We start from the raw sequence: 70,850 nt of genomic DNA on the forward strand, positions 1-70,850 counted from the left end.
TTTTCTTTTTCATCGTTTCTCCCTTCTTTATTTTTAGATTTTGTCATAATTTTTATCATATTTTTGTTTTGTATATTTGATTTCTGTTGTTTTGTTTAATCAGTCCTTTCTTTATTGTATGAACATTATGGATACTTTTATATGCATTTGTAGCGCATTCTTTATTTACTCTTTAGCACGTCTTATTTTTTAGGATTAAATTTAATTTTATCTCTCCAATCAGTGTTTATTTAATTATCTTATCGATCTATCCCTTCTTTTTGGACCTGACTTATTCTTTTTTTATTGATAAGTGCTCTCAATCACCAAAGATAGGTCGCAATTGAGATGTGATAAAATCATTTTGTCCATGTGCAATCATTATTATTTGTCTTGTAATTTTTTAACGACTGATGATCAAAATAAAAATAATATAACATTCGTATGACTTTATCAAAAAACTCATTTAGGGTCCAAAATAGAAAAAATTATGTTAGTGACTAATGATTTAGTTTATCCTTTAGTGAAATATACTTATAAGAAATCATATATTTCGTCAATCAAACACCAAAGAATTATATTCTAGTTAAATGAATCAAATAAATAATGTAACATATCTTGTAATATGAAAAAATAATCGAATATTTCATAATCTCATTTTGAAAAATAATCTTCGACCACGACATCAATTTTAATATTGGTTGTCGGTCGCTAGTGATTATTATTATTTTTTGTTCCTTTTAATATTTTTTTTTTGAGTTTTCTCAATTTTAAATAAGAAATTTTGTTCTTGTGACACACTTTCTCTATTATTATGGCACGTTCCTTATGACTTTCGATATATTTTTTACATACTTCTACGGTCGTGTTGGTACTCGTACAAAAATTCTCATTATTTTTATTCTCTGATTGGTTTGTCAGTGGTCACGTATTGTCAGATCCTCTCTTTGCTAAAAGGTTTTTTGCCAATATAATTAGAATTGTGTAGCGAAGCAACCTGCCAAATTATTTGTTTCGCGCACCACTCCTTTATCGCTTCTTAAAGCGTCTTGTTCGAAAGAGACAAAGAGTTTTATGAATGTTACTGTGTTATTTTGATGTTTGATGTCATTCTCAATAGAAGGCTTCGTTTTTCTTCGTAACTTTGAATTTAATACTTTGGTTTTATATATGAATTTTTTGGTAACTATTGTCTCCATTTTTCTCTCTATGTTTGGGTGCGTTGTAATTTTGATTCTTTCCATTATTTTTCTTAATGAAATCCAGTTGTCATTGCTTAAAAAAAATCTCACTTTCGATATCCAAACACACCCTTAACTATTCAACAAGTGATTTTAAAGCATAATAAGAGAAAATTCAAAAAAAAAAAAACACAAAAAAAAAAAGATACTTAAATTCTGTAAATTATCCAAGTCTCCAACCATATATTGAAGTTGATTTATAAAATTCAGTATTTTGAAACAAGCTTTGTTTACTACTTTCCATTACCATCATTTTGGTTGAAAATTTTGAGTGATTTCATGAAATTAGAAATATGAGCACATGATAAAGTCAGAGAATTCATTGAGTGACCTTAGTGATTAAATTTTTTTTTTCTTTTTTAATATTCCAAGTTTGAGAAGTTTTTATAGGGTGTATGTACGTTGTCAATAGTTAAGAAAAATTATGAACATGTATTACTTTATAATCAACTCAAATTATTGAAAGAAAAAAATAGAGATTGAGAAAGAGACAGAAGTGTGAAGGGCAGCAGCAGCAAAGGTGCATGGGGCTGACTGACACAACACTCAACCTTATCAGGTGGGGATGATGAGGGGACAAATCTTCAGCATCGCAATCGATACACATGTTTTTAGCCTCACCCATCAATCACCCATCACGTTTTCAGATCTCTACATTCATCTGGATCTTTCTTATACCTATCATTCTTCTTATCCATTTTATACACGGGGGAATAATTTGAGTCTTCAAGTTAATGAAGGTTCCCCCTAAGATGCAACATAAACTAGTTTAGAGATAGCATTTGTACACAACCCAGAAAACCAAATTTCCTTGGGAATTTATTAGTCATAAATTAATTGGGCAGCTAGACTTGATAAATGCATTGGACAATGATGAAGTGAGAAAGGGTGGTTGCTCGTAAAAAATTTTAAATTCTCGTATATTTTAAATAATTTTTTTATTAATAATTTGTTTTCGTTTTCTAAAATTTTATTAGTTCATCCTAACATAAAATTCTGTGTTGGTTCGTGGCATTGGATGTGTAACAATTTTCTTGACCTTTCATGTAGCTTTCTCAGGCTTCATGTTACATTATCTTTCATGTGGGTTTTGGGATGTTTCCATTTTGATTAAAAAAAGAGTAAAGAATTGAAGCCCTGGGAATCAAGAATTGTGTTGTCTGTGGCTCATTTCCTCAGAATTATCCTCTTGACTTGTCTTAAAGCTATGAAAGGATTTGATATGGCCCTTTTATAGGCAACATACAAGAAATCCTCTTATCTGCATTCTGCCATCATCATGAAATTGTATCAATGGTGCCTCTGGTTGGAACTTCCATGGTCCCCTATTTCATTTGAATAATAACAATAACAAAGATAATTGTTTTTGCTTTCAACGTATGGATATGTAGTTTTCTCAGTATTGTTTTTGCTTCCATGGCACCCTCATTTTGCACGATTTTATGACTGGTGCCTATTTTTTCCCCCATTATTTGTTGTAGGTCAAGATCTTGATGTAAATTTATGAGCACGCACTTCAAACATGTGGAATAGGAGTGGGCAACAAGACAGGCTTTCAGCTGATTGGTACAATTTGATTCAATCAATGCTTTTAGCATTTAGGGTTCAAAGGAGTTACTAAAATGTTTTCTTCGAAAATACCTTAAACATGGATAGATGCAAAATTTTATATAATTGGGTAAACTCGAGCTTATAAAATTACAGGGAACGAAACATATTTTCAATAAAAAAATTCATAAAAAAATCTAAAATATATGATAAATTTAAGGTGACAACAACCCCCACCCGCCCCTTGATATATCCCTGTCCTTACATTTACCGGTTTGTGCTGCTCATTGGAGCTTAGTAATTGCAACATTAAAAAATCATTCTATCCTAACTAAGATTTTAAAGTTCTTCAATGAATTACCACCCATATATGCACCTACTCCTAGCTTATCTCACCATCAACTCTAACCACCACAACGACCCTAACTAGAAATACCGAAAATAGTTTGCCAAAGGTTTAACGTTGTGGTTGGGAACATAAATTTAAAATTTGTTACATAAATTATAAGAATAAAATTCATCCTCAATATATTAATTAGGTTAATATAATTTATATTTGAAAAGTATGATTTTATCATGAATTTGTTTAAAATTTCAAATTCACACCACTAAATATGTATATACCAACTCTATAGTTTTTTTTTTCTTTTTTAAAATGATCAATAAATTTTTAAAAAAATCATTGCATTTGTACGTGTATTTCCATTTAAATTACACTTTTTGAAATTTATATCTAAGGTTTAATTTTAAAATTTAAATTCTAAAGGGTTAACTGTATAGAGTATATTTTAAGTTTAGTTTTCAATTATTATTTTGTTAAAAGTACTATAACATAATCAACGAATATTTTTTCGAGTGGTAAATAGTTTAATATCACTTTAACATATCTCGAGTTTGAGTCATCGTGTATGTAAAAAATCTCACTGGGAGACAACCAACAAAACTAGGTGTGCAACGCAGATCAGTTCGGATTAATCAAGGCAAAGCCTTGGGATTAAAAGGGCTAAAAATAAAGAGTACAACTTGGAGTATATCTAAAGTTTGCTGTTTTAGTTAAAAAATATTTTTAAAAATGTTGCTAAACAAAAAATGTTTTTGAAAAGTGTTTTTATAATTTTATATCCTAATTTATTTTATCAAAATGTATATATTTTTTAATTAATTGTATCCGATTTAAAAACATTTTTCCTTCATAAGTATCAACAGTGATTTTGGATTAAAAATACTTTTGACAAATAAATACAACATTTTTTTTATTAAGTTGAGTTGGAAAGGCAATGGCTAAAACATCAACAACCACCAGCCTTGAAGCATGTTTATTGATGAAAGTAAAGCCCCTAAAATAAGTCACCGTTGGATGTAGATATTAATACCAAAACCAAACCCCTTATACGTTAAATAGCCAGAAAAGTAATGATCAGTTCAGAAATGCTTATTGTTCTACAAACAGCTTGCATATCTAATTAACATAAACTTGTACGACATGTATATCTTTTATTATGAGTTTCTTCGAACATATCAAGCACTTTCATCTCTAATTACCTCCTCGAGGAGAACAAAATCTTCACGAGAACTCGCAGATTCAACTAGAACTTCTACTTCATCTCCTACATGACATCCAATAGACACCCATGCAGATCCTTGAAATCCCACCTGCAACATTGAATGTTCGCTCACAATGTCAATCTTAATGCAATCCAAATCTGTTGTATTAGTTAGTTTCATATATGCAATGATCGCAGAAATGACCACTAAATATCCTTGCCTCAATAAGGAACAAGGATGCAATCCTGTCTTTAATAAATCGAAGGATCAATGCACGATATTTTCTCTCCTTCGGTTGCCTTTTCAGATACTCTATTATCCAATACCGAAGGCTGCTGGCCGAGATCTTCCTTATTGCTCTAACCTGCATGTTTACCATTGATGCCATCCCTTCTAGCTGACCAGATGAAAATGGTGGAGATTCACCTCTAAGAAATGCCTTCACCTACATGGAAATATGAAAATGTTACAGGCATTTTCAAACAAGATATAATGTTCTTCTTTGCAGTATGACAATGTCAAAATTGTTATCAAAACATCTACACTTGTAATAAAATGATGATAACAATAACAATGATGGCAAACACACCCATAATGTAAAAGTCAAGTATGATGAACAAATATTAGCAACAAACATCCTTAATAGTTAATAGAAGCCACCACATTGATTTATATCAGGAATAGTAGAGAAAAGACCTGATAATGAGCAAGGAGATCCAAGTATCTGCGGATGGGCGATGTAAACTGAACGTAACCAGGAAGCCCAAGAACCCCATGACGAATAGGCTTCCTGAAATCAGTTTCAGCTGCACGCATTATTTTAATAACGGCAGAGCTTCGAACTGGCCCTTCAGGAAGATGTGAATATGCAGATACATCAATATTAGATTGTGGCTGTCCTCGATAGGGTAAAGGAATGTTATTGCAAGATCCAAATGTGGCTAGAACTTCTCCACAGAGTATCATCATCTCAGAAACAAGCCGCATTGCAGGGTCAGCCTGGTTTTCAACGTAAAGGTTAATTAATGGATTAGGATACTCTGGGTTAATTACTTTGATGCGAGTTTCTAGGGTGGATGTATCAATTGCACCCTGCAAAATAAGAATGCCAAAGAAGTGTTAGGGATGTAAATCAGAACAAGCCTGTCTTACACAGAACAAAAATAAACCAATGGCAATTAAAATGATAATGAAGTACAGCCCAACCTGCTGGCGACGCCATTTTAACCTTAGAGAAGCTGCTTCAGATAGAATCTTCAGTTCAGCCTCCTCTTCTAGGTTCAAATGAAGTAGCTCAGTTGCACTCTCATAGGTCAGCATGTAAGTTGGTTTAATGATTGAGTTTTGAACTGAATACTCTGCAATGCTTTACTACCACAGACATGTCAGATAGCCTTAATTAATAAAATTATAAACTAACATCTAAAGAAGCCAAATATAAAAACTGGAACAGTTTATTGTGTCCAAAATGCAAGCAATCAAAGAGCATACACACAGGTAGACGCACAAATAAAGAGACCGGAAAAGAAAATAAAAGTATTATTATTTTCAGTTCCATAAAGATGCAGTTATGGGCTTATGGCAACAATAATCACAAATAGTGGAACAAGTTTACTCGAAACAAATAAATATACAACTCAACTCAAAGACCTATGGAAGCACAAAAAACATATTGCAATTTATACCCCCATCACAGTACCGAGTCAGTCATATGGCTCATAGAGCCAAACATAAACATATTACTCCAGACTCCTTGAAAAGATTAAAATACATACCCCCATCACATTTCTGAGTCAGTCTTATGGCTTATAGAGCCTAACATGCTGTCCCACCACCCTAAAATTTAATGTAAGCATAAACATAGAGATTGCAAAATCTTTCTACTCTGAAATTAAGCAAAATAATAAATTAAAACTTTACCTGCCATCAAAGTGCAAGACAACAGAAACACTGACAGCTTTGCAAAATTCTCCTTGTTTCAAACTCATCCCCTCCATGGCAAGGTTCTCAGGAAACATAGGAAAAGTTACAGTTGGCAAGAAAACAGAGGTTCCTCTTCTCAGTGCTTCCCTGAACATAATTGAGTATAAAAAATGATCAAAGAAAATTGTTCTAGTCTATACAATTTCAAAAAAAAAAATACCTGTCTACTATGCTCCCAGGTTCAACAAATCTAGTTGGGTCCGCAACATGTATCCATATTTTCATGCGGCCATCTTGCAACTTTGTTGCACTTAAGGCATCATCAAGCTACAAAAATAAGCAAATTCAGAATAAAATTTGATACAAAAAGGAAATAGAACTTGTGTCAAGAAAGTGGTGGCAACTACCTCATCAGCCTCATCAACATCAATAGCATAAACCTTCAAGTGAGTAAGATCCTCTCTGTTCATCTAAAAACAAAGAAAACTATGCGAACACATGATAAAAAGATAAACAATATAAAATCCTTCATTGGTTCACATTTAACACTGTAGAGACTCATTCAGACATTAGTGGAAGAAATATTTCTGTAGACCAAAAGCTGATTTTTGACTCGTAGATATCATAAGCTTAATAATTTTCTAGTAAAATACAATGGAATCTTTCAATAGAGATGGAAGCCAGGTTACCTCATCTGAGTCAGGTGATTCAGACAAAATACTTTCAGCAGCAGCTATAACCTCATCAGAATGGTTTGTACGAATGTTTAACTTTAACAGATCAAGATTGACATGCGCAGGAAAATAACCAATATTTATGAGGACGTTTACTGCAGAGGATGACGTTTTTGTAAGTCCCATCGCCTTCAGGATCTGACAAGAATAAGAGAATGGGAAATTAACCAAGTTATTTTATATAAATGCAAATAAAATAAAGAAGTGAAAAAAATCATAAAATTTCCCCTTCAAACCAAAATCTATGATCTTATGGTAACAAGATTGTCTTGATTTGCCTGCTATTATTACAATACAGATTATGTGTTAAGGTCACAGGTCTGGATTGAGTTCCCGGACGATACACAAAAAGTCGGCTCCGATTAAGGAAGCCTTTCCCTTGTTGCGATTTCTACCATGAGAAGAATCTATGACAAATTTTTGAAGAGAGCTCATAAGATTTCGTCGAGGTGAGCTCCTAACAAAGAAAGACTTCAAAATTCGGCTTGTCTTATTACCCAGATTCATCCCCCTTAAATAGACGTTACATAGGGTCTATTCTTCATAAAAGGAAACTAAAATTGAAGGCTTTTATTTTTTTGATAAAGAAATGAGGCCTCGTTAAAAACCCCCTTCATAACCACTGTTGTACAAAAATACATCAGCGGACATTGGAAGGAGGAAAAAGAGTGCCTCAAATGTTATTAAGGTAATTCTAAAATAAACTATTCTAATTAATAATATTAATTAAATATACTTATTTGGCTTCTTCTATTTTTTGCGCCTTTGATTTCTTTTCTTGTCTGCAAAGGCAACACCACAACGGTAACATTATGATACCAACTTCGGAATAACTCAATAAAGTCAGACAAACTACCATTCCAGCAGTTTTCCTTTGCTCATCACTGTTGCAAGCATCAATCGCATATGCTTCGAGAGACTCAATTTTGTATCGGATTTTCTCATCCATCATCCAGGAAGATTTGGCAGGTTTAGAACGTGCAGGCTTTGCTTTTGCAGACACAAGTAATTGCACGAAGTCCTGAAGTTCTTTCTCAGCAGCCTCCTTGGCAAGCTTCTTGTGTAAAAGTTCTTCCACCTAGATACGAAAATCAATAAAAGGAATGGGTTAGCGCAAAACATCACTCGTCTGACTAGTCCAACTTATATACAGAAGCTCTTTGACCACACTTTTTATCTATGTCAAAAGAGCAGTCTACCAATACTTAATCAACCATTAAACCAACATATATTGTGCATGTACTTGTCCTGTCGCTCGAGGCCCATAAATGGAGCGAGAACCTTTTGTTGCCAGTACAGTGAAGTATACTTCATCATTTGATAGCAAAAGATGAGCACAGTAGCTCTCAAGAGGCTCTGAACTGCCAAAAATGATCTGCACAGTAGCATAAAGTTACCAAATGGACAAGCAGACAGGTCCACATTCAAATGAAAATTTGGTACCTCGGCTAATTCTTCTGCTGTCACTGACGCATTCTTTTCAAGAAGCTCAACCCAAGCAATCTCCAGTAATGTTGGGTCCTGCACCAAAATATTTTGTGACAATGTACACCAAAAAAGAACCTCAACAAATTTTCTGTTTGTCATCAAAAGAGCAAGTTGAACGAACCAAGTTTTCATGAGCTTTTTGGAGAAATTTTGAGATCTCAGTCTGATCAAAATTTTCTACACCTGGAACAATATATGTAATTTGTTGAGGCTTGATGGATGTTGTGACACCATTCTGTATAACAAGAAAAATAAAATGTAACATTAGTTCAAACAATCTGAAAGCTCTGAACATCTGGCATAACAAACACGAAATCTAACACCTAGCAACCTATTCAACATGCCGCATGAGTTGTTTCTACAAGAACCTGATCGTACACCATCCAATTCTTCTTTCCATCAGGTCTCTGAGCAACTCCGAGCAATACCCTGTCCGCATCCTTCTTAAACTCCAGCAGGAATCCCTTTTCTAATTCTGGATTGACAAGCTTATCTTCAAGAAGCTCACCGCTACTCGTTAGTCTGAGTTCGACAAGAAAATCAATTGCCACACTCAAGTTTAAACATTTACTCTAAATCAAATACGCAAGTAAAGTTTAAAATCCATCTTGATTAAGTAGCAGAAACTATGTTAAATATATCACAAGTCATGGAAGTAACAAAAACCAAAGTAACTTGCAGCCAAAAATCTGCATTTCTTAGATTATGTTTCAGATTCAGTATAATCACGATAAAGTTAGACTCTATATCATTTCACTTCTTTGTTTTTTTTTTGTTATGAAACGGTTAAACATAAATATGCTCATCACGTTCTAATTACTAATTCAATTTTAGTTAAATACAAATTTCACCAAGAAAAAGAAAATAAGAAACCAAAACTCAAACTTTACTTGACACTGGCGCGAATTCTTCTGCGACTGCGCCAAGTTGTTAGCTCTTCCATGACGCAATCAACGAGACTATGAGCCGAATGCGAAAGACTGCCTCCATATCCTAAAAACTGATTACCGCTACACAAAACAGGAAACCAAAGCCCTAACTCGGAGTTCCGGCGAAACGGTAAGGAGGTGAATTGGCGGAAACGGCGGGAAAACGTCAATAGAGGAGGTGATGCGACAGAACAAAACAAACCACCGTTGACGGAGCGAACCGCCATCATTTTTAACCTTAGTGAAGGAGGAATATATGGTTCATGTGGTGGTGAGGGAAGAAAGAGGAAGCTTGGAGTTGCAGTAGCTGTTGGCGATAAAGCCGTATGGAGGGTCCGGATGATATTTTTGTCGCCAAAATCACCCGCTAAATTATAAGGGCCGGGTCGCCTTCTAGGTTCTTACAAAAAAGCCTGAGCCCATAAAGTACGTTTGAAGGTTTGGGGCTTGCCGACTGAACCGTAATAAATGCTCTGGGCATTCGCTTCATTTTTAGAAGAAATGTACAAATACAACTTACACCAAGATTAAGCCCCGTCCCATCTTTACCTGTATAATTTGGATATGTTATTTTCACACGACCAATTCAATTGAAAGTAATTTAATGCATGGTTTCCCATCTTTACCTGTATAATATGGATACATTAAAGATGAAATTATAAAATTTTAGAGAGGTTCGAACTTATAAAATTTTAAGAGATGAAAATATATAAAATCGTGCCGAGTGGATGGTGAACATACTTTTCTAAACACCCAGTTAACCTTGGAAACCATAATGTTAATCACCTCGCCTGAATTTTTGATCAAGGTGCTTAAACACACCTTTGATTCAGAGGTTTGAGGGGGATTATAAGTAATTTAGATATTGTTTCAAAAAGTAGATTTTATATACAAACAAATAATTTAAATTTAAGTAAACCCTAAAGAAACAAAAGCTTATATTTGTATACAAATAAAAAAGGGAGTTGTATTGATTTATTTGCGAAAAATAAAATAAATGAAGACACTTTTCCTTAATAATTTAGCTAAAAATCTAATATAAGAAAATAAAATGTATCACAAGCATATAAAAGGAATGAGTGTGAAGCTTGCTTATACTGAAAAAACATGAAAGTAACACGTGCTATAAGATCCATGTATTTGGCATATATATATATATATATATATATATATATATATATCAGCGGCACTGCCGAGAACATAAGCTCTGGATCATAGAACTGCTTGCGCCTGGCAAAAAGTATGTGGTGGTCTTTCCGCTGGGGGAGCATGTTACATTCACTTGGCTGCCTAGTTGAGTGGACTGAAATAACAATACATTTTCACAATTTAAATTCAAGCATATACATATACATACATACATGTATATGTATGTATACCAATATGTAAAACTAATGGCATGGTTTCCACCACAATAAGACTATCAGTGCTTGCATAACAGCAGCTAAGAAAATGGAAGACCAAGAACCCACCACCCCCTATGCTACCCGGACATGGAGGATCGTACTCATTATGCTCGGGGATGTGCCAAATAAAGTTGTCTAATACTCGAAACCCACAATTGTATACCCGATGAGGATGACATCTTTTCCAATAATTTATGCCTAGTACCATGAACTTGTCTTCATTTACTTTCATCTTTCTAATCTTATGTTTCCTGTTTTGTTGTTCCAGTTAATGTACTTAAGATTAAGAACTAGTTAACATGGTTAAACTATTTGTTATATGGCTATCTGTTCGATCCAATTATGAGAAAATCCATATTTTGGAGCTACAATTTCATACATTTTCACAAAAAGGATTGGTTCCATTGATGAATGTTAAAGCATACAGAGAGGGAGATGTAAAATGAAAAATGAAAAAGAGCTGATTTTTTTACCGTGCAGAATGCAGGCTGGGTATTGCATCTCCATCTTGAAGTAGGTACACAGGACAAGTAGTGACACCAAGAACAATGATCATTTGCATCAACTCCACGTAGGAGCAAAACCAATCCAAGAGTCAAACTGCAAAATAAGCATCATTTTTAAATGAAAATCGAATAAAATGTCACCAAGTCAACTAGTAAACAAAGGATTGTGTGAAAGAAAACTAATTTATGAGTTTGGTTGTAGTAAATAACAAAGCTCCTTGGTCAAAAACTGCTTTAGAGATCATTCGAGAAGCAAAATGGTTTGCTTACCCCACAATTACAAGGATCAAAGAAACAGCCCATAAAATACACTGATACTTCTTGAATTTAGGTCGGGGTGAAGCTGAATATCCAGGAGGAGCATATTGCTGACTAACCCATCCAAACTGGGGTCGGATGAAAAATACAAATCCAAGAAGGAAACCAGTGAGAAATCCTCCAATATGAGCAAAGTTGTCAACATGTGGTAGGATTCCAACTGCTAAATTGACGGCGATGATGATCACGAGAGTAAAAAATGATGCCACCTGCAAAATGCACACAAAATCGAGGGCATCTCGTCCCCATACCAAGAATAATGTACCCCAGTTGTCTGTGACATGATTAATGAATGAGCTATTTATGTACCTTATGAGCATATATTGTCCAATTAGTAATGAGTTCGGAGAGCATGCTTCCAAGTAATCCAAAAAGTGCACCAGAGGCACCAACCGAGATGTTTGACTGGAGGAAAAGTGCAGACATCAAGCTCCCACCAAATCCAGAGATGATATAGAGCAATCCAACCAGTACTGCAAGACATTGCACAAAAATCAAGCAAGATTTCATGCTAACTTAAAATAGATACATTCTCATTTCGTGAGAAGTTATGAGATGCTCAATACTCAGATAGTAATTAAACTAAGTCTTGCTAAAATTTCAATGAACTACAGATAGCATTCGGTAAATTAATGGCCTTAACTCAATTAATAAGTTTTATGCCGCACCAGACATGAATACAAGCAAATTAACGCTTCTTCACTTTGATGACGTTCAGTTTGCTTGAATTTTAAGCCTATAACAGATGCAACAAAAACTATAGAAGAATCTCAAGAAAAGTGATCTAACGAGGGCTTAAAACCCATTGAATGACTATCAAAGAAACTAAATGATAGAGTCAGTACAAACACAGTTTCGGAATGATGGGATTGTTTTCGAAACCGATATAGATGACGAGAAGAAAACATGTGTAGAAACAAGGAATAAAAGGAGTCAAAGACTAAGAAAGGGTGGCTTTTATGCAGTATTTCATAAGGGGTTCAAGTCAATAACACAGAAAAGCATAAGCTGAGCTAAGAAAATAGGTATAGAACATAAACAATTTCATCTACAACTTGCAAAGTCTAAGCATCGATTTGAAGGAAGTATGGATTAAAGCACGTACTGAACCCAAATTCTCTTTCAAGCCGGATTCCAATGACTAAAAGACTCAACATATTAGCCAGCAAATGAAAAACCCCTCCATGTAACCAATTGCAAGTGATGAGACGCCATCCCTGGTCTCCATGAACCACTTTGTTTACATCTAAAGCTCCCATCTTCCGCAACCTAAACCCACAAATAAACACGAACCCATTAACTTAAACATAACAAAAAAAAAACAGTTTAGAAAGAAAAAGAAAAAAAAAGTAGCAAAGCAAATGAAGTACTTACGTGACGGAAGAAGGACCCAGAAGAGGATTCTCCCTAAAAGGCTGAAAGGAGAACCTACCTAAGAAATCAGCGATGCAAGAAACGGAGTTCTTGGGGCAATTATTGACGTACATGGTGACGATAAACACAACAGTGTTGGCAACAACGAAAGCAGGAATCAACCAAGAGATCCATTTCTTGAAATGCTTGATTTCTCTGTAAACGATTGGAGTTGGGGAACTAACAGGTGGGGTTTCCACATCGACAGGGTGTATCGAGCTGCCGGACCTCCTTGAATTGGCCCTGGTTGGGATTTGGGGTGAAGGGAAGGCGGCCATGGAAGCTGAAGCTGAAACTGACAAAAAGATTAACCCAAATCGGGTTTTAACATTCAGATGAAGTTTGATTGAGCAGCTCAAGAAAAAATGGGAAATTTTAGTCAACAACCAACCATCTTGGCTGCTAGGAGAATTGATCAGAATTCAGACACAATGTCCGAACACACGGAAAATATGTCATAAAAATGAAATTATTCAATAAAAAATGTGGCGCCAAGTGTGACTGTTCACCTACTCCAATCACCAAAAAAGTAGGGGGTAAACTACTCTTTTAGTATTCCAACTATCACTTTTGTTTCGTTATGATCACCCCAACTTTTTTTTAAAATGATACCTAACTTCACATTTTGATTTCATTTTAATAACTCATCGTTAAAAAGCTAACATAACTACTGACGTGGTATTTTTAGTTTTTTAATTATGATGTGGAATTATCTTATGATGACACATCAATATCATTGTAAATTTTTCAACGGTAAGTGACCAAAATGAAATTAAAACTAAACATTATATATGATTTTAAAGAAAAATAGTTGAGTGACTATAAATAAATTAAAATAATAGTTAGGGAACTAAACGTTTAGTTTACCTAAAAAGTAATAATCCACCACATGCAGCTTTTTATATAAAGAAATTTGTCGATTTTAAAGCAGAAATTAATTATCTTAAACATGTCGTCAAATATATACGGAGTCAACAAGGAGGGCCGGGCCGGGCCGTAAACTAATTATTGATTTAATTAGGTTAAATACTTCTTTCTGTATCTCTGGTACGATTAAATTATCAATTTGATACATTACATTTATATTTGTTCCCAGAATTTTCATTAAAAAGATTGACGTTTTAAAATTTTCACTACATATCACAGTTTTTTTATTGGAACAAGTCATTTTTAACAGAAAATAACGATACAATCAAATGATTTTATTGCATCATGGAAATAATAGTACAAGAACCAAATCAATAAAAGAAATGTGAAGGTACTGAATGAGTATTTAACTATAGTATAAAGGTCAAGAATGCTATTAAACCATTTAAGGGATTGCTATCTGCCTTAAAACAACCTTAAGAAACTCTCCCCCGTGTCTTTATCTTGACGTATTTACAAATTTCGTTAGTCAATGCTCAAATTACCAAAATCAACTACTAATTATTTTATCTTATTGTCATAAATATTAAATTGGAATAAGGCAAGCCAAATCAAATAATAAAAATATACATAATTCAAGTTTAAATCAATATTTACACTTTAGAATTTAATTCGAGTTTTGTTGAGTTAAAATATTAATTTATTAAAATATGAAAATAACATTTTCAAATTGTTTAGATTAAAAATCAATTACGTAATAAAAATTAAGTTTGATTGTTTTATTTACTAAAAAACTGGGAGGAAGAAAATATTTATGAAAAAGTTAATTTACTAAATAAATAAATAAAAATTCAATTTTCTAGAGTCTTGCTTTATGGTAAAGTTTGTGCCTCCACCAATGGGAGGAGATTAAAATGTTGCAGGATAAAATAAAGCAATCTTCACTTAAATTATTGTTGTTTTAATATATTTTTTAATAATCGAAAATGATTATAAGGTAGTATATATTTAAAATTTTCTTAATTTATTGAAGATGTATATACACTCTGCAGACGTAATTACCCGAACTCAGAACCTCTAAGAAGAATAATATTTCCTTTTACCATTGATGTCATTTGATCAGTTGATTTTAATGTGAATTTTTAGTTTAAAAATAATTTTCTTTGGAGCCAATAGCATCGAAATGGTTTATTGATGTTAAAGTTTATATACTATTTTGAATTTTAAATTTAATTTTTATATTTAATTTTTAAATCAAGTTTTTATAATATTTTTAATTTAAAATTTTGATCATTCTCTTAATTTTTATTCAAATTTAATATTAATTGACAACTTTATAATTATAAAAATTAAAGTAATTTTATTAATCTTTTGGTTTTACATTTTTTTTAATTTGACACTTCAAAAATTATAAATTTGGATTATTAAAAAAATTGAATTGTTCAATTATAGTAACTTTTATGAAAAAATCTATTGTTAAATTTATGATATTTTTAATTATTTTTAAAGATGAATGGTTAAGTTGATAAAAGTTTTAAACGTATTAATTAAGATATTATTTTTTCTATTTTATAATTTTCAATTTAATTATTGACTGATAAAATTGAATAATATTAGGAGATATTAAAATTTATAAATAAAAATAATATAATAACTCAATTTTATAAAAGTATAATATAAAAATTAAAAATTAAAATTATATATATATATACACAACATACATAAATTGTTAAATATAGTTAAATATATTAAGGGAATGAGAAAAATAAAAAAAATTACATACTCATTTTTATTTTTTTATTAAGCTAAGTTGATTAGAAAATAATATTTGTTTTAAATATTCTCAATCATTTAACAATGAACGCTCAACCACCCTTGCAGTCGTTAGTGCTTGAACCATTGAACTCTAAAAATAATAACAATTCTTTTAACCACTTAAATAAGTTAGTTCGTGCTACATACTCATTTTATTAAAAAAATGAATATTAACCAACGATGGTTGATTCAAGTGGAAATCTGCTTAATATCGCTTAAGGAAAATCTCAAATTTGAGTCTTTTTGTATGCAGAAAATTCCTGTTAGGAGATTTATGCACCAAAGGCAGGTGTACGACTCGGTCGATCCAAAGTAATTAAGGCGAAGCCTTAAAACCGAGAGGGGAACAAAAAAAAAAATAATTAAAATTTCTAGATCCATCTTGCCACAATGATGTGTTGTGGGTTTGAGTTTTGGTTTCTATAATGAAGAAAGTAAATTGTAAAAGCAAGCATGTATTGTTAAATTACCGAACTTTAAGCAACCGTTTTGTCCATTCACCCTAGCACAATCAAGAAGACAGGGAAATGCATTTGGCCAACTGTTCTTCAGCCGAGAGATGGAAGTTTTTTAATATTATATTATTTCATTTATCTCGTTAAATTTATTTATTTTAAAATTTAAAATTTAAAATTTAAAATTATCTCATTCAAAATATCATTTTGCTATATTGTTCCATCAAAATAAATTTATCAATTATTTTTAAGGTAAACTTTTTATTTCTCTTTACATGAATTAGTATGTGGTCAAATTAATTTCTTAAAATTATATATTTAGTTAACAATATACAAAAATAATGAGACAGAAAGAATATATGTTATACCTTCGGAGATATCCTCTGAAAATTGTCAGTTCTCTAGTAGTCGATGTTTCAAGAATGATTTTTCTTTTTATTGGAACTTTCAAGGAACTTATACCCTCCGATCATAAAAGTATCATAACATCCTATATAGTCAGAGTGCGAATACAATACCTCTGATAGACCCACGTGATCTATCAAAACAAAAATTAAGAACTGACAATTATATCTATTTATCTTGTTAACTTATAAATAGTCATAATGATTTTGTATTTGATACCATCAGATAATATCACTATAACTATCACAACCTCAACTGAGGGAGAGGATCCCTTTCAACTACTTTCTTCGTATAGATTTTATCTTTTCTTTTACAATTTCATTTTCTTTATAAAAAATATATCTATGAACAAATGTTTTCTCAACTACCACAAAATTTTTATTTAAAGAGTGAACTATTAATGACCAATAAATTAAGTTATCCTCGTCAATTGAAAATAAATTTGCAAAATGGATTGGCCTACAAGGTTACACAGACTATGAACTAATACACACTCAAATCCTCATCACTTGGATAAAAGGGCAGTCCAACATCCACAACCCTATGACTCGGGTTCCTTTGCAATGGCACAAGGTAAGAAAGATAAGAGGATATCACGATCTTTTCAATTTTTGAAAAAAATATTAATAAAATTATAATAAATATTTATAATTTAAAAATTAGGATAAAATACATGTATAGTATCTCAATTATCACTTTTATTTCATTTTAGTCATTCAACTATTTTTTTTCAAAATCATACTTAACGTTTAATTTTGGTCTCTCACCGTTAAAAAATTAACAGAACTGTTAATGTGATATTTTTTTTTATCTATTCAACGATGACGTGACATTAACTTATGGAGATACGTCAGCATCACCGTTAATATTTTTAAAGACATGTGACTAAAATGAAACAAAAACTAACATTATGTATGATTTAAAAAAATAATTAAGTAACCAAAATGGAACAAACTAATATGGTACTAAACGTGTAGTTTACCCTTAGACATCAATAACAATTTAAATTATAATCTAAATTGTGATCACATGAATTCATTCATAAAACATTTGTAAGTGATTCATCTAACTATAGGTAACTTACACTCTAATTATATTTAAGAGTGAGTATTAAGTTGAATTGAGTTATAAAAATTTGAGATAGTCAAGTCGATAAGTTTTATTTTATGACTCAAATTTAATTTAAAACTTTTTGAGTCGAGATGTTTGAATTTCCATTTAAATTTAACTGTAAATATTTATAATATTATGATACTATTTGATTTTAATTTAAACGGTTTTTTGTAATCATATACGGTATACATATATATTTCTCCATATTTTTTCATATGCAATACACATATATTATGTAGAGTTGCGGGACTCGACTCGAACTTGAAAATTAATCCATTAATTATTAAAAAATTAGAGTTATTAGAGTTCTATTTTATGTATCCGTTCAAGTTTAAAATTTTTTAGTCGATTTAAGTTTATAAAATTATGATTCGATTAAATTCGAATTAAATTTTTTTAGCATTAAGTCGAGTTTTATTCACTCATAATTATATTGTCTCATCATATTTTTAGATATTTTTATAATTTTTAACAATAGTTTTAAAATATTATAATAATTCTTTAAATATTTTAATAATTCTATAATATTTAAAATAATTTTGAATATTTTAGGATTTTTTAATTTTTAATAATTTTTTAATAATTTTTTTAGCAAATGTGTGGTTGTTAAGCGTGACATTTGCAAAGAGTGTTTATTATCAGATAATTATGAGTCTTCGAATATATTATCTTATAATGACTATATATCAATAAAAATAAATTTCAGAATTGTCAAAAAAAATTAAATAATTAGATAAATTCAATATATATATATATATATATATAGAAAGTATTTTGGTATTATCTAACGCGGCAAATGAAAGAGCCCCGCAGAAAACGCCACGAACCGGTCTAACCTTGGCGGCTAAGGAACCCAGGTGCATTGCACTCGGTATGCACCTTTCTGTTACAACTCCTTCGAAGGCCGATTCGGTTGGATTTTCACTCACTCTCCAAATCAAACGCGTGGCCAAACATCTCCAATAATATTCGCTTTAAACCAAAGAACCGCCAACTAGCATCATTGCTTCGTTAGTCTTCGCTGTTTCCATCATCATTCTAATAACATTTATTCCCATAATTAACAGATTTAAAATTCCTCTCTTTTTAAAACCTCTCCTCTTCTCCTTGTCTTTCCACTTCCCTTCATAATTAAAAAAAAACATTAGTATAGAGATGGAGCCCAATGATCCCAAACAAAGCGGTGGTTTCTTTGCGTCAATCGCTAGCAGTATATCTAATTTTGGTAGCGCCATGACTAAATCAGTCAACGGGTATTAAGATCCATCTTCTAATTTTTTATTTTTATTTATTTTCTTTTTTGAATTTGAGTTGATTGATTCGATCTCCAACTGGAAATATCTTTTAGTTCAATTTTGAAGTTATTATTGATTGCATGTTGTTTAAAAGGAATTAATTGCATCAGATCTGTGATTTTGATTACAGCTTATTAGGGGATTTAGCTAAAATGATCTATTTGGATGTTTTGAAAAAGAGTTTTTTAGCTCATTTAGGATTCACGATTGTTTTCCTGTTTGAACAGTTTATTGGGATATGAAGGGCTTGAAGTTGTTAATCCAGAAGGGGGGACTGAAGATGCCGAAGAAGAGGCAAGGAGGGGAAGATGGAAACAGGAGGTAATGCTTAATTTTTGGGGTCTTCGTCTGAATTGGAGCAAATAAGGAAGAAAAACACTTAGTTTCGTGCCAGTTTCTATCATATGCTGTTTTTTTGGAAAATCTTTCTGCAAAGTCACTTGTGACTAGTTGCATTATTATCATAACGCTTATCAGGGTTATGTTGTAGTGACAAGTATCTTTACATTGTCAGTCTTTTATATTGTGCTTAGGCTAAAATTCTCCAACTGATTTTTGTTGGAACATAAGAGATATTTGAATGTTGTCCATCAAGCATGTGACATTTATTAAAAGAAAGCTAAGTTTCTCTAGACTAGCATCCTTAATGCTTGCTTCGCTCTCATAAATGATAAAATTATATGTGACTGATTGCTTAAATTGGCTTGATATGATGATGATGCATTTTATGAACTTGTATGGGCATTCACAACTTTGCTTTCTTTGGCTTATCAGGACAGGGACGGTTACTGGAAAATGATGCAAAAGTATATAGGGTCTGATGTTACATCAATGGTGACACTTCCAGTTCTTATTTTTGAGCCAATGTCAATGTTGCAGAAAATGGCTGAGGTTTGTGTTTTCATATCCAACCACTGCTTTAAAGTTATTTGCTGTGTTTCGTTCCTTTTTGTCAGTGGTTTTATCATTTATCAATTTCGTTCTGTGACAGATAATGGAGTATTCATACCTGCTAGATCTGGCTGATGAATGCGAAGATCCTTACATGCGATTAGTGTACACTAGTAAGGTTTCTTCTAACTTCTCTTTCTTACTAAGTTTAAATAGGTGACTGATGGTAGCTAATTGCAGCTTCATGGGCTATATCTGTCTATTATGCCTATCAACGTACCTGGAAACCATTCAATCCCATACTTGGGGAGACTTATGAAATGGTTAATCATGGTGGCATTACTTTTCTAGCTGAACAGGTGGGTCTTTTAGACCTGAGTTTGGGTTCATTTTTTCCCCTTTTAATGTTTTGGGCTCTTCTGGCACTTTTTTCTCCATAATTTCTCTGTTTGGCTTCTATTTAAGGTATTAAACATTTCGCCCTTTTCAGGTTAGTCATCACCCCCCAATGAGTGCTGGTCATGCTGAAAATGAGCATTTCATTTATGATATTTCATCTAAAGTGAAAACCAAGTTTTTGGGAAATTCAATTGATGTATATCCTCTTGGAAGGTAAAACATGTATTCTTTCTTGACTTTTTAAGGCCTATTCGTACTTCTTGTTTTAGTGTTTCAATTTCATAATGTAAAAAAATAAATCATTAACGTGTTTTATAAGCTAATACAAACAACATTAATAGTTTGTGGAAATTACAATAATTTCTCATTTTTTATGTAAAGGTCTCTTCTTGCAGTTCGGTTTATTTTTGCTGGAGAATTTTCAACTTGTATTTGAGTTGAATATAGGTCGAAAAGTTCAACAAATTTTTCAATACATGAGTTGGTGTGCATTTAGCATTGATTTTTTTCTTTCTTTCAAATTACATATGCCCTTCAATGCAAGTACGCTGCAATGGGGAGGGAAGAACTTGTTTATATGCATTCTGATCTGTCTGAGACTGTGTGGCTATCATACATAAACTTGAATTTTTCTGTTTCCCACCAAATCATCTTCTTTGAAATCATCATCTTATAGGATGCCTCTCATCTTATAAAATTGAACTTGTTTGGGTTATCCTTTTGTAGTGTTTGCTATCGATGAAAGTAAACTTCAGCATATTTTTAAGGTTTAGTGTTGGTATCGATGAATAGATTCTAAGATAATTGTGTGCAGGACCCGTGTGACCCTCAAAAGAGATGGTGCAGTTTTTGATTTGGTGCCTCCTCCCACGAAAGTTAACAATTTAATTTTTGGACGAACTTGGGTTGACTCACCAGGGGAGATGATCATGACAAACTTGACAACAGGCGACAAAGCTGTGCTATATTTTCAACCATGTGGTTGGTTTGGGTATGGTTTTATTCTAAGAAATCACTATTCTCCTGCATGCAGGGTTCAACTTCCAAGTGTTTTCCTCTCTGTATTGTTTGGAGACACACACACACAAAGAATGCTCATCAAGATTTTAAAGGGTTTCACTTCGTAAATCGTAATTTAACATCAAGTCTTGGTTGTTCACAGGGCTGGCCGGTATGAAATTGATGGATATGTATATAATTCTGCTGAGGAGCCAAAGATTTTGTTGACTGGGAAATGGAATGAGTCAATGAGTTATCAACCTTGTGATAGTGAAGGGGAACCGCTTCCAGGCACTGAACTAAAGGAGGTTAGTCTTTTACAGCATCTCTGAGTTGTTTTCATATTATTTTTCTTCCATAAACATTCCTAGAGTTTTATTGATGCTTGTAATCTGGAATTTTCGTATTTCCTGCAAAGAAAAAGAAAAAGAAAAAGAAAGAATGGATAATGATGTTTTGAACATGTGATTGCAGAAAGCAGATTATAAGCTGTTTTTCCCCCCTAGTGATTAACTTTGACTTTTGAAACAAGATTTGCTGTCAGAACGGTGAAACCACACTTGTTCTCTAAGTATCATACCTTTCCCAATAGCTTGCCACATGCTATATAAATAGTGCTGCTTCTAACTATGAACAAGAGAACCGTGGTGCCTGGTTCAGTAGCAATTTGTATGTGATTCTTACAGTTTTATTTACACAAACATTTTACCTATATTGCATTATGAGTATTTTGATTTCAAAATCAAAGCAGTCGAGGACTGATACCTGTGGTAATAATTTGTAACGCTTTAAGAAATACAAAAAAAGAGAATATTATGCCTCTGATACTGATCTGCTTGTCATTATTCTGTTGCTGTTATGCAGTCGTGGAGACTTGCTGATGCTCCTAAAAATGATAAATTTCAGTACACACATTTTGCGCATAAGATTAACAGCTTTGATACTGCTCCCAAGAAGCTATTAGCATCTGATTCTCGTCTACGTCCTGATAGGTATGCACTAGAGCAGGGTGACCTCTCTAAGGCAGGTTTTGAAAAGAGCAGGTATTTCTCTCGACCCCACAGATTAGATTTTAGAATTAATGTATACCTGCATGCATATTACATAGATGTTGCTCTGATTGTATGAACTTTGTTTGATGGAGGTGAAACAGGATATGGTGTTGTATTTCATTCAGAAAAACGTTCAATTTATATGTTATGCCACTTTTCACTTTATGCTATTGTCATGTCAATTCATATAATATTATAATGTCTTATAAGCTTTCTTTTTGTTGTGCAGTTTGGAGGAAAGACAGAGAGCTGAAAAGAAAAACAGAGAGGAAAAGGGCCATAAATTTATACCCAAATGGTTCGACTTTACCAACGAAGTTGCTGCTACACCTTGGGGTGAGTTGGAAGTTTATCGATACAATGGCAAGTATGATGAACACCGGGCTGCGGTAGGTAGCTCGAGTAGCAGGGAGGAGATTGACGTTAAGTCCACTGAATTCAACCCATGGCAGTATGAAAATTTGGCTGCTAACTAAAACTATATGATATGTTCTTTCTATGCCTTTTACACTTGGTTTTCGTGCTGTGGTTAGCGTCAATCATAGAACAAATCCATATAGGTATTTACTCGGTTGTGTTTTATTTATAATTCTGTATTAGTTTTTGATCCATGGTTTTCAAGAAAATTCCTTGTATTTTAATCCTTAAATCATATTATATATTATATGATATCATTTTTCAATTTGATAATCTTGATTGTGATAAGATTATATGAATATATGATGAGGAAGTATATATGGATGTATCAAAACAAAATTAATTAAGATATTAAAATTTCAGATAATTATACGTTTAGTACCTAAACTATTAGTTTTGTTTCGTTTAGTACCTAAATTTTAAATTATGTCTTTCTGTTTTGTGTTTAAAATATTTATTTTTGTTGAAATAGGTATTTAATTCATTTTATAATTATTTTAAAGTCGAGTTTATTAATGTATAATAGATAAGGTGGTAATTTAGACGGAAAGAAAGGAAGTGATCAAATTGATATGTGACTTATCCTTTATGGATTGGGCAAAAAATCACGTTGGTGAATTATTTAGTAGAAGCATGGGGTAGAACCCGTTTTTCTTTTTGTTTTCGTTAGGTATTCTATTACATATCTTGAATATTTGATAATCATGTGTTTACCTTGTGGTTAGGCTGACTATAGAATGATATAGGGTGGACTGAAATCATTTGCTAAATTAATATTTGATAATCATGGATATGTTGAGTCATGAATTATTCATTACTAGGCTTTGTGAATAGCTTTGAAATAGAACTCTTCCTAAATGGAGTGTAGTCAGCTGAGTATTATACAATGACTCAGTCCATAATGTGTGACACATCTTAAGGTTTTATTTACGAGGTACTCTTTTCCCTAGAAATATTAGTAGATATTTTGGGTCATAATTTTTTTTTGCTCTGTTAATTATCACGAACTATTCTATAAAGGTTGAGCAGAAGAGAGGAAGGTTGTTCAATTTTGTTTTATATGATTTTTTTCATTTCCTCTTATGGTTTACTAGAGATCTTTAAGTGGTTTGCGTCATGATTTTGAGGATCTGTTGCTTACGTGGTAGGGGTTTCAATGGATGTTTGTATTTTTTCCGAGAGTACGAGAGGAACTATGTAGTTTGCTGAGTTCCCACTTACATGATTTGTTGGGGGGGGGGGTGGAACAATGTATGCTCGGATGCTTATGTAGTAATAGTTGTAATTTATTTTCCAACATCGTTTTATTGTACTGGCTAAAGGAGGATACACACTAGAGTTCAGATATTCCTGAAATATCGAGTTCCATACCAACGTCGTTCGTTTCAGCTAAGTTCTGCAAACGGCACCTTACTAATAGTTGCTTGTTTGTGGTCCTTTCTGCAGGTCATGGTTTGGTTTTAATTAGAAACGAGTAGTGATCTGGGAAAAAAGAGCCTTGAAGTCCTTTGTCGGGGTGCCCGTTCCCTCCGGTTTCGAGGCTAGATCAAACGCCTTAAACTTGGCCTCCTCGAATTTCAGAGCCTGTTTGAAAAGAAAACAAGTAAGATGCATGAAAAAAAGCAATCCAATGCCCAATGGTAAGGATGAAAATGTTTAGAATGAATGCGAATACAACGAAAGGTGATACCTGAATGCAAACTTCAGCTACATCAGGCCTGGCAATTGATTTTGTTTCAGTCTGAAGAAGCTCATCGTCCTTCCCAACAAGTAGTTCTCTGATGCCACCATCTCTATCCTGCATCCCTCCAGCCCTAACTTGACAGAAAAGACTCAATCTAAGTTGTTCAAGGTCAATGGCATTGCCTTCACTATAAAACTACCTAAATTCATCTACCTGATAATTGTGTACGGAACACCAGAATCGACCAAATACTGCTCGGCCTTTCTCTTCCAGACCTGCAAAACAGAAAAATCAAAACCGAATAATACAGAGCTGAGATTTATTAGTAGTACTGAGAAGGATGCTAACCAAAATGTTCCCATTGGCGAAGCTGTTCAAGGGATGATCACGGTTTGTTCCACCCATCGACCCGACCAACACGATCTGCTTCACGCCAGCCTCCTTAGCTGCCCATTCAGAATGTGTTCTTTCCATTACATGGTTTGCCTAAGTGAAAACTAGACATGTAGAGTGAAGAACTCACCAACATCTATTTGATTTTTCTGACCAATCCAATCAACCTAAGGAACAAGACAAGATGGATAACCTTACATCAGTGCAGTGAAGAACAAAAGAAAACAAGAGTAAAATCCTAGGATTATAGGAAGAAAATGGACTTACTTGCTCAGGGTATGCTCCATCTTCAAAATAGAACTCGGGTCTTCCTCCTTTCGATGGATCGAATCCGGGTTTCATTCTCGGAGCAGAACTTGTAAGAATTATGAGAGCATCAATTCCTTGCATAGCAGGAACTAGAGTGGCGGTATCCCTTATATCACCGACGAAAACATCATCTGCTCCACCGATTGACTCCTTGCTTTCTGGAGTTCTAACCAGTCCTCTTGCAACAAACTGGTCAGACCTCTCTTTCAGTTCCTTGTAAACTATCTGACCTACCACCAGGACATTAACAACCAATGTCCGATTAAAAAAACATAACCACCAGTGATGCCACAAGATTGTAAGAGCTTTTGTAGGTTGAAGTTAAATGAAGTAAACGTAGGAAGAAACATATATGTAATGGAAATGCAGCCTATATGACAACATTTTTCATCTGTAAAGCATTAAAGAAAACAAAATGTAGTCTTGACAAAACAAAACTCAAAAAGCAATAAAAAAAGAAACCCTTTTTAACAATTAAAAAAGAGGGATGAAAGCTGTAAAACAAAGGGAAAACCTGTTCTGCCACCGGCTCCAGTGACAAGCACACTGCTCAAATCAGCCATGGAAGCTAAAACCACTGTTGTTCTCCTAAAACCCTTGTTTGATCTTGTTGACAGAGCCGGACTTAAAGGTGATGACAATGCCATAAGGAAGTGACGATTTAAAGACTTGGATGAAGCAGCTTGAAAAGACCAATGGGACACGTGTAAACATAGCCATGTTCGAGAAGGGTGGGCTACTGGGTTGTATCCGGCCGCCGGTAAAGGTAGCAAAATTAGACGAGGAATAAGTTAAAAAGGTAGTTGGTAGTTGCCGTTAAAGAGGTTGTGGAATTATTTATAATATTAATTAGATTTTTCTTATCCTGTTGTAATGGCTTCGCCTTTAAATTGGTTAGCCGGTGAATTTATTATGTTCGGTGAATCAGTTGAGGCGTATAATGTGGATTTATGAAATTACGAGTAAAATTAAATTGAATAATGAGATGTCGTTTTTTAAAATCAATTTTACTCACTCTTACCGTCGTTACTACGTGTATAGCAGCCTCAAAATGTTGCATGGTTATTAGAGCACTTTGATTCCAGGCAGCTAAATGCTGCTTCATTGCAAACATTTGCAATGTCAGAAGCAGCAAAACCAGGGCTTAGAGCAGCAGGTACTTGAGAGTTAGAGTGATTGATGAGTTGAGTAGTTTGTGAGCGGTTTGAACTCGACTCGGTTAGTATTCAGTTAAAATTCGATTCGGGTTGATTCGATTCGAATTCAAACTCGACTCGATACTTTAATGAGTCGAGTCAATCGAAGTCTAACTCGACTCGATAAGTTCGCGGATAATTCGTTAAATTTTTATAATATTTTTTTAATTTTGTAGTTTGGTTATTGCAAGAAAACAATGAACGGAGTGAAGAGATGTTGATTTCTTTATTTTATGATTGATTATGTGTTGTTGAATTTTTTTAAGAATGTTTTTAATATGTTAGTTTGATTTATTGATGGATTGTTATTTGATTTTAATATGTTAGTTTGTTATATTTGTGGATTGTTATTTTCGAGTTTTGACTTTGAAATTGCTTCACACACCCTTTTAATAATTTTTTTGTTAAATTTGTTTGTTTATGTTTATATTAAGCTCTATATAATATTAGTAGATTTTACCTATAGTTAAAAAAACAAGGTAAAAATTCTGGTGAGCTTAACGAGTAACGAACTTAACGAGCAACAGTCGAGTTGAACAACCAGTATTTTTAACAAGTACTAGTTGAGCAAAATTTTAACGAGCTTAACAATCAACGAGTCAAACAACAAATTTTTTTTACGAACACGAATTAAGCACTATCCAACTCGTGATCGACTCACTCAATAAACACGCCTACCTCAGAGTAATACAAGTTTTAGTTTCCTCAAACATATATGAAAGATTTGACCAACCATTAGGTTTTGATTGATAGAATGGAAAAATGGGAGGAGATAGTGGGAGAAAGAGAGAAAAATAATGTTTGTGTGCTCAATGGGAAGGAAAGAACACAGCAGTAAGGTCGACCCTTCCCTTTTGCTATTCGTAATCCATGACAAATGATTATGTAATAAGTCCATGGGATGAATATGACAAAGTAGTCCTAAATTTGGGTGTGAAGCAAGTTCTTCAGTCTTTTATTAATCATCTATTTAAGTTATAATTAACTACAAAACATTACTTTTAATTTAATATTTGTCAATAAATGTGAAAAGGTTGAAGATAAGGTCGTATTACATGTTCTTGTAGGGACATTCATAGGACGCGTTAGCCTTGAGGGGGAAGACCACCGACTAAATGTCCATGGCCATGCATCACATGTTTTTCAAACCTCGTTCCTCCATTCACATTTATGCTGCCCGACCGATTTAAGATTTTAAATTACGGAGTGAATTTTTAAAATTTTAGGATAAAATGAATTTATAAAATTTTAGGGATGACGGAAATAGATTATTAATTAAAAATATAAAAAAATATTTAAGATATAAGTTAATTTGAAATTTTCTAGATGACAACCCCGCCTACCTGGTTCAGTCCATCCATGCCACCCTTGCTTCCACCATATATATATATATATATATATATATATATATATGATTTCCTTACTTTATTTCAAGTAAATTCTTTGGATGGAGAATATGGAGAATGTTGGTGATGAGCAGACATATTATTTGGAGACTCTATTCTCCCTTCAAAACCAAGAACATAGGTACCTACTAAACCTAAAACTTTGGTTTTGGCAAGCAAAAGGGAAATTAATTTGTTTCCTTTGCATTAATGCAGTTGGTACTATGATTCTACTTCTCCCAACGGAGCCGCCTACTCTTCCGCCTCTAAGAACCTCGTTTCCGAGCGAAAGAGGAGGAAGCAGCTTAACCAACGCCTTTTGTCCCTCAGATCAGTTGTTCCAAATATCACTAAGGTAAGCTACTCCATTTTAAGACTCTGTCAACTCGACTCGATGAAATACTCATTCCTAACAATCACTTATCTCTTCTTTTTTCAGTTGGACAAGCCTTCCATAATCAAGGATGCCATCGACTACATCCAGCAACTACAGGAACAAGAACAACTGGCCAAAACCCAAATCGAGATCATGGAGATGGACAACAACAATAATCCAGACACGGAGGAGCAGCCGCCTCTTCCTCTTCTACTAGGTTCCCACAACACCAATGTTTTCAATTCATCATCTTCTCCGATTCAACTTTTGCAGCACAAGGTGTCGCCCATGCGAGACAACACTTTGCTGGTGAACATAACGTGCGCTAAAAGGCCGGGCACCATTGTTAAACTCTGTCAACTTTTTGAATCATTCAACCTCAAAATTATTACAGCAAACATCACTGCTCTCCCTGGGACACTGTTGAACAGTACTCTGTTTATTGAGGTAACTACAACTTAGTTTCTGTATATATACCTAGATTTAGGGGTATAAATGAAGAGAGCGTTTGACAAAATATTTGTATAATATTCGTTTATTAAGTTAAACAAACAACAAACAACAAACGGACACGAACACAGCCTTATTTATATTTAGGTGAGGTTGAATCAGATATATGTACTGATATGATACGATAAATGCAGACTGATGAAAGGGAGAAAGAAAGATTAAAGATGCAGATCGAAACAGCCATTGCAGCAGTTATCGATCCACAAAGTCAGATGATGAGGTAGAAATAACATGCAATCTAAAGAACAGTTTAAGTCTTAGTTCGTCTCTCAGTTTCATCACCATCACTTATCCATAATATTTGTATGTCATGGCGTTGCACTGCTTTAGACACAACACAAGTATTCATTACTATGTCTAGATTGTGTGTTTTTTAATGTGAAATTAAGAAAATTAAGTAATAAGGAAATAATTTTGTATTATTATTTTTAATAAAATATGTATAAAGTTTTCTCTAAATTTTATTTTTATATGGATGAGGAGTAGATACAGTAAGTAACATACCGTAACGAGTCATATGGGTCCTCACTCCCTCAAAACTTTAAAAAGGATGGCATTTGATCTTCAAAAATTTGAAAGTTTTAATCTGATCGTTTCAAAAATTTAAAAAAAAATTATTGTGTTTTCAAATCTTGAATATTTTTTATTAAACCTCCTCTTAGAAATTTTAAAAGTTATCATTAAATCTCGAACTCTTTTAAAATTCTAGTTAGATCCCATTTTCTACAAAATTTTAAATTAAACCCTTCAAGATTTTAAAAATTTTAATTTAGGCTTTTGAATTTTTTAAAAATTAAATAGCTCCAAATTGTGCTGTCAAGATCTATCACTGAATAGATATTATATAGTACTATAAACGTAATGGACATCAAAGTCATAATAATAAAGTACATGAAATTCCTATTTAATACATATGATTTTAATCATAATGAACATCCACAAATAATAATTATTCATAACGCTCCCCTTTATAGATTCATTGTAAAATATGGGACTCGTTAAAATATTACTAAAAAAACCTTTGGGAGAAAACCTTATAAAAAAAAGAATACATCATATTTTAATAAACATATCATGTTGTCTTATCAAAAATCATATAAAAAAATCTAGTGAGATAAAACTTTGATAGAAGAAAAATAAGACAACATATATATACTCTCTCATAACAAAATTACATATGGTTTGGGAGTTTCCACAATCAAACTTATATACCATCTTCAAATGTTAAAGTAGATAATGTATTGATGAATGAATCTATCAAAGTATCACTTTGAACTAAGTTGTTATATATATATATATATTCTTTTGAATATCATGAAAGAATAAGCTTTTGGATAAATAAGTTTCATTGGATCTCCTTAAATATATCCTTATTTTGGATAAATAATACATGTATCATTATTTTCATACTTCACTTTTAGCAAAGATTTAAAAGAAAAATTTTGTAACACTTGGATAATATTTTTGGACTAACTAAGATATGATGTTTATGAATCAATTAAGTTATCATGTTTCTATACATAACGATTAATTTTTGTTTCATTTTAGTACTCCGTCGTTAAAAATTTAACGAATGAGTTGATGTGGCATAGCTCCAGTCGATGGACGACCAATCTGAACGGTGGACGGTGAGAGAATGACGATTAGAGTAACATAATCCAATTTCAGACCCATCAGACGGTGGACTATGGAGATCGGAGGATGAAGAAATTGAAGAGTCCAACATCGATTTGGGGAGTTGAGGTGTTTCCCAGTGAAATCGAGGTCAAAATCGCATTTAGGGGGTCGAAAAGGTGCATGCTGAAAAGTTTAGGCTTCATCGATCGATGGATGAGATGGCTGACGAGCCAGTCTGTTAAGTTTTTAATGATGTGAGTATTAAAATGAAACGAAAATTTAACGTTAGGTATGATTAAAAAAATGAAAGTTTAGATATTAAAACAAACCAAAACTGATAGTTTAGGTACTAAACTTGTCCCAATTTTTTAATAACAGATAACCAAAATAAAGCAAAACGTAATGGTAATATGATTTTGAAAAAATAATAATTAGATGACCAAAACGAAATAAAAATGATAGTTGAGATACTAAACATATAGTTTACCCTATATTTAATTTAGTCAGCAGTGGCCCCACTCAGTCCCTAATTAAATAAAAACCAGAAGCCCAAAAAAGGGCGGTCCAGATTCAAAGCTACTAACTTTTCCCGCCCAAACGCCGACTCAAGTCGGGCGCCTCCCTATCTGAAAATGTCCCCCCACAAACACTCAACACGGCTCAACGTGAGCCACGTGTACTCTATAGATTAACTAACCCACTCATCATCCGCCACGTCGACCCAAATAATTCTCGCTTAGCTGTCATTCTCTCCGCTAAAAGAAAAAAAAACCGCCCACAATTCCACGAACATTCCCCATTCCTTTTCCTCTCCCACCATTTTTCAAATTTTAAAAAAATTTAAATCCTTTATATATATCGTTTCGACTTTCAAGAAAATTTTCTTTTTCAAAGGTTTCTGAGAAAATGGAGACACCCGGCTTGATAGAAGAAGGCTGCACGACGCCGAAGCATCGAATACCGGAGGCATTTCAATGTCCGCCGCCGCCGAGGAAGAAATCGCAAGGCGGAGCAAAGAGAGAGCCACCGAAGAACGGTTACTTTCAGCCGCCTGACCTGGATTCTCTTTTCAACATTCAGCCTAGACGTGAAGCTATGTGGTTCAAACTATAAAGAAAGGAAAAATAGTTCTCTACATTGTTCGGTTATTTATTTATTTTATAAAATTTCATCCGTAAATATAGTCATTTAGGATTGGCACTGGTATTAGTTTTCTATTTTTTTCCCATTTCTAATGTAGAAGCAAATTAATTTATTTTTATTAATTTATTCCGTTCATCGCTTTTGTTTTGATTCCCTTTTGCTATTTGCTTTCTGCTGAATTTTTCTTTTCCAAAATACTGAACTTAATTGACTTTTTTCATTTCTAATTCAAGAGTTTGTATTTGTGGAAAATCTATTTATGTAGATTCTTCAACACATCAATACTTGTTATGTATGGTGGTACATAGCCTGATAATCTACGAAAATAATCTGTACCAGTTCTTGTTCTGGCGTTGTATAATTCCAAGTAATATTAACCCAAAAACATTGAAGATACGGGGAATTGGTGATCCTAACATGTAGCAATAGGGAATAAAAGAATATAATGGACACCGGAAGAATTGAAAAGACGTCGACGGTTGTGTCTCAGCACTTAGGAAGATCGGCGGGCGGAGGTGGTAGCTTCTGTTTGCGGCCTTTCCCGTCGTTTACCACCCAAGCCATCTTCAATCCCCAGCTTGTGTGTACTTCCAAATGGCAGTGCATAAACCAAACGCCTATTCATGCACCATTTATTCAAAGTTGATCAAAAGATTGTAAAAGTATATGACGTCATAAGTGAATCTATGAGTTATATTATGTCATGATGTTGCTCACCTGGGTTGTCTGCAAGGAACCGAATTGCCACCCATCCACCGGATGGCACGCCGACTGTGTTTCTCTCAGCGGGGTCGACGAGATTGAACTTGGCTGGATCGTTTTGGGGGTCGAAGTTCCCAACACCTTGAGCCAGAACAAAGAAATTGAACCCATGAAGATGTAGAGGGTGGCTTTCTGCTCCAAGTATGCCAGTATCCTGCAACACTAACTCCAGGCTAGTGTTGAAAGGTAGCGCCACCACTTTGGTGCCAGTGCTTAGCGCGATGTTCTTCGGTGGTGTGCCGGTGTAGTTAAACTTGAAAGGTGGGTTGGTTGGGAAGTTGGCGGTGTAAACTCCCTTTGATTTATTAAAGAAGTGAGCTTGGAGAAGAGCAATATTTGGTTGTACAAATGAAACATTGTTAACTGCAGCTGCAGGCCTAGTGTTGTTGGGACCTTGGCATGTTTGGGTTTTTGCGCAAGGGAGTATCCCTAACCCGACCGTGAAGAAGAACCGTTGATCAACTATTTTCGGGACTTTTGCAGGGAATTTAGCGGTGGCGAGACTGCGGATTTTCCGGTTGAATTTCATAGCATAGGCGGAGTCGTTAAACTGTGGAAGTTTTGCTCTTACAAGTGGTAGCTTCTTGTTATTAGATTTTGTGGCTAAAACAGATTTCTCATATTCTAGAATTCCTATTGTGGTGGTATTGTCAAAAGTGGCAGGGCCAGTTGCATAAGGCCTAGCTGACATAGCAAACTTGGCACTTGGGGTCTTGGATTTGGCCCTAAGAAGGACATTAGTGGTCTGCCCCGGCGTGATAAGTATGGTATTGGTTTTGAAGGGTTTGACGTACACTGCATCAGCTTCCACAACAGTGAGTGTGTGGTTTGCGATTCTGAAGAAGAGCTCGTCGTTGAGTGCAGCGTTGACAAGACGAAGAAGATATGTTTTACCGGCCTTCACCTTGAGCTTGAATGTTTCTGCATGTGTTTAGTTAACCTGATTTTAGTATGTCCTTGAATTGGACCTTTCCAGTAGAAATTTACAATCTTGTGATTGTAAGATGATGAGGTACCTCTTGCTGAGCAATTGTAAGAAGGCCCAGGGAGACCATTAATGGTGAAGGCATCCGAGATATTCGGTGCTCCTCCGGTTGCCATTGCCTGGTTGATAATAGTTTCGGTATCAGCCTTCCACCATTCCCCTGCAATTTGAAGCAAAACTCAATAAAAATTAATTCGGGATGCAAAAAAGTTATTCCACCCTTAGTGCTTATATTAGAAGTCGTTCCGAGTACCGAAAACGATGGGAACTTCCTCGTAGGGCTGGGGAAATGGATAAGAGGCATGTCGTTTGGGGAGAATGACAATAGGTCCATAAAGAGTAGCCCTTAGCCAAGAGATGTGAGCATGCCAAAATAAGGTCCCTCTTTGGCCAGTAATGGTGAAGTTGTACACATAGGACTGCCCTGTCTGAATCGGACACTGTGTGACATAGGCAGGTCCATCAGCCCATCCACTCCGAAGCTGCCGGATTCCATGCCTAGTTTTCAAAAATGGAAAGCCAACATCTATCAACATCAACTAAAATTCTAACCATTGAATAAAAGGAAAAGAATCAGTTGGACTAGGAAGTCAAATTCCATACCAGTGAAGTGTGACATTGTACTGAACATGGTTAACCACCTTGATCAAAAGGCGATCGCCTTCCCTTGCTATTATCCGCGGCCCGGGAAACTGGCCATTGACCGTCACAATGCTCTTCGTTTGGCACAACCTCGTCACACTTTGCATCTTAATCTGAAAAACATGGTAAAAAAATGTTAGCCAAAACTATAAGCATAGTTAAAAATCAGAAAAAGGGTAACCAAAACTTACATCAAACTTGTAGTGCCTGGTAATGCCTGCATGTTTTGCAAGTGCCAAATCAGACAATAACCAGACAGCAAACAATGATAGGAGCAAAGCCCTGAAAATGTCCAATGATGTAAGAAGAACATACACCATTGTATGTTTTATGTTTTTTCGAAATGAAAAAGAAAGTCAAAAAAGTTTTGATGGTGAGAAAAAGGAAGGAATCAATGAGTTTATATAGTGGGGAAGGACTGACAAGTTTGTTGATTAGGTAACTCAGTTTTGAGATAATCTCCTGTTATCTTTTCGACAGCAACTTCCATTTCTGGTCCGAAAAGCTGATGGTGAATCACTTTAGAGTGAGGTCCAAGCCAGAGAACAATCCTCCTTATGGATATCTAATTTTTCTAACAATAAATTCCTCCTCAGGTATGAGTCGGAGTGAAAAACATTATTATTTTGTAAAAAAATATTGAAGTATGAAAGTAGGGACACACGTAGGATTTTATGTTAGAAGAAGCAAATTTACGAAATGTTAAGAGACGAAATAAATTATAAACAGAAAATATAATAACATACTTTTATACTACAATTTAAAACTTTTAGGAAGACGATGGCTTCCGTCAGTTCCCTTGGAGTTGATTGATGTAATTATGGGTTATTGTGGGCATGGTTGGGTTATTGTGGGCATGGTTGCAGGGTAGCCTTCAATGTCCAACCTTAATACTTGTTAATGAAGCCTAAAACAGAATGCAATTGGATTATCTTAGTTAGCTGTCGGTTGTTCCAAACTGTTTTCTCTCCAAGTTGCTTAACAAATTTTGATAGCTACTTTTGATGCAATATCACTTTCACCACCCTTTCTCTCATCTAACTTTCTTTTCCCACAACATTTTATATTCAAACACTTTGAAAATTGTTTAATAATTAAATTATTTATATAGTTTTGAATGCACACTTCCATTATAAATTTTACTAATATTTAAATTAAGTTCTACAGATAATTTATATTGATTGCTTAAGGAGTATGAAATTTACATTTCTTATATAATATTAGCTATGGATTGTCATAAAACCTTTTTTTTAATATTTTTATTATAATATAAGTTGAATATTTTAATGAGGAGGTACATGACATAGAATGATATATTTACATTTGAATAAATTATTCTTCCATTTATTAATTCATAAGTTTAATATTTGTATATGATTTTTATATCTAAACTATAAAATATATCTGAAATAAATTTTATAAAGAAGATAAATTATTTGACATTGACACTCTATATATCAAAGTCTTGTATAAATTTATCTATATCATTTAAATTAATTTACTTTTCACTTTATAATAATATATCTAAAATGAGTATTTTATATTTTCCAGAGCACTTTTGATAATATATTAAAGCTTGAATCTTATACCAAATCTTTGAAAGTATTTTTTTACAATAATTTTTATAATATATTTTAAAAATAATTTTCAATGACGATGCTAATTATCTTTAGAGAAGTTTAAGTTGTAACATCTCTTACCCGGATTAATCGTATATCGGATCATAAATATTACATCAAACAACTAAAACTTATTTTTATCAATTTAAAACAAATCAATCATTTAGTTTTTTTATAAAATCACTAATTTTATTCAAAATAAGAAATATCATAAATTACAAATCATAATAGTAAATTAAGCACATAATTAACTCAATTTCTTATTATCATTGAAACAAAAATCGTAACTTAAGATCACATAAGGATTATACAATGAAAGATTAAAATTTAACAAAAAAAAAAACTCAAACAATGATAGACACAAACATATCTGCTCGCATCGACAAAAGAATCACAAAAGGGGATCAAGCTATTGAAAGCCCACCAACAAACCGTAAATCAGACTCGAGCGACGTGAGAAACTATATATGAACGCATAACGGGTATCCAAATCCAATCCAATGTCTAAAGTAGGGAAGATTAACAATAAAACAGATAAACACCATATTATCAGTTGTGACGATGTCAAATCAACCCTTATAAAAAGATAAGTAAAAATAACGACCGAAAAACGTGTCAAAAGACAGAAGAAAACGTGTCATAAAGGTAAATAAAAACGTGTTATACATGCAGACTTATTGAAAATAAAAAACAAAAGAAAATAAAGATGTAATATAAGAAAATAAAAGGAAAACAAAGAATACCGACGATCGACAACCAATATTAAAGTTGGTACCGCTTTCAATCAACAAAGACAAAAAAAGAAAAGAAAAGATATAAACAATTTACCAACGGGAGAAAACTAGGAGGGCTGAAATGTGAACAAAGGAAAAGTTAGGCTAAAACATCTGTCAATATTGAGGCAGACTTGGAATAGGAAAAAAATTAATATTAGTCTGATAGTCGAAAATTTTACAATCATATTACCAAGGTCTTTTATTTCATATTCAATACTTGGTCTCATTTAAATTTTAGTCTATTTTTGAACACAATTACGACCAATATTAAAACTTTACCTTTTATCTTTGATGTATATTTTTTAAATTGTATTTGAAGTTCTCATTTAATCATTTTCAACCATTTAATCTAAATCATACATGTATTTAACCTATTAATTTTTTTGACAGATCATTCCAACGACTAATCTTTTGCTTAATCAATTCTATTTCGGTTGTTAATCTTACTATTATGAACCGGTTTGTCAGATACAAATTCAATTAAATTTGATTAATCATTTTATCTTTAAATACGCCATTTTTGTCTTAATTAAAAGACTAATGTGCTATATATATTAGAAATAGAGGGACTAGAAAGCATTATATAACATTTAGAAGGCTTAAAACATAGTTGTATTTTTTAAGGGTTCGATAGCGATACTACAATTCTTATACTAATTGATAGTATCTGTATTAAATTAGTATTTTGAATTTTTTCCCTAGCAAGTAGTATCGATACAATTAAAACAATATCGATATTCTTCGCACTAAATTGTTAAAATTTAGTTTAAATATACTTTAGACTCATTTCTAAATGCTTCTAATTTACCTATACATCACCTAACATACCAAAACATATAAGAATCATTCATATACATGTCAATGATCACTCAACATGCCTTTATTTATAACATACGTGTCACGCACAAATTCTATCATCGATCATTCATACTATATTGTCTACACAATTTAAATGAATATTTGAATAATCAAACACACATACACATATATACTCTTTCAAGTTCGTGCTTCCTAAAACTAACAATCACACACATAATCAATCTTAAAGTTATCATATTCATAAGCATTCATTTACTTGACCTACACTAAACAACAATCTCAACATAACATACATCATTTACATAATAGTTCTATCAATCCTTACCTATTAAAGATTTAATCATCAACCATCATATCAATTTATACAAATACACGTGTACGCGAACACATATATATCATTAATAAAGTTAAATTATTAGAATTTAGATTCTAATGCCATGGAAATTCATAATTTATTTTTAAATTATATTATATTATCAATCATTTTTTATCAAATTATAAATCCCAACATTTTCTAATCTATTAAGAATCCTCTTCTAAATGTTTTGCATACCGACAAAATTAATTATTAGAATTTGGATTCTAATGCCATGGAAATTCAGTCTCTTATTATATAACAACAAATGAGAAAATTAAAAGAATGTATATTTGTTCCTTATAACAAAAGGATTATAAATGAGTTGAAATTTTAGGTCATAAATATAAACACAAACATCCATTTCCTCACTCTCTCTTCATTAGCTGCTTGCTGCCTTATAGGCCCACACCAAATCTCTGCCTAGCCAAATCACAGCGCACCTGAGCCAATCCGATCCTTGATTTCTCAAGATCAAATTCCATCCACTTGTTTTCTTGATGGTGATGACCAATCACGTAAGCCTCCACGCCCAACAAATCAGAGTTCCCAAAACTCATGCACCACACCGAATCATTCCCCCTCATTTCACCCGGAACCTTGTATTAAACCCGATCACCCGAAACCACCATTTCCGCCCCGGCAAATACCAAGCTCACCGACGGCAAATTTGGCAGCCCGGTTTGACCCGACGGGACCCGGTAACACAAGTCCATTGCCCCTTGGAACACGAAGTTCGGATCCTCTAAAACCCTTAAAACCCCGGTTGTTTGATTCAAAAACTCAGTTCTTAAAGCGTTGTAAACGGGTCCGAGTAAGAAAGTGAATTGGGTACCCGAATCAACCATTGTTTGACCCGCCCCCGTATGATCCGGGACTAGGGCCGATTTCGGAACCGGTAATAACTTACCCGATACTTTGATCCCTTCAAGCTGAACCGTGTAAGCGGCCCGATCAAAATACGGCAACCGTTGGGTGATTCGGATTAATGGCGTGCAGTTTAATGGTGTAAGCCACGTTACATTGGAATCGCCGAGTAAAAGAAGGCCCGAGAAATCGGAACCCGAGATACAATACGAGAATTTGGGGAATCCCATTTGGGAAACAAAAGAGAGGGAGCCACGGTTCATGCCCATTAAACCAGTGGTTTTGGAGTCTTCGTCTGAGTTTGAACTGAAAATGGAACCCATGCAACCGAAAACAAGACCCGAGATATTGTCGGATGACCCGAGATGGAAGTTATCGGAGGCGAGATTTCCATCGGAAGATGAAGAGTCGGCGTAGGAAAGAGTCGCGTGACAAAGGTTGTCAGATTCACATAAAGGTGGAATCGGGAAATCTTGGGTTTTATTTGTGCACGTTGGAGAAAAACAAGGGATTGGTTTGTAGGAGGTTGATTGATTCGGGTAAAATATAGTTGGGTCTGGTTGGTAGTTTCGGGTGGTTTGGTTGCAATGGAGCCAAGAGAGCTCACTCCCGGTGTCGAGAACCATGGAGACATTTTGTGGTGGAGTGCCTACTGTTAAAGACACAATAAGGCTAACGTTGTGCTGAAACTGAAGCTTGTTCAGAGATCTTAGGATTTGAGTTTTAAGGGGGTAAATGAGAGATTTAGGTGAAGAAGAAGAACAGAAATGAACCTGAATAAGTAAAAAGAATAAAATCTCAAGGTATAGCCAAGACAGAGAGGATTTTGAGAAATGGGTTTGAGTTAGAATTGAAGACAACACAAGAATTCATGATGTTTTTTTTTCTGGTTAGTTTTTTTTGCCTGACAGTTTTCCTCTTAAACTGTCAGAAATGGAACATTTGGATGGAAATGAAAGAAGATCTCTGCGGTTTTCTGGAAGATAGAGCAAGGAATCCAAGACAGTACTTGACATTCCTGTTGTGATTTGTTATTTGATGTGTCAAGCTCGCCATTCGCCATGAATTCTCCATTTTTTGCCCTTCTCTTTTCCCAATATTTGAGCAAGACTCATCATCTACTTTATACCATGATTTATACCATGATTTTTAGAACCGGATCGGTTAACGAACTAGTCATATTATCAATTTACTGGTTCAATCGGTCGAATTGATTCGACCGGTCGAAAGAATCGAATGACGTCATAATTATTTTAAAAATTAAATAAAAGTACAAAAAATATTTAATAAAAAATAATTTTTTATATCACAAGTTATATTCAAAGCAAGTCATAATATATATAAATTAAAAACCATAAAATCAAGTGAAACAAAATGATTCAAATTAACTACAACATAATATTTAAGGTAAAACATATTAAATAATAAATATAATTATATAAGTATAATTAAAAAATAAATTTGGGACTAAAAAATCATAACAAAATGATATTGTTTGGTTTAATTTTTTTTAAAAACAATCTCACATTACTAAGAAACATAGAAGAGCATCACAAAAGTCTAAAGAGTAAAAATATGAGAACAAAACAATCCCACATTGATAAGAAACATAGAAGAGCATCACAACTAACTTCTATAAATAATAGAGGTAATTTGACATTCAAAATCATGGAGCCTTTTGGTGAGCATTGAGTGAACTATTCTTTCACTTCAATCAAGCTCGAATTTTAGGATTCAATTGAGCTTCTAATTTTTTTTTATTTCAAGCCTTTTTGAGTTCAAGTTTCAATATTATATTTCGAGTTCGAGTTGAACTTGATAATTTTTAACATGTGAGTTTGAGTGGAGTTGAGCTTACTTTTAAAGTTTTCAAGTTCGAGTCGAGCTCAACAATACTCGAGTTTGACTTAGCTCGTTTAACAAACGACGTTTGGTTTAATTTTTTAAAAAAAAACAAAATTTCTTGGTTTTTAGGTTTTTTCCGGTTTTCAGCCGGTCCGATTCGAACGATTCTAGCCGATTCACTAGTAGCGGTTCAACCGATTTAGATTAAACCGGACTAGACAACGATTCCCAATTAAACCGGTTGAACCGACCGATCCGATCCGGTTTTCAAAAGAGAGCTTTATACCTATCCGTATTATTTTCTTTACCTCATATTATGTGTATTTATTGTTGTTTTATGAGTTACGCAACTTTTCTCTCTCTCTTAATTTTATCCTAATTAATTCATATTTCATTTTTTATTTTAATGAATCAATCTTTCCGTAAAGATTTTCTATTTAAATAAATTTTCAAACTTAAAATTTATTTAAATCATTTTAAGCTGTTTACCATTTCATCAGATCCCGTTAATAGCATACTTTACTTCTTAATGATAATTAGGCCTTACTATCGATTTTTTAATATTTTGGTCCTTTTTAATTCTTTGATTGTAAAGATATATTTCCCTTGCATTCTGATTGAAGCACCCCATTTCTTATCTTCTTTGTTTATCTTTACTTCATTTTTCAAAAAAAGAGATGTATATCTTTACTTCAACCATTCATTCATTGGCAAAAATGCCATAATAATGCAGTATGGGAAAATTATTTCCCACAATAACATAATTCCAATATTATTTCCTCATCTAGGGTATTTTTTACAGTGCACGCCTAAGGACCTCAGGATATCTCGGAGTCTTCAGGCTAAAATTTTGCATGCATAATCCATAGGGATTACTCGTCGTCTTTAGTTAAAATAGGTAGAGAAGGGCCTCTGATTTCTCGGTGTCTTCAGCTTTGCATTCTTTCTCTGCATGTTGGGGGGCCGATAGATTCCTCTGATGCGTTAAATTAGAAAACAAATAAAATAGAAAAGGTGGGTTGGTGAAACCCCCTCAGACCGATGCGGATAGTCCGATCCGATCTGGAGTGTCACATTAGGACCACCGGAGCGACCCACAGTAAAAATAGCATAAAATTTAAAACTTTTCTTAAAACATGTAAACCCATAAAATCATTTATGAGTACAAAATAGAATTTATCAGTATTTGAAATAAAACAGATTTTTAGACTCGTATATAAAACAAAATACAATTACATGCCCCCTAATCACATGTACCATACTTTGCAAACAACGCCGGAAGAACTCACTTACTGAAGTCGATAGCTGCACAAGTACAATTCTTTTAGCCTGTAATGGTGAGTAATAGAGTGAGCTTCGAAAAGCTCAGTAATACAGAGCTACCAGATGATGCTATAGGCCATGCAAATAAATGGAGAGCCATATAATTTCCTTATTGAATCAGACGTATACCGATGTTTAGAATAACCTGGGGTTCCACTGGTAGTTCATCGAATAAAAGTCATGAAGATCTTAGGTCATAGGAAACATTCATAGTATGACAATTCAGGAGGTCGAATAGGATGTCTAGTATGTTCCAAATAAAACCAGTGACAAGATATAAATCTTTTAAAACCATAGCGGAACCCTCCAACCAAACTCCATTATGCAGTTCCCCATAACTGCGTCCGTAGGGCTTACCCTAAGCACACAACAAAGGGTCTGACCAGCTGAATTTTTTGCACTTCTTAAAATGGTCTAACAACTTTGAAATATTTCAATTTAATCCTCAATTTTCTTCCCAAAATACCAATTAAATACACCACTTTATAATTCTAAAATTTAGCCCCTAAATTAGGGTGTTACAGTTGGTAGCAGTTATGAGATATTTTCAAAGAGAAATAGTGATGGAGCAGGTGAGAGTGATATGTGATGTATGGCTAAAGCAACTAAAATATATCAAAATTTAAAATTTAAAATTATTAGTTTTGTCGAAACGATTTTTTTCTTAAAAGGTGAAAAAAAGGTGAGATTTTGAAAACCATATTAATTCTTAATTATCTCTTTTTAATTTAAAAACAAATACGATTTAAAAGACCTCTTGTTTCGAAAATTTTTGGATTTCCTTTACGATCGAACAATACGGTTCAAGGAGTCGCCACCAATCTTTGATTAGGGTGTGATTGGGCACCCAAAAATGCTTTGTCATTTTAAATAAAAATTAATTTTAATTAAAACAACAAATTGAGGTCTGCGTTACCAAAATCCGAGTTCGGGAGTCGGTTACGTGTGGGGAAGGATTAGCACCCCCACAACGCCCTAAATCGGTACCTAGTCGATTAATTAACGTTTTTGCAATGAACTTTACAAATTCGAACTTAATTTAATTTTTGATCCCATAAAACAAAAATGTAAATTTAAAACATTCAAAAACACTCAAACAAATTAAATTAAAATTACCAAGTCAGTTTAGAAAGATAAAGAATGTTCGATTATTTACAAATATCGAGACCAGATCTTAAAGATATAACAACCTTTTCTCGATATATTTAAATAAACGAACATTTCTTTTTCTCTCGTTCCCAAATTTTAGGTGACGAATCAATTTTTTGGTTTCACTTTCGGGATACACTTTTAATTTAAAATCATTAGAAGCGGACTTCAAATCAGTTATGACAGCCCCCTTGAAACAATTTTAAATTAAAAGTATATTACCCTTAATCCAATTATGAATATGTCGAGTTATGCAAGTGAAACTATCATGCAAATTATGCAAAAATGATGTCATGTAAAAATTAATTAAACATGCGATTAAAATAAATGAGTAAATAAATCTAAAGCTAAAATTACTATTAAACAAAGACCACAAAAAAAAAAACTATCAATGCATTACATATACCAAGATCAACATAAAACTGAGACCACTTGTAAAACTAAAATGAAAACCGAGAAAATGTTATGCCAAATATGCAACATCACATAAACTTAAAATAACATACCCACATGACTAAAATGTGACATGCAAAAACCTTAAAGTCTAATATCTAAACAACGTAAATTAAACAAATCAATATTTAGGACGAAAATTAAATGAACATAAAATAAATAGACATAATTAGATACATGCAAATTTCTACCTAGGGACTAAAATGTAACATGCAAAAATTAACAATTTAATGTTTAAAACAGCAAAGATTAAATACAAGAATACTTAGGGCTAAAATTAGATGCGGGTAAAATAAAGAGACAAAACTATAAACATGCAAATGTTGATTTATGGACTAAAACGAACATGTAACCATTCAGAAGTTAAATGTATAAAATAACAAAAACTAAATAACATAACATTTGGGACTGAAAATTAAAACGCATAAAATAAAGATGCAAAATTGGAAACAGGAAAACATTCGGTTTGGGGACCAAAATGAAAACAAACACAAGAACTATAGGGATTAAACGAAATTCTAAGGACTCGGTGGCTAAAAGCTAATTAACCCTAAAATTTTAACATATAACCTAAATAACAAACCTAACCTAACTCTAAACTAAGCACACACAGCCGCAATGCTCTATTCTTCTCCTCTCTCTGCGCCGATCTCTCTACCCATTTCCCATCCAACTTCTTCTTCAACTTCTCTCCCTCAACACGAACCAAACAAACCCGTTGCCACCATGGCCGTTACTGCCTGGGATTCTGATGAAGAGCCACACAGGTACGAACCCCATCACTCAAACAACCTTGAACCCCGATACCCACTACCGGCGAAGAGACCGACCATCGTATACAGACCTAAACTCCTCTCCTTCGAAAGACTCGGCTACACTGTAACCTAACAACCAAATAAGCTACGACTAGCATCACACCCGAACGAGCCCCGAAATAAGAAACATGTAAAAACAAAATTAACTTATTTCTTTATCACTCTATTCATTTGGGAAAGAAGATGAACGTATTATTTTGCTTAGTATTTTAGAAAAAAAAACAGAGAAATGAACCTGCTTGTATACTGCTGGAATTTGTTGCTGTTATTGGATCACTATCTTTCACTCTTTTGTTGATTTGTGATATTTTTGTATTGAGAAAGAGTTAAAAATGGAACTACTATCTAATGTTTTTTTTATTCCAGAAGAGAGAAAGCCCTTTGTTTTACATTTTTTTTTCTTTCAGTCGCAGGAGTGGAACCCCTGTTTACAATGCTTTTTCTTTCTTGCTAATGGTTGATCTCCTTTGTTGAAAATTCCTCCTTGTGTTTTCTCCTTTTTTTTCTCCCCATGACCGCTCGGTTAATTCTCTTCTGCCCCTTCTTTGTCTCATTTTTTCTGTTATCTGATCGTGTCCTCCCCCACGTTTTTTTTTCTGGTTTTTAACTCCCAAAAACTACTTTCATTTTCCCATGATATAGGCCCAGACAAATTAAGCATCTACAGCTGCCCCTCTTTGCTCATTGTTGTGCAACGAGAATAGAGCAAAGATCAATAGATGATCAAGTTTGTCCGGCCATTAGAACTTCAGAAGATTAATCCGCTTCTCTGCTATTTCAGGATAAGCGAGACTTGAAAAAATCTTCAAATGGCGGGTCTGCTCCCTATTCTTTCATGGAGTATAAGACTCGAACAATCTTCAGTAAACGTGTCTGCTCCCTATTCATTCAGGGAGTATAAGACTCGAATAATCTTCAGTAAACGTGTTTTCTCTCTATTCGTTCAGGGAGTATAAGACTCGAACAATCTTCAAAAAATGGGTCCGCTCCCTTTTCCTTTAGAGAGTATAAGACTCGATCTTCAATAAACGTGTTCGCTCCCTATTCCTTCAGAGAGTATAGGACTCAATCTTCAACGAACTTGTCCGCTCCCTATTCCTTCAGAGAGTATAGGACTCAATCTTCAACGAACTTGTCCGCTCCCTATTCCTTCAGAGAGTATAGGACTCAATCTTCAACGAACTTGTCCGCTCCCTATTCCTTCAGAGAGTATATGACTCAATCTTCAACGAACTTGTCCGCTCCCTATTCCTTCAGAGAGTATAGGACTCAATCTTCAACAAACGAGTTTGCTTCACTACTCTTTCGTGAAGGCTTATAGATTTAATTGCTTCACTGCTCTTTCGTGAAGGCTTAAATTTACTTATTTTGAAGGTCAAACCTGAAAATCAAACATTATCAATCATGAACATATGCTTAGAAATATTATATTAAAAAATTTAGAATTGGATGAATCTGCTTTGACTCAATTTTCGTCTGAACAACATTCTTGTCAAAATCTCAAGACCAGTTATCTTCATCTCGATGCTTCAAACTCTTCAATCTTCAACTATCATTGGGAAACCTGCAAATGCTTAAGTCATCATGCAATTATGAGTGTCATGATCCTATTCATGCCTAAATGTATGCAAATATGCAATTTGATACATTTTCTTCTTTGAAGGAACTCTATCTCCTTTGATCTCGATGGAAATCGGCTTCATCTTGGGCACAGAACGTTTGACCAGTTCACCCCAGTTGACAATCTCAATTCCATATCTCTCGCCTTAACATGACCTTGGCTCCTTTCTTTCCTGAAAACCCGCCAATATCCATGACCAACTTCTCGACAAACAATAATCTCTTAGGGTCATCTTTTAATGGCTGAAATTTTCTACGAACTTCAAGATTTCATTTTCCCGTAACCACACAAGCTTACATGTTTAAACCATTGTCAACTTCAGAATACCTGCATTCTCCAAAACCTTTTGCACAATAATACAAAATGATCTCCTGTACTTCAAGTTAAGCTATATGTTTTGACCTTTCAAAATAAGATGTTTGCAAGAGGGAAATTAACAAGAAAATACATCTCTTTATTTATAAAATGCAGAGAATTTTTAGGTAATTTTATGACAAACTTTTAACTGAAAACAGTAAAAGAACAAAAGAGTAGGCGTCTTTAAATATCAATAATGCAAATGCTTTTGAACTGGCACGCTGTTAGAATGTCTCGAGTGTAGCTTCTGTCAAAAGGATCTCCAAAATTGTGATGCTTACGAGTATGAAGCTACTTCTAAACTCCCAAATCTCTATCATTGGATGCCCTAAACCAGTATTGAATCTCATATGCATTCAATTTCTCTTGGTTATTTCAATCGAGACTCATTAATCTTTAGTCTCATCCCTGATCACCAACTGTCATTGTTACTATCCATATCAGGAGCTCTTTCCACTTCCAAAATTGATTCAGAACCTCCACCATGCACGAATTTTGAATTTCAAACTCAACTCAAGTCGCCCTTTGCGAGTTTTCAACTTGAGACCTCCTTTGGTTCTAAGACGCCCTTTTCGGGTTTTCATCTTGAACCCTCCTTTTATTTCTCTTTTTTTTCATTTTTCTCTTTCATTTTTCTTCCATTTTCCATTTTTTCCATTTTTTTCTTTTCGTTTTTATTATTATTATTTTTTCTTTTTTTCTTTTTCTCTTTTATTTCTTCTTCAAGCGAAATATCTCTTAACAGCGTCGGAATTCACTGGATATGGTAATTCTGATCCGTCCATTTCAGTTAGGACTAGAGCTCCCCCAGAAAAGGCTTTCTTGACAACATAAGGTCCTTCCCAATTGGGCATCCATTTTCCTCTGAAATCCTTCTGAATAGGCAAAATCCTTTTAAGCACCAAATCTCCCTCATGGAATTCTCGAAGGCGAACTTTCTTACCATGTGCCCGTATCATACGTTTTTGATACATCTGACCATGACAAATAGCTTTCAATCTCTTTTCTTCAATCAAATTCAACTGGTCATACCTAGCTTGGACCCATTCTGCCTCATCAAGCTTTACCTCTGACAAAATCTGAAGTGAGGGAATTTCCACCTCAATAGGTAAGACAGCTTCCATCCCATAAACCAAAGAAAACGGAGTTGCCCCAGTTGAAGTCCGTACTGAAGTTCGATAAGCAAATAGAGCAAAGGGCAACTTCTCATGCCAATCCTTATAGGTCTCAGTCATTTTCTCTATGAGCCTTTTGATGTTCTTATTGGCCGCCTCTACTGCCCCATTCATCTTTGGGCGATAAGTGGTGGAATTATGATGCTTTATTTTGAACTGTTTACAGACCGAGTCCATCATCTTATTATTTAAATTCAACGCATTATCGGAGATAATCCTCTTGGGCAAACCATATCTACAAATGATCTCCTTCTTCAAAAATTTGCATATTGTAGACTGGGTAACATTTGCGTAAGAAGCTGCTTCTACCCACTTGGTGAAATAATCTATGGCTACCAGAATGAAGCGATGACCATTTGAAGCTTTGGGCGAAATTTGTCCAATAACATCCATGCCCCACATTGAGAATGGCCACGGAGATGTCATTACGTGCAACGGATGAGGAGGAGTATGTATCCTATCTCCATAAATCTGACACTTGTGACATTTTCGGGCATAATTGATACAGTCTGTTTCCATAGTTAACCAATAATACCCAAATCTCATAATCTGCCTAGCCATAATATGCCCATTAGCATGGGTACCACATATTCCCTCATGCACTTCTTCAAGAATCAATTTGGCTTCTTTCGCGTCCACACACATCTTAACAAAACCTGATCCAGACTTTTTCTTGTATAGGGTCTCACCATCAAGCACATACCATGATGCCATTCTTCTAATGGTTCTCTTATCATTCTCAGTGGCCTGTTCTGGATAACTCTGATACCTTATATATTGCAAGATATCATAATACCAGGGGTTTCCATCTTCTTCCTCTTCAATATTAAAACAAAGAGCTGGATACTCATAAGCCTTCATTTCAATGGGCATCATATTTGAATGCTCGTTCATCTTAAACTCTGCTGCCAGTGTGGCTAAGGCATCTGCCATTTGATTCTCTTCTCTGGGGAGGTAATTGAAAGTTACTTCATCAAATTCTTCAACAAGTTCCATAACTAACTTACGGTATTCTACAAGCTTGGGATCTTTTGTCTCCCATTCTCCTCTGAGCTGGTATATTACCAAAGCTGAATCCCCATACACTTTAAGCATTTTTACTTTGCGTTCAACAGCAGCTCTAAGACCCAGAACACAAGCTTCATACTCGGCCATATTGTTTGTACAATCAAAATTAAGCTGACTGGTGAAAGGATAATGCTCTCCCTCTGGTGATACCAAAATTGCCCCGATTCCATGTCCCAAGGCATTTGAAGCACCATCGAAGTTCAACTTCCAATATTTGCTAGTGGATGCAACTGCTTCTTCTACCGAAATAGCCATTAAATCTTCATCTGGGAAATCAAAGCTCAACGACTCATATTCTTCTGAAGCCCTGCTTGCAATGAATTCCGCTATAGCACTTCCTTTAATTGCCGTCTGGTTTACATACTGGATGTCAAATTCGGACAATAAGATCTGCCAACGAGCTAATCTTCCAGATAATACAGGCACACCCATTAGATATTTCAAGGGATCAAGCTTCGATATAAGCCAAGTAGTATGATACAACATATATTGCCTAAGCCTTCGGGTAGCCCATACTAAAGCGCAACACAACTTTTCAATGGGTGAGTATCTTGTCTCACATTCAGTGAACTTCTTACTGAGATAATATATAGCCCTTTCTTTCTTCTCGGTTTGGTCACGTTGCCCCAGCACACACCCCATTGAATTTTCATAAACTGACAAATAAAGAATCAAGGGTTTGCCTGAGATGGGTGGCGCCAAGATTGGAGTGCTCGACAAATATCTTTTCACTGCTTCAAAAACTTTTTGACAATCTTCACTCCATTCCCCTGAGTTATTCTTACGAAGAAGGCGGAATATGGGATCACACTTTTCCGTCAGCTGTGAAATAAACCGAGCTATATAATTCAATCTCCCCAAAAATCCTCTGACTTCTTTTTGTGTTCGTGGGGCTGGCAAGTCTTGAATAGCCTTTACTTTATCTGGGTCTATTTCAATTCCTTTTTGGCTTACTACAAATCCCAACAGCTTCCCAGATGTTACCCCAAAAGTACATTTATTTGGGTTGAGTTTTAACTGGCATCTTCTTAGTCTTTTAAAAAGCTTTCTCAAATTCTCGATATGTTCTTCCTCTGTCTTAGCTTTGACAATCATATCATCGACATAAACTTCTATCTCTTTATGCATCATGTCATGAAATAACGTTACCATGGCCCTTTGATATGTTTCCCCTGCATTCTTCAGTCCAAACGACATTACTTTAAAACAAAACGTTCCCCACATGGTAACGAATGTCGTTTTTTCCATATCTTCAGGGTTCATCTTAATTTGATTGTAGCCAGAGAAACCATCCATAAAAGAGAGCAAAGAATTTCCAGCAGTATTATCCACTAACGTGTCTATATGTGGCAAGGGAAAATTATCCTTTGGACTAGCTCGGTTGAGATCTCTGTAGTCGACACACATTCGAACTTTTCCATCCTTCTTCGGTACTGGGACAATATTCGCCACCCACTCAGGATATTTAGCTACTTTAAGAAACCCGGCATCAAATTGTTTCTTCACTTCCTCTTTAATCTTGAGCAGCATCTCGGGTCTCATTCTTCTCAGTTTTTGTTGTACCGGCTTACATTCAAGCTTTATTAGCAGTTTGTGAACAACCAATTCTGGATCTAAACCCGGCATATCTTCATATGACCATGCAAATACATCTTTGTATTCTTGAAGTAATTCTATCAGATCATGTCAACCTCCAACTGACAGAGTGGTACCAATCTTTATTTCTCTCTTATCTTCATCTGTCCCCAAATTCAAAATCTCAATAGGCTCTTTATGAGGTAGAATATGCTTATCTTCATTCTCCACCATTTTCAGCAATTCAGAAGGTAGTTCACATCCTTCATCATCATCACAATCTTCGATTTCCCCTTGACATATAGGTTTCTCGAAATCAATCTCCGGGTCAGAGTCATTGGCATTCATATTATTGATATCTGAGCTCCTGAAAAAATAATGAAAGAGAAGATATATATACATATATACATATGAGAGGATCCTTTCCCACATAAATAAATAGAAAGAAATAAATACATACATATATACAATAATGAATGAATAAATGAAATGCATGGGAAAATGTTTGCCATTTGGAACTAACAGAATGCATCTTTTATTGAAAGCAAGAAAAAACAAACAGCTTAACCCTTTACATAAAATCACCTATTGCCCCAGGGTATGAACAATAGGGAGAAAGTTCCAGTGCATTACTCTGTAAAAGATTTGTAAACTACAGGCAGTTCTTCCGCGATCCAATTATTCAACACGAAGCCCGGCGGTGCAGGATAAATGCCCATATCTCTCATTTCCTCAAATTCATCATCAGTTATAACGTTAATGCCTAAATCTCCCAAGGCATCCTCAATCATCACCTCAGTGTTCCTTGAATTCCCTTGAAACATATGTCCCCCAGATATGAAAATGCTGCTCAACGGCGGGAAGATCATGGGTTCCCAGCTAAGGTCTTCACCAGCCAATCTGGCCTTTCTCATTTCCTGACCCTTCTTAATTCCCCTCAGCTTATCCCTCGGAGTTGGCTGATACCCCAAACCAAATCGATCTCTTTTAGTAACAGGGCATATTGGATTCACCGGTCCTTACAACTGTCGACCTAACCCCTTTCCAACTTTCGCTCCTCTTCCAAGAGTCAATTTGAGCCCCATCTTGGTACAGTCTGACAATCGAGGCTTTGGTATCTTCTTGCCTTCGGCTACAAACGTAGTATTGACAAACTCCAACGATCTGAAAGAACACTCGACGGCTTGCTCATCAACTTCAATAAACGGAGCAGTATTAGAAACAGAAGCAATAATGTCCTCTTCAGCATGAATACATACCAACCTTCCATCAATCACAAATTTCAGTCTCTGGTGCAATGTGGACGGAACTGCACCGGCCTGATGAATCCAAGGCCTTCCCAACAAACAATTGTACGTAGGCATAATGTCCATTACGAGAAATTCCACTTCACAAGTTGCTGGACCAATATTCAGAGGAACATCAATCTTGCCCAACACTTCTCTTTTAGTCCCATCGAAAGCTCGAACCATACTTTGGTAGGTTCTCATAAGTGTACTATCTAATGGAAGCTTCTTTAGAGTCACTAAGGGAATCACATTCAAAGCTGAACCATTATCAACCAAGACTCGGGACAACACATGCCCTTTACATTTAACTGTAATGTGCAAAGCCTTCTGACTACCCATCATCCCAGAAGGGATTTCATCATCAGAAAAAGATAAAAAATTATCAGCTTGTACATTGGAAACTAAACGATCCAACTTTTCAATGGGCAACTCTGAACTCAAAAGTAATGATAAAAATAGAAATACGGGTAGGCAACTTGTGTAACTGTTCCACACACTGTACTCACTGTGTTTCAGAAACTTCAAAAATTCTACCGCTTCACTCTCGGTTACTGGTTCATTGATAACAGGCTTATCTTCTTCTATCTGCACATCAACCTTTTTCCCCTTATCAACTGCAACCTTCTTCTAAGACTCTTTAGGTGGATTAAGAGAATAACACCTACCGCTTCTAGTAAAGCGTCCCACCTCATCTACTTCCTCATTCTCTTTTGTTACATCTCCCATCTGGCAATCATATCTCCAAGGCACTTGTTTATTATCCCGATACGGGAATGGAGATGGAGGTGTAATAACCACTTTCGGGGCTACCTTCTCAGCAACTCGATTTTTGGGAGTAATAATTAGGGGACAACTGGCATTGTATACCCCTTTAGACGATCCTTCTGAAGTGCAAACTTCCGCTTCCTCTTCTTCAGTAATCTCTCTAAAGAACTCAATTTCTTTATTATCCATCATGTCTTGTACCAAAGATAGGAAGTCAGGACATTGCTGAATATTGTGTCCTTCACTGTTATGATACAGACATACCTCTCCACTGTTAAACTGTTCACCTGTCAAACTGGGCTTCAACAATCTTACCTTGACCATCTGGCACCACACCCAACTCATGGGTGATACCACCTCACTAACATTCCTTACAATTCTCTTTCCGTTCTCTTCAGTAATCGCGTTAACTCCTGCCCCTGCATGGCTTGGCAACGGATTCTGAGCTATATTTGGCTGCTCACTGTCACCAAAGTTGATGACATTCCTCGTTCTCAAAGCTTGGACAACCTTCTTAAAAGTAGTACAATTCTCAATGGAATGTCCAGGGTTCCCTGCATGGTACTCACACTGAGCACTAGCATCATACCATTTGGGAAAAGGAGGTTGTATTGGTGTCACATGATACGGCGAAACCACATATCGATCATACAAAATCTGAAACAATTCCTTATAAGTCATCGGAATTGGATCAAATTGAGGCCTCTCTCTCCTCTGGTCCCTTGCCCCTTGTCTATTGTTATTTTGTGTTGATGACCCTACTCCTTAAGGACGAGAAACAGTAATGTTATTAGAATCGTACTGCCTCACATTACTGACTTCGTTTTCCTTTTTCCTCGTTGGTGGCCTCTTACTAGATTTTCCTCCCTCGAGCTTCCCACTCTTAACAACCATTTCAATCATTTCTCCCGCCGTAACTACATCAACAAAATTTCGATAAGGATTACCGATAAGATGCGAGAAAAAAGGAGCCTTTAAGGTGTTGACAAAAAGCATATTTGTTTCCTCCTCTTCCAATGGCGGGTGGACTTGCACTGCTACATCTCTCAATCTTTGAGCATATTGTCTAAAACTCTCGTTAGACTTCTTTTCCATTCCTTGCAACATCATCCTGTTGGGCCTAACATCTTTCGCATGTTTGTATTGCTCAAGAAAGGACTTAGCCAAGTCTTTCCACTATTTAATATTAGCTCTACTCAGCTGGTTATACCATCGGATTGCCGAGCCAGTTAAGCTTTCCTGAAAGCAGTGTATCAACAATTGATCGTCCCCTATGTATCCGGTCATCTTCCTACAAAACATCGTGATATGCGCAGAGGGACACCTAGTACCATCAAACTTCTCAAAGTCAGGAACTTTAAACTTTGGAGGCAAGACCAGATCAGGAACTAGACTTAACTCCTTTGCGTCAAATCCATAGACATTGGTATCTTCCTTCATGGCTCTGACCTCTCTTTCTAACTGCTTCCATTTCTCTTCCAACAGATTGTTTTGGTCATTCTTGGCTTCTTCATCAAGGTCTGGAACTTGATGATATTGATGTTCTTCCTGATACGAACTAGATCCAGGCTGTACGTTAACAGAAGCACTGACTGGATTAATGTGCACCTTCCCGACATGAACAGGGGTCACTTGAACATTCTGAGATTGTTCTGGGGTTAACCCTGGATGATGAAGTGGGTCTTCAGTTACACCTTCTGGCATAGGGCTTTTCCCATGTTCTGGATTTCTTCCTTCCAACATACTCGCAAACTTGGAAAACATCTCCTTTTGGGCATTAATCATATCTTCTTGCATTTTCTTGATATTATCTTCTAACTCCAACTGAGCATTCTCAATTTGGGCAAGTTTGTCCTCCATAACTTTCTTCCTGGTTCTGTAGGTATGCTTGGGATTTTCCAGTATTACTCTGTCACAGATTCATTTTGTTATCGCTGATATTTATTAATGAATATGAAACATATGATTATGAATGAATAAAATGCGATGCAAAAATTAAATGCATTAAAAATGCATATGCAAAATACAATCTTCTGGTTTTCTTCAGCCTCAGGATCTAGTTCTTCAGTCACATCAGCAGCTTCCTCAGATAGAATGACCAAATATTGAGCTATTCTCCGCGCGTGTTATAGGTAACAAGCAATAAAGTCCTCTCTTTGCTTGACTCTCGCCTGAGCTCGCTCCCATCGAAAACGCCACTGTATATCCCCCTCATAGGGAACTATCGATAGCTCACTTGCTTGCCTCTGAAACTCTTGAACCATGGCTTCAAGCTCGCTCACTTGTCTCTTTAAACTTTCAACCTCCCCACGGCTCGAGCTACTTTCCCCGCTTCGGTATCGTCGTAATGCGGTCTTTAAACTTGAAATTTCCTCCTTCAACTTTTCATTCTGGGCTTGACTCTTTTGTAACCGCTGCTCTAAAGAATCCTTTTCCTTCGATAAAATCTTCACTTGGTGCCTGCTTTGCTTAAGCTCTTCTTAACTCTCTCCGGCTACTCTTTTGAGGCTCGTCACCTCTTGCCTCAATTCGACAGACTTACTCGAGCTAGAACCTGCCTGAGCTTTTACCATTCGCTGATAAGTTGACCGAAGATCGTCAAAGTCTAGCCGAAGTTGCTTCTCCACTTTTTCAATTCGATCTGCTCTACTCTTCTGAATGTCGATCTCCAATCCCTTTTGATACACTTCATCCTCTAGCTTCTGTAAAGTCATTCTCCATTGTCTCCGTTCTGCTTCGAAATCGCGCTTGGCTAACTCTAATGGAGATGGCACCACTCTCAACTGTTCTTCCACCGGCTGAATATTTTCAGGATTCACTATTGGGATGTTGTCGTTTACTCGACCGCTTCTCCACTGCTCGTACTCTTGAGATAACTCGAGATCATAGGTGAATAAATTCACGCGACGAGTTTGCTTCCAAGCCTCAGCAACCCCTTTAACTTTACCCTTATACTGATCTCCTTTGAATGCAAAATCTGACCCTACCAAGTCCCACGTGGCTGGAATGAACTGCCTCGATCCATACTGTCTGGAAACTAGTAACGGAGCATACCCAACAGAACCCCATATACCTAGCAAAGGAACCCAATCTCGCTCTCCACATCGGTAAAGTATATCCGAAGAGGTATTCCACGAAGCTCACCACAAAATATCTCCATATCTGATATCCTTGAAGATGACCATCCATTTTTCTTCGGTAAAACCCTCAGGCCACTCTTTAGAAAGAAAATCCTTCAAAGGTGAGAAACTGTCTAAAAATACTCGTCCTGGTGCCCTTTCAACATGTTTGAAATGACTCAGAATCCACACTAGCAGCAAAGGCGTACATCCTATAAAGCGTCCTTCTCCCTCGCGCCTACAAGAACTCAAAGACCGGAACGTCTCAGCTAGAATAGCTGGAACAGGATCCACGCGCTTGTCTAATCTTTCAAACAGGTCAACAACTGATACGTCTACATATCCTAGCACTTTTGGAAAAATAATGAGCCCATAAATCCCTAAAGCAAACAAATCAAGCTTCTTTCTCTTATCAGGATGATGAGCAATTACTTCTTTCAGAGTAGCCCACGAGATGCATTCACTGTCTCCCTTCTTCTTAATGTTTCTGACTACCCAATCTTCACTCATTCCGGTCATCAATAGTAATTTCTTCTTAAATGAAGGAGTGACTGGCAGCTTGGTATATACTCTATCCATTTGGGACCTCGGACAATGGACCAAAGCTTGATACTCCTCTATTGTTGGTGTCAGGTCTACTCTACCAAATGTGAAACAGCTATAAGCCGGATTCCAGAACTGCGCCAATGCTCTAAACAGATTTCGATCAATATGAACATCCAGAAGATAAGGAATATCGTCGTACAACTGATAAAACATCTCCTTATCGGCTACTGTCCATCTTCCCCATATCTCCTTTAGCTCATTTAGATCATTCTGACGCACGTTGATGTGAGTATAACCAAATAACTCCGACACGTATCCAGGCATCACGCTGTCCCCATTGGTCAGTTGGGACTGTTCCGACCACCTCAAAACATCTGCATTGTCTTCAACCTCTTTCTGAGCCGTTCGTTCCATATTACTGGCCTTCTATATGGACATCAATCCCAAATCAACACCATGTAATGGACAATGCAATGCAAAACAGAAAAGAAACAAGGCAAAAACAACAAAAGATCGGTTAGTAAACATGAAGCAATTAATTCAGGATAATAATTTGTTCAAAAATCCTACCCACATATGTTGACTACCCCATCATGCTTTATCAGATCCTACCCAACATGATATCTACCCCCATGCTTTGTTATCCACAAAAAGAAATCCTAACCTCATGATATCTAATTCGCATGCTTATTCAAAAAATAAACCTAACCGCATGATATCTAGTTCGCAAGCATTTATTCGAAAAATGAAAATAAATGACTCAAAAAAGCTTTTCCTTGTGTACCCTCCTCGCGGGATTCTTAAGATTCGGGTTTGGTTCAACCTAAGTTCAGGCTCTACGTTCACTATTTGCTGGGTTAGGTTCTAAAGTAATAGGTTCTCGAATTGTCCTTGCCGGTGCCCCATTGGGCTGCCGAACCCTCAATCCTGGCCCATCACAGGCTTTAGGGGATCGAGTTCAATTTCGAGGGAACACACCTCCTTATGTCCATGCGGAGGTGATTACCATCACGAGGACCATAAGGCGTGAGCTCCAGGAGCGATCCACTATCCCATGCGGAGGTGAAAACCACACACGAGGGCATAGTCTCTCACTCCTACTTAAATAGGACGGAGCGGGGTTTTAGCTCATGTTATGATAATGCAGCTGTGCATTGTGTGAGGAAAAGCGAAAAAATAAACAATAAAAACACTCAAAATCAATTCCTAAAACAAACAATTATTCTGAAACCATTAGCAAACAGATTAGTACAACTATTTAATTGTCAATCGAATTAAATTAAAGAAATCAAAATACAAACAAATAAAAATTATTAAAAACCAAACAATGGATCAAAAATCAAATTAAAACGAATTTGTAATTTTCAATTGCAAAGACAATTAATTAATCGACTATCGGCTTGACTCTCTAAAAAAGGTCCCCAGCGGAGTCGCCAAGCTGTCGAAACGATTTTTTTCTTAAAAGGTGAAAAAAGGTGAGATTTTGAAAACCACATTAATTCTTAATTATCTCTTTTTTAATTTAAAAACAAATGCGATTTAAAAGACCTCTTGTTTCAAAAATTTTTGGATTTCCTTTACGATCGAACAATACGGTTCAAGGAGTCGCCACCAATCTTTGATTAGGGTGTGATTGGGCACCCAAAAATGATTTGTCATTTTAAATAAAAATTAATTTTAATTAAAACAACAAATTGAGGTCTGCGTTACCAAAATCCGAGTTCGGGAGTCGGTTACGCGTGGGGAAGGATTAGCACCCCCACAACGCCCTAAATCGGTACCTAGTCGATTAATTAACGTTTTTGCAATGAACTTTACAAATTCAAACTTAATTTAATTTTTGATCCCATAAAACAAAAATGTAAATTTAAAACATTCAAAAACACTCAAACAAATTAAATTAAAATTACCAAGTCATTTTAGAAAGATAAAGAATGTTCGATTATTTACAAATATCGAGACCAGATCTTAAAGATATAACAACCTTTTCTCGATATATTTAAATAAACGAACATTTCTTTTCTCTCGTTCCCAATTTTAGGTGACGAATCAATTTTTTGGTTTCACTTTCGGGATACACTTTTAATTTAAAATCATTAGAAGCGGACTTCAAATCAGTTATGACAGCCCCCTTGAAACAATTTTAAATTAAAAGTATATTACCCTTAATCCAATTATGAATATGTCGAGTTATGCAAGTGAAGCTATCATGCAAATTATGCAAAAATGATGTCATGTAAAAATTAATTAAACATGCGATTAAAATAAATGAGTAAATAAATCTAAAGCTAAAATTACTATTAAACAATGACCACAAAAAAAACTATCAATGCATTACATATACCAAGATCAACATAAAACTGAGACCACTTGTAAAACTAAAATGAAAACCGAGAAAATGTTATGCCAAATATGCAACATCACATAAACTTAAAATAACATACCCACATGACTAAAATGTGACATGCAAAAACCTTAAAGTCTAATATCTAAACAACGTAAATTAAATAAATCAATATTTAGGACGAAAATTAAATGAACATAAAATAAATAGACATAATTAGATACATGCAAATTTCTACCTAGGGACTAAAATGTAACATGCAAAAATTAACAATTTAATGTTTAAAACAGCAAAGATTAAATACAAGAATACTTAGGGCTAAAATTAGATGCGGGTAAAATAAAGAGACAAAACTATAAACATGCAAATGTTGATTTATGGACTAAAACGAACATGCAACCATTCAGAAGTTAAATGTCTAAAATAACAAAAACTAAATAACATAACATTTGGGACTGAAAATTAAAACGCATAAAATAAAGATGCAAAATTGGAAACAGGAAAACATTCAGTTTGGGAACCAAAATGAAAACAAACATAAGAACTATAGGGATTAAACGAAATTCTAAGGACTCGGTGGCTAAAAGCTAATTAACCCTAAAATTTTAACATATAACCTAAATAACAAACCTAACCTAACTCTAAACTAAACACACACACCCGCAATGCTCTCTTCTTCTCCTCTCTCTGCGCCGATCTCTCTACCCATTTCCCATCCAACTTCTTCTTCAACTTCTCTCCCTCAACACGAACCAAACAAACCCGTGACCACCATGGCCGTTACTGCCTGGGATTCCGATGAAGAGCCACACAGGTACGAACCCCATCACTCAAACAACCTTGAACCCCGATACCCACTACCGGCGAAGAGATCGACCACCGTATACAGACCTAAACTCCTCTCCTTCGAAAGACTCGGCTACACTGTAACCTAACAACCAAATAAGCTACGACTAGCATCACACCCGAACGAGCCCCGAAATAAGAAACAGGTAAAAACAAAATTAACTTATTTCTTTTATCACTCTATTCATTTGGGAAAGAACATGAACGTATGATTTTGCTTAGTATTTTAGAAAAAAAAAACAGAGAAATGAACCTGCTTGTATACTGCTGGAATTTGTTGCTGTTATTGGATCACTATCTTTCACTCTTTTGTTGATTTGTGATGTTTTTGTATTGAGAAAGAGTTAAAAATGGAACTACTATCTAATGTTTTTTTTATTCCAGAAGAGAGAAAGCCCTTTGTTTTTACACTCTTTTTTTTCTTTCAGTCGCAGGAGCGGAACCCTTGTTTACAATGCTTTTTCTTTCTTGCTAATGGTTGATCTCCTTTGTTGAAAATTCCTCCTTGTGTTTTATCCTTTTTTTTTCTCCCCATGACCGCTCGGTTAATTCTCTTCTGCCCCTTCTTTGTCTCCTTTTTTCTGTTATCTGATCGTGTCCTCCCCCACGTTTTTTTTCTGGTTTTTAACTCCCAAAAACTACTTTCATTTGCCCATGATATAGGCCCAGACAAATTAAGCATCTACAAGTTTCATTTAACGCAGCAGAGGAATCTCCCGACCCCCCACATACAGAGAAAGACTCAATGCACAGCTAAAGACGCCGAGAAATCAGAGGCCCTTCTATATCTATTTTAACTAAAGACGCCGAATAATCCCCATGGATTATGCATGCAAAATTTTAGCCTGAAGACGCCGAGATACCTTGAGGTTTTTAGGCATGTACTGTAGAAAATACCCTAAATGAGGAAATAATATTAGAACCACGTTACTATAGGAAATAATTTTCCCATACTGCATTATTCTGGCATTTTTACCTTCCTTCATTCCTTTCTTCTTTTCTCCTTGTTCTTCAATTTGCCCTTTTTTTTATCAATAATTAATTTTTACTGGGAAACATTACTCTAATTTGGCAATAATTTAACCTCTATTTACCCACCCAACATAATCGGTTGACATTGCAAATATTTTTTTATATAAAAAATTTATTATTACAAAATTTTAAGAATTTTTAAATATCAATTATAAAATAAATTATGAAGTATATACCTCCATATGGACATAATTTGTTTTTTAAATAATATTAAATTTTCAATAAATAAAAAGGTAAGATATAATAAATGCAATTCAATCCAAACACGAAAATTTAATGGGCGTGAATAAAACTACAACTAAAACTTCCCTTGAATATATACTTCAACTTGAGTAAAAACCCATCAAATATCATTAATCTCTATGTCTCTATTCAAATCTAGACACAATATTGATGAAGGTGTGAAAATTGAGAGAACTAATCTGACATATTACTTTACGAAAGGTTTTGAATGCATACAAACAGTCGTAAAAGGAGATCTAACTATACAAGATCGTCGACTTTTACTGATAAGGAAATGTACTGTGATGAGTGCATCACAAAATATCAAATTATCATAATGATAAATGAATCCGAGTTATTAAAGGGGAGAAAAAAATCATCGCTTCAATAATATGTAAAAAGAAAGAAATTAAAATGGGAAAGTGTTTATTTAGATCTAAATAAAAAAATTAAAAAAATAAAATAAAAATAAAAGAGGGGACGACACTTGAAAAGAATACTATATCATTTAATAGACGTAATTTTTATATTAAAAAAATGCAATTGTAGTATAGTTAATAAATGAGGACCTACTTCTTATCAATAACCTACGTGCTGTTGCAGTGTATTTGTGGCTTGTGTTTCACTGCATAGTTTAGTGATTTCTTTTATGTACAAATACGGTTCTTCGGGTAGGTCTGAATTTTCTTATTATTCATGCAATGCCAGACGACTAAGAGAAGATATAATAATGAAATTCATGACTTGACGATAGCTATAATGTGAAAAAAATAATTAAATTAATCGAGATTAGATTATATATGAACGGTTTTAACATAAAATACATGTTTAAATGATTGAAAAAATCCTAACCGTTTTTTTTTCTCTCTCTCTAAACTATTGTTTAATCCTTTCTGTTTTTTTTTATCTTGTATCTTTATCTTTTTTGTTTCTAATAATTTTATCTTTATAACACGTTTATTTTTATATTTTGGTACATTTATTTATATTTTTGGCACATTTTTCGATTTTCCTTTTCCATCGTTTGGTCTTTTTTGTAGTTTATTTTTCTTAGGGTTGGATTTGACGTCGTTGCGACTGATCAAAAATAACTCTAATTTGTTATTTCACTGATCTTTCCTATTTTGGATCTTCGAATTGGACTTGGATACACAACCTGAGTTCATAGAAAGTTTATATAATTAAGAAATAATGACATAATTATTAATTTGAGTTTAAAAATGACATCAAACCTTTAAAATGTGAAGTCTTTTACCTTTAAAATCGTACAACTAAAACATTGATTCAGACATGCAACTGAAAACGAACTTGTTTACAATTAGAGAACAAGGAACATGAATACTGGTAGGGAGTTATATGAAAACTGAATCTCTGTGGTTCCACAAATCTGTAAGAAAGATCAAGAGGATGGCCATTCTGCAGTTAATACAATGGAAATTGGCAATCCAAAAGTGAAAAAAAGGGAGGATAAATTATTTAACATTCACGTGCATCAGTTGTACCAACAGATTCTTGAAATGTGAATCCAATTCCTTTGAACAGGTGGTTGCACATGCTGTGTTCAATTGTTTACAAACACAGGACCGTGGGCTTGGACTTTGGAGGGTCCGACTCCAACGGCTATGGTAATTGGTAAACCGTTGCCCCATGTTTGGGATGCGTTTTTATTTTATTTTTTTAATCAATCTAAGATGAATATAATATAGTATCTATTCGAAAGACATTCAATAATTTGATAATAAACGCTCATATACCTCTCCCAACGTAATGTTTGAACCTGAGATCTCAAGGAATAACAACAATCCCTTAACAAGTGAGGTTTATTGAATATAAAATAATTTCTTACTCCATTCTAACATGGTGGTTTTCTTACTTATGTGATAGGGTTAAGATCGATTTGGTTCATTAAGATTTTTTAAATTGTCAACGATGAGGACGCAAAGATAAAAATGATGCACAAGTAATAGATAGATTCTCAAAATCGAAGAGTTTGAGTCATTTATTTTCATACTCATTTTATGGGTTTTTAGGTGTGAGTATCGATGTCTTATAAATAATAAAATAATTTTAAAGGATTTTCATGACATCCTAAATTCGATTAGAACGATCTAACTTGAATTCAGAAAGTTATATTAGTCAAATCAAACTTACATCGATTCATTCACTTACGTGTCATTAAACTTACATCGATTCATTCACTTACGTGTCATTAAACTTACAGTGGATACATTCAAATACCTTGAATCATGCTAAACATATTGTTCATGCTTAACCCATCACATGTTAGAAGCGTAGGTGGGCACTCGAGCAATTTATAACACTCGAACTTTTATTAATACGAGGCAAAATACGTTACAACGACGTTACTCCATATTACAATACTACAGCACTAGTTGCGGTTACTTTACAAACACAACCTCAATATTCTAAGCTTTGCTAAGCTTTACTCAAATTCTCTCATAGCTTTTCTAAGCTTTCAATCATATTCCTAAGCTTCGCTAAGCTTCACCCTCTCTTTTTAATAGCTTTGCTAAGCTATTTTTCATTGGCTTTTCTAAGCCTTCATTTTTTTCTTACTTGTGTTCATATAAACTAAAGTAGAACACCCGCATATATAGATGTAATAAACCGCCTTGAACTACTCTGGATGCTTCTCAATTTCTCTCTGTCGCCTAATACTTCCTTAATTGCCAAGCTTGCCAACCCAACTTGAGCTGCTGCCATGTTTTGTTGCTGCCCACCCATATTATAATATTATTAGCTTAATTTCTAAGTAATTCATGAAGTTTCCCATGGTTGCTTGCCACGCTTTTCCATTGCCTTCATGTCTGACTAACTTTCATATTTTATTTCCTATGTGCTTAATGATTAAGCATACACATCTTAGTTGCTTTTGTTGATACGTTTTTTCCCTTAATTATTAAGCATGCATTTTGCTTAATAATTAAGCATATTTTTTAGCCATTTTTTTGACTTTTCAAACTTCTAGAATTAAGTTTTATTTCCAACACTCCTCCTTAAACTTGATTTTCCATTCTGAGCTTTTCTCCACTTGTCATCTTCAATTGATTCTTCATTTCTTGGCAAGTGCACGTTGCTGCGTCTATGTATTCTTCTTTGCTTTTTCGACACCTTGTAGAGATTTTTGCAAAATCTCCCACGCTTGTTTTACGATCTTCGCATAAGAAATTTTTTCAAAGGTAGATTTGTCTACTCCTTGAAAAATAAAGAACAACGCTCTTTTATCTTTTTTCCGAGATTCCTTCAATACCTTATTTTCTTCATTGGCTAGGATTGCTTATGCTATTGTATTTTCAGGCTCGGTGTAACCATCCTCGATGATATCCAACAATCTTGGGAGCCTAGTAACGCCTTCATTTGAATGCTCCAGTTGCCATAGTTTGTCTTTGTCAATCTCAGAATTTGAGGTTGAATCATGTTGGTCATCTTCTCCACCACGTTAAACTTGAACCAAGCTCTGATACCACTTGTTGGAAGTGTAGATGGGCACTCAAATAATTTATAACACTCGAACTTTTATTAATACGAGGTAAAATACGTTACAACGACGTTACCCCATATTACAATGCTACAACACTAGCTGCAGCTAGTTTACAAACACAACCTCAGTATTCTAAGCTTTGCTAAGCTTTACTCAAATTCTCTCATAGCTTTTCTAAGCTTTCAATCATATTCCTAAGCTTTGCTAAGCTCTACCCTCTCTCTTTAATAGCTTTGCTAAGCTATTTTTCATTAGCTTTTCTATGCCTTCATTTTTTCTTACTTGTGTTCATATAAACTAAAGTAAAACACCCGTATATATAGATGTAATAAACCGCCTTGAACTACTCTGGACGCTTCTCAATTTCTCTCTGCCGCCTAATACTTCCTTAATTGCCAAGCTTGCCAACCCAACTTTTGCTGCTGCCATGTTTTGTTGCTGCCCACCCATATTATAATATTATTAGCTTAATTTCTAAGTAATTCATGAAGTTTCCCATGGTTGCTTGCCAAGTTTTCCCATTGCCTCCATGTTTGACTAACTTTCATATTTTAATTCACATGTGCTTAATGATTAAGCATACACATCTTAATTGCTTTTGTTGACACGTTTTTCCCTTAATTATTAAGCATGCATTTTGCTTAATAATTAAGCATATTTTTTAGTCATTTTTTGACTTTTCAAAATTCTAGAATTACGTTTGATTTCCAACATCAGATACTTACAATCTCTGAACAAATCCTGTGAAAAAGCATGCTTAAAATAGAAATTTTTTTTACTAAATTTGGGAGATAAATATCAATATTGGACCCTATGATGTTCATATTTACCTCAAAAACTCGCAAAGCCAAAATTATAATAACTCAAAATAGTATCGAATTCAAGTAATTAAGTTGAGTATATTTCGAACTCTAAATGTTTTATAGATTTTCATAATGATAATGCTTCGTATGGTATATTTGGACGTTCGTCCTAACATCCGATTGAGAAATAGGAAAAATTATCAAAATGCCCTTAAATTTAAATAATAAATATTAATGGCCCGAAATAAATACTTTTAATTTTAAGAAAAATGTCATAAAAGTTTAGTAATTACGAGTTAGGTAATAATCACAATACCCACGATTATAAATAATGATTAAAATGCCCTTATTTATGTAAATATCAAGAAAAGTACTTTGAATTTCAAGAAAAATTTTCTAGGACATTGATCAGGTACTCTTGTCATTAGCCGTTAAACGTATAATATATTATCGAGTGTGAAAATGACTAAAATGTCTTTCTGAGCTAAATAACAAAAAAAATATATATATGTGAAATTACTAAAATACCCTAAGGGTTGTTTAGTTGGGATTTTAAGGTTTATGTTGGTTGTGACTAAATTGTACGTGTGATTTGATGCTGACCCAATTATTATTGAGCATAAAATATCCAAAATTAATTAAACTCAGATTAAGCATTAGATTTAAAAATAAATTTCAATGTATCCGTCTTACTCCCCTTGGTTTAGTATCATAAATTGAAGTCGATGAGATACCACTTGGTTTCGGTCGAGGCCCGATTTAAAAATTAAAATACGAGGGCCTAAAATTTTAATAATTTATTTTAATTTTTTATTCTCATTAACAAATTAAATTTAATATTCTCCTAAAATAATGGATGTACTACATACATCCACCCCCGATATAATTTATTGTTTTGTTGATGTTATGTTTTGAGTGGTTAACGATTTTTTAATAGTTTTAACGGACCAAACACTTAAAACGATAACATTAAACATCTATATTTCATTTGTGTCGGAAGCAGCAAACTATGCATTTTGATATATTAAGTTGCACATGTAACTAAACCTAGTTATTTTCTAAGAGAGCAAAACGTAGTCAATAACTTGCATAAAACTCAACCTTCGGAATCATGCCTGGGTCGAAAACATGCATTTGAAGTCCATGGTTATCCTGTTCCTCGTGTACCTAAAACATAGTACTGATTTATAAGAATTTGCATAAATTTCAATAAACGATACATAGAGGGAATCAATGGATATGTTAAAAGGTATTACACCTTCATCCATCCGCTTCAACGGGACTTCTCCCTTTTCCGACTATCAGCGTAACGATGACGAGACTTCCGGCCTCGGTAAAGCACTCCTTTATGAAAGAACTTTAAATGAACAAGTGCCGATATCTATTCTCCCAGATCCACTGCAAAGAGTACCTTTCCATGGATCAATACCATAAACGAAGCAGTGTTCATTTACACAAGCACTTGTTAATGGTAATGTAACCATTAAATCAACCTTTAGTTTTCGAACAACTTATGTGCCTTTCATGCTGTTAAAGGCTTCTCATCGGTTTTCTTTGTTGAAATTAAAAGCAAGCAGCCACCAAGTCAAAAAAGGGGCGGCCAAAATTGATTTCAACAGGAGGTGGCAATGGTTTTCAACAATTTTGCCTTGAAATTAATGCACCGATTTCGATGCTGTTTTTTAAAAAAATAGGAAATGGGAATATTGTAACTTTAGTCATTGCATTTTTTAGGGTATTTACAAGATTAGTCACTAAGCTTCAACTATAAATATCATAGCCCATTTAACTTCATAATCATCACAACATCCCAAAAATTATTTCTTTCTCCCAATACTAGAGAGCTTTCTTGTGAGTAGTGAGTGTTTTATAAACACTTGTAAATTTTCTCTCTTAGTAAAAGATCTACAGCAGTCCGAAGACATAGGCACAATTGGCTGAACTCCGTTATCAATTTTTCGGGTATTATTTTTCTGTTTTTATTTCGCATTCTCACTAATCTGGTTATAGGGAAATTACTCGTACTCTGTTTATTTCCCAACAACTGGTAATCGAAGCTTTTGGTTGTGAAATTTGTCAATTTTTTTGCGAGGTTACTATTCATTATTGTTCACGAGAATAGTGAATTTCGTGAATAGTAAAAAAAATTGTCGGCGTTACGAATTTGTCGACGAAGATGTTCTAATACACGGTGGTTCGCAAGAATTGTCAGAAACAATCCAAACGAAGCCAAATTCGAGTGGGAGCGATGGCTGCAGACGAAGGGAAGGTGAAAATTGAAAAGTTCGATGGTGTGGACTTTGGTTTTTGGAAGATGCAGATTGAAGATTTTTTGTACCAGAAAAATCTCTATCAACCTCTCTTAGGAAAAAAAAAACAGAGGGCATGAAGAATGAAGATTGAGCTCTTTTCGACAGACAAACCCTCGGAGTTATCCGACTGACGTTGTCCCGAAATGTTGCTTTCAACATAGCAAAAGAAAAGACCCCGACAGGTCTTATGGCGGCTCTCTCCAGTATGTATGAGAAGCCATCGGCCTAAAAAAAGTTCATTTGATGAGGCGATTATTCAATTTACGGATGGCGGAAGGGGCATCAGTGGCTCAACACCTAAATGAACTCAACACAATTACAACCCAGTTGAGTTCCGTGGAAATTGAATTTGATGATGAGGTTTGAGCTTTAATTCTCTTATCATCTCTACCAGACAGTTGGAATGCTACTGTTACAGCAGTTAGCAGCTCGTCGAGAAATAGTAAATTGAAATTCGACGATGTTCGAGATCTGGTACTGAGCGAAGAAATTCGACGGAGAGAATCGGGTGAAGCATCAACCTCCTCAGCCTTGCACACGGAGACCAGAGGGAGAACTTCAGAAAGAAATTCAAATCATGCCAGATCCAAATCCAGAACGGGAAAATCAAGAACATGAAAGAAAGATTTTACATGTTATAATTGTGGCAAGAAGGGTCACTTTAAAAGAGATTGCCGAGCACTGAAGAAAAATACCGGCGCACGGGAATCTGCCAACGTGACATAGGAGACAGGTGATGCCATGATTCTAAGCGTAAACAGTCCGACTGAATCATTGATCTTGGATTCAGGGGCATCTTCCACTCCACCCCATGCCGAGAAATTTAAAAGAGATTGCCGAGCACTGAAGAAAAATACCGGCGCACGGGAATCTGCCAACGTGACATAGGAGACAGGTGATGCCATGATTCTAAGCGTAAACAGTCCGACTGAATCATTGATCTTGGATTCAGGGGCATCTTTCCACTCCACCCCATGCCGAGAAATCATGGAGAACTATGTCAGTGGTGATTTTGGGAAGGTTTATCTAGCTGATGATGAAACCTTGAAGATCGTCGGAAAATGAGACATCCGATTAAAATTGTCAAACCAGACCACCTGAACGCTGAAGGGAGTGAGACATATTCCTGGCCTCAAAAGAAATTTGATTTCTGTAGGACAGCTTGATGGAAAAGGATATAGCACAACCTTTTCAGGCTGTGAATGAAAGATTACCAAAGGAGCACTCATCATTGCTCGTGGTAAGAAGACTGATACTCTCTATGTAACATCAAATTTAGAGAATATCATTGCTGCAACAGATGCTGATGGAAAATCAAACCTATGGCACCAAAGGCTTGGTCATATGAGCGAGAAAATGATAAAGACACTTTTGTTAAAAGGCAAACTGCCGGATCTAAAGAGTGTAGATGTCGGACTATGCGAGGATTGCATCTTTGGCAAACAAAAGAAAATGAGTTTTGCAAAGATTGGCAAGACACCCAAGACTGAAAAGTTGGAGTTGGTTCATACTTATGTATGGGGACCATCTCCAGTTCCATCTCTTGCAGGCTCATTATATTATGTCACCTTCATCGATGATTCTACGAGGAAGGTGTGGGTTTATTTTCTGAAGAAGAAATCAGAAGTCTTTGATACTTTCAGAAAATGAAAAGTCATGGTGGAAAATGAGACTGGTTTGAAAGTCAAGCGGTTGAGGTCTGATAATGGAGGAGAGTACAAAAATAGAAGATTTAGAGATTTCTGTGTAAACAATGGGATCAAGATGGAGACAATAGTTCCCATGACACCGCAACAGAATGGCGTAGCAGATCGCATGAACAGAACTCTGAATGAACGTGCCAGAAGTATGAGGATACATGTCGGTTTGCCCAAATTTTTTATGGGCTAAAGCTATCAACACTGCATCTTACCTGATCAACCGTGGGCCTTCAGTTCCTTTGGATGGCAGAATACCAGAGGAAGTTTGGAGCAAGAAAGAAATAAACCTTTCACACTTAAGAGTGTTTGGTTGTATTTCTTATGTACACATAGATTCTGCTAAAAGAAGTAAACCTGATGCCAAGTCCAACAAATGCGTCTTTGTTGGTTATGGTGGTGATGAGTTCGATTGCCGATTTTGGGACTACGAAAATCGAAAGATCATCAGAAGCATATATGTCATTTTCAATGAGAATGTGATATACAAAGAGAGGTCAACTGTAGAATCAAGTAGCTCCAATACCGAAGCTGAAACAAAGGAATTTGCTGAGTTTGAGGAGATTTCTAGAAATGATGTTCAGATCAATCCTGAAGCAGTTCAGGAAGAACCAGGCACACCAGAACTGAGACGCTCCTCCAGAATTCCTAAACCAACCCAACGACATTCTCCTTCTTTGCACTACTTGTTGCTAACTGATAATAGTGAACCAGAGTGCTATGATGAAGCAAAGCAAGTGGAGGATTCAGTCAAGTGAGAGTCTTCCATGAAAGATGAGATGAACTCACTTGTGTCAAATCAGACCTGGGAATTAGCTGAATTACCACCAGACAAGAAAGAACTCCAAAATAAGTGGATTTACAGGATCAAAGAATAACACGATGGGAGCAAACGCTACAAAGCAAGATTGGTTGTCAAAGGCTTTCAGCAAAAAGAAGGTATTGACTACAATGAAATTTTCTCTCCAGTTGTAAAACTGTCTACAATCAGACTGGTGTTGAAAATTGTAGTTGTAGAGAATTTACATCTTGAGCAGTTAGATGTAAAGACAGCTTTCCTTCATGGTGATTTGGAGGAAGAAATCTATATGAGGCAGCCAGAAGGCTTTATAAAGGCAGACAAGAAAAATCTGGTATGCAGGTTGAAGAAGAGCTTGTATGGTTTAAAACAAGCTCCTAGACAGTGGTACAAGAAGTTCGACAACTTCATGGGTAGCAATGGTTTTACCATATGTCAAGCAGATCATTATTGCTACATCAAGAGGTTCGACAATAGCTTCATTATTTTATTGTTGTACGTTGATGACATGCTTGTTGCAGGCTCAAACATGCATGAGATTATAAACTTGAAACAAAAATTGTCGAAGCAGTTTGCTATGAAGGATTTGGGCACTGCAAAGCAGATTCTTGGGATGAGGATTAAGAGAGACACAAAGTCGGGGACTTTGATGTTATCACAGGCTGAGTACATCAACAAAGTACTCTCCAGGTTCAACATGCAAGATGCTAAACTAGTAAGTACACCTTTAGGTGTCCATTTCAGACTTTCCAAAGAACAATCACCAAAGAAGGAGGAAGAACTTGCACACATGGTGAAGGTGTCGTATGCCTCAACAATTGGAAGTCTAATGTATGCCATGGTTTGTACTAGACCAGATATTGCTCATGCAGTGGGAGCTGTTAGCAGGTACATGAATAATCCGGGCAAGGTACACTGGGAAGCAGTCAAATGGATCCTCAGATATCTGCGGGGTACCAAAAACAAAGCACTTTGTTTCAAAAGTGGAGATACGAAACTGACAGGCTATGTAGATGCTGACTTAGCCGAAAATGTTGACATCAGAAGGTACACTACAAGGTATGTCTATACTCTAGGAGGAACCGCAGTGAGTTGGGTTTCTCAACTACAGAAGATATTTGCTCTCTCTACAACTGAAGCAGAATATGTCGCTGTTACAGAAGCCAGCAAGGAGATGGTCTGGCTCCAAAGTTTCTTGGAAGAGTTAGGCAAGAAACAAGAAAACAATGTCTTGTATTGCGATAGTCAAAGTGTTATCCATCTAGCGAAGAATCCGTATTTTCATTCTAGGACGAAGCACATACAACTGCGATATCATTTTATCCGGTCTCTTCTGGAAGATGAGATTTTGAAACTTGAAAAGATTAGTGGAGCTCAAAATCCGACAGACATGTTAACAAAGACGGTGACTGCAGACAAACTGAAGTTGTGTTCAGCTTCATTTGGCATGCTAGAATAACGAGACGAGAAATGCTGCTGCATCGATCGAGGTGTGAAGACAGATTAAAATCAGTCTTCAAGTGAGAGATTGTTGAAATTAAAAGCAAGTAGCCACCAAGTCAAAAAAGGGGGCGGCCAAAATTGATTTCAACAGGGGGTGGCAATGGTTTTCAACAATTTTGGCTAGAAATTAATGCACCGATTTCGGTGTTGTTTTTTTTTTGAAAATAGGAAATGGGAATATTGCAACTTTAGTCATTGCATTTTTAGGGTATTTACAAGATTAGTCCCTAAGCTTCAACTATAAATACCCTAGCCCATTTAGCTTCATAATCATCCCAACATCCCAAAAATCATTTCTTTCTCCCAATACTAGAGAGCTTTCTTGTGAGTAGTGAGTGTTTTGTAAACACTTGTAAATTTTCTCTCTTAGTAAAAGATCTGCAGCAGTCTGGAGACATAGGCACAATTGGCTGAACTCTGTTATCAATTTTTCGGGTATTATTTTTCCGTTTTTATTTCGCATTCTCACTAATCTGGTTATAGGGAAATTACTCGTACTTTGTTTATTTTCCAA

At 34.9% G+C, this 70,850-nt stretch overlaps 7 protein-coding genes and 1 pseudogene across 10 annotated transcripts in view; 3 read left to right on the forward strand and 5 right to left on the reverse strand.

Moving 5' to 3' along the window:
- Positions 1-4,271: 4,271 nt before the first annotated feature.
- LOC120180935 (ribonuclease II, chloroplastic/mitochondrial-like) lies at positions 4,272-9,728 on the reverse strand. 2 transcript variants are annotated; one of them, XM_039186204.1, is made up of 14 exons: positions 9,349-9,728; positions 8,827-8,980; positions 8,580-8,693; positions 8,414-8,491; positions 8,214-8,345; positions 7,827-8,048; positions 6,926-7,108; positions 6,644-6,706; positions 6,457-6,563; positions 6,234-6,383; positions 5,520-5,679; positions 5,010-5,405; positions 4,534-4,758; positions 4,272-4,421 (listed from the first exon to the last, which is right to left on the reverse strand). In XM_039186204.1, the coding sequence occupies exons 1-14, from the start codon at positions 9,615-9,617 to the stop codon at positions 4,287-4,289; spliced, it is 2,388 nt and encodes a 795-aa protein (XP_039042135.1). In that variant the 5' UTR covers positions 9,618-9,728; the 3' UTR covers positions 4,272-4,286. The 2 variants fall into 2 exon arrangements, with proteins under 2 accessions (XP_039042135.1, XP_039042136.1); XM_039186205.1 differs by having other exon boundaries at positions 4,361-4,426; positions 9,349-9,727.
- Positions 9,729-10,554: 826 nt separating this feature from the next.
- On the reverse strand, positions 10,555-28,314 carry LOC120180991 (RHOMBOID-like protein 4). Of its 2 annotated transcripts, XM_039186251.1 has the most exons (8): positions 28,310-28,314; positions 17,465-17,474; positions 12,992-13,323; positions 12,723-12,886; positions 11,927-12,090; positions 11,570-11,826; positions 11,267-11,393; positions 10,555-10,690 (listed from the first exon to the last, which is right to left on the reverse strand). In XM_039186251.1, the coding sequence occupies exons 3-8, from the start codon at positions 13,306-13,308 to the stop codon at positions 10,568-10,570; spliced, it is 1,152 nt and encodes a 383-aa protein (XP_039042182.1). In that variant the 5' UTR covers positions 13,309-13,323; positions 17,465-17,474; positions 28,310-28,314; the 3' UTR covers positions 10,555-10,567. The 2 variants fall into 2 exon arrangements, with proteins under 2 accessions (XP_039042182.1, XP_039042183.1); XM_039186252.1 differs by lacking the exons at positions 17,465-17,474; positions 28,310-28,314 and adding an exon at positions 13,910-13,946 and having other exon boundaries at positions 12,992-13,321.
- On the reverse strand, positions 17,246-34,089 carry LOC120180989 (laccase-4-like). 2 transcript variants are annotated; one of them, XM_039186249.1, is made up of 7 exons: positions 33,932-34,089; positions 33,702-33,853; positions 33,352-33,596; positions 33,130-33,258; positions 32,069-33,034; positions 31,803-31,968; positions 17,246-17,256 (listed from the first exon to the last, which is right to left on the reverse strand). In XM_039186249.1, exons 1-6 carry the CDS (start codon positions 34,058-34,060, stop codon positions 31,838-31,840), a joined length of 1,752 nt encoding a protein of 583 aa, XP_039042180.1. In that variant the 5' UTR covers positions 34,061-34,089; the 3' UTR covers positions 17,246-17,256; positions 31,803-31,837. The 2 variants fall into 2 exon arrangements, with proteins under 2 accessions (XP_039042180.1, XP_039042179.1); XM_039186248.1 differs by lacking the exon at positions 17,246-17,256 and having other exon boundaries at positions 31,599-31,968.
- LOC120180990 (oxysterol-binding protein-related protein 3A-like) lies at positions 18,742-22,826 on the forward strand. Its single transcript, XM_039186250.1, has 10 exons — positions 18,742-18,938; positions 19,208-19,301; positions 19,755-19,871; positions 19,972-20,044; positions 20,112-20,230; positions 20,362-20,483; positions 21,085-21,261; positions 21,433-21,577; positions 22,134-22,312; positions 22,551-22,826. Exons 1-10 carry the CDS (start codon positions 18,841-18,843, stop codon positions 22,795-22,797), a joined length of 1,371 nt encoding a protein of 456 aa, XP_039042181.1. The 5' UTR covers positions 18,742-18,840; the 3' UTR covers positions 22,798-22,826.
- On the reverse strand, positions 24,181-25,772 carry LOC120180993 (uncharacterized protein At5g02240-like). The gene is made up of 7 exons (XM_039186253.1): positions 25,639-25,772; positions 25,083-25,354; positions 24,946-24,982; positions 24,771-24,868; positions 24,636-24,697; positions 24,429-24,552; positions 24,181-24,322 (listed from the first exon to the last, which is right to left on the reverse strand). The coding sequence occupies exons 1-7, from the start codon at positions 25,769-25,771 to the stop codon at positions 24,203-24,205; spliced, it is 846 nt and encodes a 281-aa protein (XP_039042184.1). The 5' UTR covers position 25,772; the 3' UTR covers positions 24,181-24,202.
- On the forward strand, positions 27,777-28,918 carry LOC120180889 (transcription factor bHLH35-like). The gene is made up of 4 exons (XM_039186173.1): positions 27,777-27,847; positions 27,922-28,060; positions 28,145-28,528; positions 28,726-28,918. The coding sequence occupies exons 1-4, from the start codon at positions 27,777-27,779 to the stop codon at positions 28,813-28,815; spliced, it is 684 nt and encodes a 227-aa protein (XP_039042104.1). The 3' UTR covers positions 28,816-28,918.
- Positions 34,090-37,662: 3,573 nt separating the features above from the next.
- Positions 37,663-39,049, reverse strand: LOC120180909 (annotated as a pseudogene).
- Positions 39,050-65,337: 26,288 nt separating this feature from the next.
- The window catches only part of LOC120180943 (amino acid transporter AVT1D-like), a 7,361-nt gene continuing 1,848 nt past the window's right edge, over positions 65,338-70,850 (forward strand). The window contains exons 1-2 of the mRNA XM_039186214.1: positions 65,338-65,358; positions 65,469-65,496. Coding sequence (XP_039042145.1) covers positions 65,338-65,358; positions 65,469-65,496 — 49 coding nt within the window. The remainder of the gene's footprint in view (positions 65,359-65,468; positions 65,497-70,850) is intronic.

The sequence above is a fragment of the Hibiscus syriacus genome, unplaced genomic scaffold, assembly GCF_006381635.1.
Source record: "Hibiscus syriacus cultivar Baekdansim isolate YM2019G1 unplaced genomic scaffold, ASM638163v2 tig00112503_pilon, whole genome shotgun sequence".
Classification (NCBI taxonomy): Eukaryota; Viridiplantae; Streptophyta; class Magnoliopsida; order Malvales; family Malvaceae; genus Hibiscus; species Hibiscus syriacus.

Bases quoted from the DNA above. Each gene is read 5' to 3' on its own strand.
- LOC120180889 (XM_039186173.1), top strand. From the start codon at position 27,777: ATGGAGAATGTTGGTGATGAGCAGACATATTATTTGGAGACTCTATTC. The intron at 27,848-27,921 runs GTACCTACTAAA...GCATTAATGCAG, and splicing joins CTTCAAAACCAAGAACATAG to TTGGTACTATGATTCTACTT. The intron at 28,061-28,144 runs GTAAGCTACTCC...TTCTTTTTTCAG, and splicing joins TTGTTCCAAATATCACTAAG to TTGGACAAGCCTTCCATAAT.
- LOC120180990 (XM_039186250.1), top strand. From the start codon at position 18,841: ATGGAGCCCAATGATCCCAAACAAAGCGGTGGTTTCTTTGCGTCAATC. The intron at 18,939-19,207 runs GTATTAAGATCC...CTGTTTGAACAG, and splicing joins ATGACTAAATCAGTCAACGG to TTTATTGGGATATGAAGGGC. The intron at 19,872-19,971 runs GTTTGTGTTTTC...GTTCTGTGACAG, and splicing joins TGTTGCAGAAAATGGCTGAG to ATAATGGAGTATTCATACCT.
- LOC120180991 (XM_039186251.1), bottom strand. From the start codon at position 13,308: ATGGCCGCCTTCCCTTCACCCCAAATCCCAACCAGGGCCAATTCAAGG. The intron at 11,827-11,926 runs GTACATAAATAG...TGCATTTTGCAG, and splicing joins GGACAATATATGCTCATAAG to GTGGCATCATTTTTTACTCT. The intron at 10,691-11,266 runs GTAAAAAAATCA...TTGTTATTTCAG, and splicing joins CCCAGCCTGCATTCTGCACG to TCCACTCAACTAGGCAGCCA.
- LOC120180993 (XM_039186253.1), bottom strand. From the start codon at position 25,771: ATGGCATTGTCATCACCTTTAAGTCCGGCTCTGTCAACAAGATCAAAC. The intron at 24,983-25,082 runs GTAAGTCCATTT...CTTGTTCCTTAG, and splicing joins ATGGAGCATACCCTGAGCAA to GTTGATTGGATTGGTCAGAA. The intron at 24,553-24,635 runs GTAGATGAATTT...CTGTCAAGTTAG, and splicing joins GTTCCGTACACAATTATCAG to GGCTGGAGGGATGCAGGATA.
- LOC120180935 (XM_039186204.1), bottom strand. From the start codon at position 9,617: ATGATGGCGGTTCGCTCCGTCAACGGTGGTTTGTTTTGTTCTGTCGCA. The intron at 8,492-8,579 runs GTTCGTTCAACT...ATTTTGGTGCAG, and splicing joins AAAAAGCTCATGAAAACTTG to GACCCAACATTACTGGAGAT. The intron at 6,707-6,925 runs GTAACCTGGCTT...CTTTGTTTTTAG, and splicing joins AATCACCTGACTCAGATGAG to ATGAACAGAGAGGATCTTAC.
- LOC120180989 (XM_039186249.1), bottom strand. From the start codon at position 34,060: ATGGTGTATGTTCTTCTTACATCATTGGACATTTTCAGGGCTTTGCTC. The intron at 33,259-33,351 runs GTACTCGGAACG...TTCAAATTGCAG, and splicing joins GGAAGTTCCCATCGTTTTCG to GGGAATGGTGGAAGGCTGAT. The intron at 33,035-33,129 runs GTACCTCATCAT...AAACACATGCAG, and splicing joins TTACAATTGCTCAGCAAGAG to AAACATTCAAGCTCAAGGTG.